Raw genomic sequence first — 61,404 nt, 5'->3', positions numbered from 1 at the left:
GTTTTTACCTCACAAAGGGCTTTTGTGATGAGCTTAGTGCTATGGTAGCAAAATATTGGTGGAGCCAACAAGATAAGGAGAACAAGATCCATTGGCTGAGTTGGAAGAAATTAATCAAACCAAAAGGTCAGGGTGGTTTGGGTTTCCGTGACCTGCACGGTTTTAATATTGCTATGCTCTCGAGACAAGTCTGGAGGTTTATCCAAAATCCAGACAGCCTTTGTGCAACAATTTTGAAGGCCAAATATTTCCCAAACTGTCACATTCTCGAAACTGAACCAACTGATAGCATGTCCTACACCTGGCGAAGTATTCTCCATGGTGTCGAGCTGGTCAAGGAAGGAGCAGTGTGGAGAATTGGGGATGGAGAACAAGTTAAAATATGGCAGGATCCGTGGATTCCAAGGGCATGGTCACGGAAAATTATGACACCTCGTGGGGACAGTATACTGACTAAGGTGGCTGAGCTTATAAGTCCAGTAACAGGACAATGGGATCAACAACTGGTTGTGGACACATTTTCAGCAGCGGAAGCACGTATGATACTAGACATGCCTCTTCGAGATGGAGCGGTCGATTTTATTGCTTGGCAGTTTGATCCTCGCGGTTTTCATTCGGTCAAGAATGCTTACAAGTTATTTACTGAACTTGAAATGCAAAGAACCGGAACTGATGCTAGCTCTAGTCTGCAAAGACCAGAAGTCCTTGGAGGAGGGGGAAAGCAGAAATGGTGGCGTATTTGGAAGCTCAAGTGCCCAAATAAAGTCAAACATTTTTGGTGGAGATGTGCACACAATTCCCTCGCCATCAGAGATAATCTTATTAGAAGAGGAGTTTCTATAGAAAACACAAATTGCCTGTTCTGCAACCGTGCTCTTGAGGAGGGTTGTCACCTATTTGTGAAGTGCAAGGAAGTGAAACCACTTTGGAGGTTACTGGGGTATGAAAATCTGAGGCAAAACTTGGAGACAAGCAGTAGCATTGAAGCAGCGATGGACCTTATCTGGAGTTTGCCAGAAACACAAAAGATACAAATCATCACCATGTGATGGCTATGGTGGCAGGAACGAAACAGAATACGAGAGGGAGAAATTCCAATGCACACACCGAACCTAGCACATCGGGTTAAGTGCACAGCAGCTGAATATTTGTCCTCCTTTGCAAAGGATACAAACCAGATGGGTTCAAAGGAGGGGAGCTGGAGACCACCGTCCGAGGGTACTATAAAGATTAATACTGATGGAGCCTTTGTGGAGGGACAAGCTCTTGGAGCATGGGGGATCATAGCACGTTCGGCTGACGGACAAGTTGTTGAAGCGTGAGCTGGCAGCTCAACCGCCATTCATGATGCTTTCTCAGCGGAGCTCAAGGCAATGGAGGAAGCCTTTAATCTTGCAGCAGAGCTAGGCGTGATCAGAGTTGTTTTTTAAACTGATGCTCAAGTGTTAGCTATGGCGCTGAATAGTAAGAAGCCTGACTTTTCAAGGGAGGTGGCGATCATTGAGGATCTCACGGTTCAGAGTAAAACATGGTTTTCTTCTTGTTCAGTCCTATATACCAGGCGAGCTACTAATAAAGCTGCTCATGAATTAGCCAAACATGGTCTTACCTGTGATGTAAACTCCATGGTGCGGTGGGAGTATGAGGTGCCGGAGTGCGCCAGTACTGCTGTAATGGGCGATTCTGCCCAGATTGTTGCGTAATAAAGCTATATGCTTTCTCTCAAAAAGGATGGGAAAGGGGCACCACAATTGAAGGCGCCAATGTTAACACCGGAAGCAGCTTAGTGGCAGTAGGGAGCAGGAGAAACCGCAGGTCAAAACAGAGCGAACCAAATAAACTTTTGCATTTTAGGAGCCGAACCACTGGATAAACAGGAAACTAACTCCCATTGTTAGATGTCCTGTCCCACAGCTGCATTCACGAATCACGACCCTAATTGGCAAACGCACTTTATGTACGTTAAAATATTTCTTGATGAGTAGAAATGGTAGCGCCCTGTCCCACATTTGCATTCACGACCCTAATTACCAGCTTTAGACAGAAAAGCAGCAAGGAACCAATTTGACAGGCACAGTATCAGAATCTTTTGTACAGCCGTACAAACGATATAACGCAGCCAAGTCTACATAGTAACATCAGAATCTTACATGAACAGCACTACAGGTCCGTTAAATAATTGAAACCATATGATCTGAACCATCAGCCCAGCTTAATCTTACATGAACAGCACTACAGGTCCGTTAAATAATTGCAACCATATGATCTGAACCATGGAGAACAATAGGTAGACAAGAGCACTACAACATTACTGATGACGTTTTACTGGGGTTCCTTCCACCAAGCTGGCTCGGAGACATCAAATCGAGGATGGTACCAATATGGCTTAGGCACAGGCCACCTGTTCCAAATTCTTTTCTCAATGCAAGTTCATGTTATATGAAATCGGACTGGGAAACAGCAAGAATACCTGTTTGTAACTATGGATGCACCCGATCTGTTTGTGCGCTTGTACTTTCCTCTGACAGGGCTTCTGTGGTCCAAATTCTTTACTCAATGCAAGTTCATGTTGTATAACTAGTATATGAATTTGAACTGTGAAACAGCAAGAATACCTTTTTTTAACAGATACATTGGTTATGTTTGTGGGCTGACTCATTCCTTTTCTTCCATTAAGAAAAGAACAATGTGAGGACAATTGATAAGTATATGCCTACATAATAAGAACGGATTAGAAAAAGTAAGTACATTTGTGATGGGAGATCAGTTGCACTTAGAACTTTTGCAATGATATGCCTGGGCAAATAAGGGGTTTTCGTAGTTCCGTCGTAGAAGTTCATGCCAACATAACTTCCATCAATAAAATTAACTAGTGGACCACCAATCCCAGCCTAGTACAAAAATAAAATGGAGATGTTACGTTGTAGATAGAGATGACAACTTAGTAAATGTGGTAATAGATTATAGAGGATAGTCACTGATCTTCAACAGTGTACCTTCTTGATTTTACAAGTAGACAGCTTAAGGTCTTTGCAGTTAAGCTTGCTAGGTCCATCCATAGGCAGCTTAGCCACTACACCAATTGTCCCCATTAGTAGTCCATCCTTAACCTCACGCCCTAAAGCTACTACCTTTTTACGTCCCTTTTCGCCGTGGAAAATATTCTCTGGGTGAACACAATGCAGACGTTTCTGAACACTGATTACAGCAATGTTATAATCTAAATGGTACAGTTCCAACGTCCCAGTAGCATGCTGATTTGGTGGGAGAAAAACAGCAATCTGCAAACAGTAAAGTAAGCTTAATTAACCATTAACTAACTTAGAGGGCAAGAAAAATAATTAGGAGCAGCTGATTTGGTGGGAGAAACACATCAATCTGCAACATTAAAATAAGCTCAAATACCATCATTAAACTTAAGAGGGCAAAAAATAATTAGGAGCAGCAACCTTCAATTTCTCATCAATCGTGTCTTCATTATTCAAACTTCTAATCAAACTGGCCGAGGTCAGAATAACGGGGGTGCCTTTTTTATGCCATTTTATAATGTAGCCTGTGCATGCAAAAGATCTCATGTCTCCTACACAATCACAACTTTGGCCATTATTCAGTGCAAACAATGTATGTGAAAAACTAACTAGTGTAGAACCGTAAAATTACCATTGAATGAAGTAAGCAAAACAACACGACGGCATAGTTTTCGTAGAACTTCTGTCCGGAGTTTAGAAAATACCAGTTCCTCAGTACCACGACACCAGAGGTTGCAATCTAAGCCCTTGTAACCATATAAATCACCAAAATCCTCTTCAAATTTATCACACAATTTCCCACCTTCTGCTTATAGGAACAAGTACAGGAGTAGTGTCACAGAGGTAGCTAAAAAAAGTTACCGAATGCAGAAGTCAGCACTATAGAAAGAAATGACTTACTCTCAAGAACGAGTGGTGGTGGCTCAGGATATCCCATGGATGTTAGATACTTGACAGTATTCCAATGTCCTGATGCAATTAAAGCGACCAGTATTAGTAGTCAGATGATGTGTATGACTAAATCCAAATGACATTCTGCGTATAATGATCAACATGTAACATCAATATAGAACAATGATTCACACCTGGTGGGACTATGCTGAATAAATCTTTAGGCAAGGTATATTCACGGTAGTTGGTAGAGTTCGGGCTGCAATAATACAATGTATGAGTAGTCATGATAAGTAAATACAGGAAGTACTAGCTCAACAACACAATAACTAAACCAACACATGAGCCAAGTAGAACAGAACAAAATGAGGATTTAAGGAAGACAGGTAATCAGGCCTACACCTATATTAAACAAAAGAAGTGAGAGGATAGAGCAGATCACATGTCCATGTTTTATCTGAGCAAAATGGCTTATATATCTTCCTCATTTAAAGGAAGGGAATATATACTATCTTCAACACTGAAGCGAAAGCTCTAAATTAGCAACATGAGATGTTGTACTGATGCAAGTACGCACCAGCTAGAGATAGAAAGAACCAAATAGTTATTAATGCACAGATATATGAGACATACCTGTACTTTTCAAAATACACCAAGCGTTCCATAAGCAACTCCCATGGTAGGATCAAGGTAGAATTGTCCTTGGTATCACATTCAATGTTCAACCCAATAAAGCGTCCATCCTTAGTCACAACTGGACCTCCAAGTCCAGCCTAGAAGCAAAACAAAGCGGCAAGGATTATGAAGGAAAAACGAGCCCAACAAAGAGTATCAATGCACAAAGTTCAACTGACACAAATAAAGCGGCAGGGGTTACAACACAAATCATGTTCCACATTTTTTATCATGCCAAAATTAAGGAAAAAATACAGCAGCTCACCTCTGTGATAGCACAATTACTGTACATCAGATGACCTTCGTGAGACCCACTAGTCGGGAGACAAATCTTCCCCTTAGCAGACATCAAAGTGCCCGAGCTGAAGGCACGCCCAACAGCTTCTACTGAATTAGGACGCAAATACTCTGGTTTTAAATCTCTGTACATTTGGTGTTCATCCACATGTATCTTACATGGATCTGAGTAGTAGAAGCACGTTACAAGAGCAATATATTTATCATATAGTCCCAATAACCCATCTACGCAAATATTTTTTTTGCCAGGAAAACGCACTTCAACCTATAGTGAAAAGAGTGGTACATCAGCACATGGAATGATCACAGTTACTTTGAAAAACAAAGATAATGGAACACAATGATTAGCAGCACTAACCTTCACTTTATCATCTCTGTTTCTTATTTCCTTAAATTCTTCAACCAAACGCTTTGATGTCACAACTATTGTTACTTCAGGATTCGTCATTGGCAGACGTTCCATAGCTATGCCTGAGCATGCAAATAAAATCTTGTTTTCTGCACAAGATAGTCATTCAAATCACAAATTAGTTGTAATTAGATACAGAATAGAAAATTCATAAGCATAAAGAAGCATCATTTACCATAATTACTATCGACTAAAGCAAGCGAGACAATATTGGAAGGCAAAGAAGTATCACAATCGACATATGCAGAACCAAATGGTTTCTCTACAAAACTCCGGTTCGACTTCTGATCAGGATGTCCATACTTTTCACAAAAATCTTTCCTGTTCTTCTTCCACATTCGGTTGACTAAATAAGAAACATGGTAATTAAACCACAACTGTTAGTTCTCTATAATAGTGCAATAAATGCAAAGAAGAACCAGTAAACATGAGATAATTAACTCACGTTCTGCCATTTGTTTTATCCGGAGTGTTCTGGGAGAAGTATCTCCTGAAACCAGTTTTACTTTTGACAGATTCTCTCTTCGATTCGCTCTTTCGTCCCTTGCATCTGCCTGCATCTTGACACTCAGCCTACTCTTTTCATCTCTGGCTCTTTGGTCCCTGTTCTCCTTATGCTTCTTTGCAGTCCTGAAGCAAAATAATAATAATAATAATAATAAGGGACGGAAATGCTTATCAGAGCATCATATTCAAGTAGAAATGAGAGACACAAAGTGAAACTCAAAATTGGGCCCCATGCATAGCAAAAAAATATAAAAGGAACTTTTTAATCATACCGATAATATAACATTTTCTCCTTGTAAGAAGTACATTTTGGTACATCCTCTGTTCTGATTTGGAATCGCAAAAGAGAATGGAGAGATTACTAATCTGTGTTTTTTGCTGAAATGCCCCATCCTCCTAACTTTCCTTGATTTAAGAACTTTGAGCATATTCAGGTGCAATGTTCTCCAAAATATTTTTGCTAGCGCTACTTTAGTTGTGTTTCTTGTGAAAGCAGTTGGAATTTAAGCAAATTACCCTCGTCAATGCTATAGTCAAGACTCACTTGAGGTCAGCTTGCATGATTGCATTAGGATGCACACAATCTAACCGGTGCAGAAAATCAAAAGCACCTGCTTCTAGGATTATTGTTGCAGTTGAATAGAGCAAATGCACAAGGATGGGAGAGGGGCTTGTTTGAGAAAATCTCCCGAGAGGGAAGTACGAGAGTTGTTAGGTTAGCAGATTTCTAGAAGCAAATTGTTACTGTTGTTTATAACCTACTTAGTTATATGATAGATTGATAGGATTGAGAGAAGAATTGTACAATAAATTTACAAGTACTAATGCTAATTACTCCTTGTATTCAGCACTAACTTGGGAGACTTTCACCTGCCACATTCGGAAAGCAACATAGTAAAGTGTGCTCTACCTGTTCAAATCTTAAATCGCCTAATTTTATGTGGAAATCAGGAAGAGGATGAATACTGGCAGCCAGTTCCTAGCACAATAGACCCTAACTAATTGTGATGGACATGGAGTGGATAGATGGATCATGGGCGGGGCGAGCCCAAACAAACAAAATAATTTGACTGTCTACAGGCATTGTTGGAAAAAAGGTAGAATCGAACACCAACAAATGCGTTGAGGCAATATCATATGTAGGAGTACATGGATTTTACTTGGATCAATCAAAGAGGAAGTGCACAATCTTTGGAGTCACAGGGATAATCGGATAATAATCGACTGAAGGAGGACTAGAATAGTCTTACATCCCAATTCCGCCGGTGTCAGATCTGTGAAGGGTGCCGGCGAGATAGAGCGGCCGAATCGGGGACTTAGGGTTTATTAGGGATCCTCCTAATCAGCGCTTCAACCGCCATCGAGCACACCCACGCGTCAAGAAAATAGCATATGGGCCGCGACCCACCTCCGCATCGTCTTGATCGTGCCCATCACCAACTCCTCAGCGCCATCGCTGCTGCTCGCTCCCCGCCGCCGCCACCGGCTGCAACCGCCTGCTCCTGCCTCCTGCGGCCGGCGGCGCTACCTCCCGCCTCGCCGCCCCGCTCTGACTGAGCCGCGGCCACCGCCGTCCAGCCTTCCCTCTAAATCTCCACCATCTTCTGCAGTTCCAGCGAGGTACCCGCACCATCACCAGAACCCTAAGTCGTCGACCACCGTACCCACCCTAGAACCCCAAGGTTTTACTTCATCTCCGGTGAGATAAATTCCTCGCCAAACTCATCGCCTTCGTTTTCTCCGATGAGTTTGGTCACCGCGGGAGGATGGTGGGCCAACCCGTTGCGTGGGTACGCATTAAAAAATATTTTAAGTGTTTATACATTTGAAGACCAAAAACAAACGTTCCAATGAACATTGTTGATGTAGTCATATGAAGATGCTGATCTCAAGGTCGTTCACACCTATAAGCCATGGAGTGCTACAACCGACAACATTTCTGCAGTTCTACACGTGTTCGGTGTAGACGATGTCTCCCGGACTCTGATCCATGAAACTAGCGGAGGAAGAAAGATTTGGACATCGCAACGATGTGTGTATGATGGAGATCTCAAACATCGTATGCACATTCCAATATTTTGAAACCATGCGTGAGGGAGAGAGGGTGAGAGGCAAAATCAAAGGGGGTGGAATGAGGAGATTAGGGGGTGGAATGAGGAGAGTAGTGGCGATGCCCTTAGAGCATCTCCAGTAGTGGCGATATATCACGTCCGCGCTAAAATAACCGTTGATATACCGCGCGGGCGGCTGATTTGTGCCCTCCAGCAGATGTGCCAAAGTTGCGTGCACTCTAAAACTCGCGCACGCCCTTCAACGCCCCAAAAATAGTGCTTTCGATCGAGCGCGCGCTATCATTGTGGCTCGCGCGCAAACAGCCAACCGCCGCGATGAAACTTCACCCGCACCCGCACCCGCACTTCTCCTTCCCCATTTCAGCAGTGTGCCGCATCCACACCTATTCGTTGGCGGCGGTGCTTCTCTCCACGCTCCCGCAGTAGATCCGTCGGCATCGCGCCTTGATAAAGCTTCCCCAAGGTCGTCGCGAGCGAGCCGCCGCCACGCCTCTTTTTCCCGGGCACGTTGATGAGCGCAAATTGCACACTCTTGGGGAATCCCAAGAGAAAGGTATGATCAGCACAGTAGCAAGTTTTTCCTCAGTAAGAAACCAAGGTTTAATCGACCAGTAGGAGAAAATGCGTGACTTTTGAAGGTGTTGCTAGCTGACTAGTGGCAGGGCGCACTACCGGCATCAGCAACAACGTGGAACCTGCACACACATAACCAAAATACTTTGCCCCAACTTACAGTGAGGTTGTCAATCTCACCGATTTTGCTGAAAATAAAGGATTAACTGTATAGTGTGGAAAGAGATGTTCGTTTGCAGTGGAATTAAAGAGAACAGTGTTTGCAGTAAGTAAACAGAACATGATGATTTTATCAGTGTAAAATAAAGGACCGAGGTTCACAGTTCACTAGAGGTGTCTCTCCTTAAAGATAAATAACATATTGGTGAACAAATTACAGCTGGGCAATTGACAGAATAAAGACCATACATGACAAGATGATTGCTATGCGATTCATTTATGCATTACAACATAATACATAGACTGTGATCCAACTGCGTCTATGACTAATAATCCACCTTCAGGTTATCATCCGAACCCCTTCCAGTATTAAGTTGTAAGCAACCAAATTATCCCATTAAGCAATGTGTGTAAAGTAAACAATATAATTATCCTTAGACAAATCATTGTTGTTTTCTCCCTAGTAGCAATAGCACATCTACAATCTTAGAAGTTATTGTTACTCTTCCAGATTACTAGAGGTATGAACCCACTATCGAGCATATGTAATCCCTCTTGGAGTCACAAGCACATACTAGGCCAAAGCATCTACTGGAGTCACAAGCACATACTAGGCCAATGCATCTACTAGCAACAAAGAGCATGCAAGATCACAAATAACATATGACAACTATATAATCGATCCCAACCATAGTATTTAATATTCATCGGATCCCAGCAAACACAACATGTAGCATTATATAAAGATGATCTTGATCATGATAGGCAGCTCACAAGATCTAAACATGAATCATAAATTGGAGAAGACAACCATCTAGCTACTGCTATGGACCCGTAGTCCAGAGATGAACTACTCACGCATCACTTCAGAGGCGGGCATGGCGATGTAGAGGCCTCTGGTGATAATTTCCCTCTCCGGCAGGGTGCTGGAAAGAGCTTCAGAAGCCTCCCGAGCTAGGGTGGGCGATGGCAGTCGCGACGGAACTTTTCGTGGATGGAGGCTCGGGTATTTAAGTTTTTCTCGAGAAGATGAATAAATAGGCTGAAGGGCGAGGTCGGTGGGTGCTTGGGGCCCACACCACCCCAAGGCGTGGCTAGGGCCTGTGCCGCGCCATGGCCTGGTGTGGCCGCCTCGTGGCACCGCTTCGTCTCTCCTCCGGACTCCATCTTTGTTACAGTAAAATAGGAACTTCGGTTTTTGTTTCGTCCAATTCCGAGAATATTTTCTGTACAACTTTTCTAAAATACAAAACATCAGAAAACAAGGAACTGGCATGCACTGTGGCATCTTGTCAATAGGTTAGTTCCGAAAAATGTATAAAAGTGCAACGAAGTGTAAACAAAACATATAGAAATTGGTGTAAAACAAGCATGGAGCATCAAAAATTATAGATACGTTTGCGACGTATCACACGTCTAGCGAGCTGCCGCCGCCACGCTGCCGCAAAGACCACCATGTCCTCCTCTAGCCGCGGCGCAACATGGTGCACGCAAGGTGCTCGACAAATCGCCGAAAGGTATGTCTCCGCCCCGCCGTACTATTTTTTTCCCATAGTAGATGAAATGAGTCCAACTTTTGCGTGTTTGTAGAGGTCTGATGATTCATCCAACGATGAACTTGAGATTGAGAAAGAAGAGAACATGCTAATTGCGGGGACCCAGCATACCACTGCATGTTGTAGTATACAAGTCGTTGATATGATCTTTGTGAAGGGACTTCCTCACAAATTGCCATATCCCTCAGAGTGGTACAACAGAAACATTGCGAGGTCATAACACTCCATACTTTATTACAAACATTGTCTTACAAGTTGGTATTCTCACGAGGTCCTATGAGAACACCCTAAGAGACTACTAAAGTACCATTACAACTTATACTAAAGATGAAAAGAGCTCAACAACTTATTTAGGTAAGTTCTACGTTGCTCGGCTCTATGATACTAAGGTATGTCACTACTCCTCCACCTCCGTGTCATCCGGTCCGTAGACTATCCCATAGTCTACGCCTTCCACTCCGCCGGTAAGATCGGGTTCTTCGTAGACCGGCTCGTAGCTTCCTTCCGGTGCTCCATCGTTGATAGCCTCCACTTCGGGATCACGGTCTAGCAAGGGTGTCGAAAGAAAGTGAGTACGAGAGGTACTCGAGCAAGTTCTAAAAGAATAAAAGGTGTTTGATGCACTAGCTACGACCATTGATCGGAAATCGCCGGTCAATGCATGTTTTGAAAACATTTCTTCAAAAGGTTGCTTTTATTATGAAAACTATGCCCGTCGGTCTTCACGGGTTGACCGGAACTTCGTGGAGTTCCTTTCTGCCGCGTTCGCAGTTCCTTCCCGGAACAAGGAGTGACAGCCACAATTTGATACACTCTGCAGAGGTGCGTTACTTTTCCCACAAGAGATCTCACCCTTTTTGCCATCCGCGAGGGACTTGCCCCCGTTCACACTTCCTTTGGTGTGAGGCCAGGTATAAAGATCCAAGCCCACACCGCCTTCTCCGCGACTCGCAAACCCACCCTTTTGTCCGACCGTATACCTCCAGTAGACTTCCCCAGATAATACGGCTTTACTCATGGTATACTCCGGACAATCCTTCATAGATCGGAAGAGATTAACATCACCAATGGATGGGGATTTAAAAGGATTTCCCAACCTATTGCGGCGGTGCCTCCGGCACCCCACCGTCTCCCCGATCCGTTGGCGTGCGAAGGAAAAGATACAGCTGGCTTTTCCGGAGCCATTATAGATCTCATGGTCAACGCGGTTTGTACGGCGCTAGAATCAACTGGACGGCATTGGTAATTTAATCCTAGGGTGATATAACCCATTGCAATGGAACCTCCACCATATCAACACATACCATGGTTCCATTGCCAGCCACATAGTCATATTCATAGTTGGAAATTAACATTTCATTTGCGATGCGGGAATGATAAGTATATAGCTTTGCATTAAAAGTAGTAGAAGATAATCAAGTTGACATGAGCAAGGGTGAACTTGCACTGTGGACTGCGAGATAGTGCGATTCAATGCGGTTGATGGAACCTGGACCTCGGGTTACGTAAGAAGCATCATTGTCCGGTAAGGACAATGTTATAAAAATCCAAATAATGCAATTATGGATGTATTATTTTATGTTGAATCCCTTTACCCCATTGAGTTATGACAATTTAGGGTTGTATTTAAGATTTATGTCTTTGACGGTAATTTACAATTGATTTAAAAGTATTAATCATTGTAATTCACACAAAGTACAATAATTTAAAGTAACATGAGTTTACTTGGTAATTACCTTAGTCATTCCAAAATAATTTGAAATTATAGATTTACCTCTATAGTTTTTGGAATAAAAGGGAATATAGTAGTTTTACGGGAAAAATTCTCTGGTTCAAAAGAGATGACTTGGAATAATAGAATCTCATTTTGAAATGTTTGAAAATAAGTTTTTGAACTTATTTGAGATTTTTCCTTGAATTTTAAATACAAGGAAATGATAATTGAAAATTCCAATTGATTATTTAAATTCTAAAAATTCATGATTTTGAATTTGTTTCATAAATTCCATTTCATATTTTATTCTGGTTAAGATTTATTTTTCATTCATAAATCCAATTTTTATTGGATTTTTAGAGTGGTTTATGATTTATTAAAATTTGTGAAAGTTTTGGTCTTTTATTAAATGTACAAAGACCAAAATACCCCTTCGGACCCATATTGGGCCCAGCCCAATAACTTAGGCCCATGGGACAGCCCACTAAAGCTTGCCCCATAGCCGCTTGGTGGAGCCGAACGGCCCACCGCACTCTCACTCACTCGGCCCTCTCACTCGCTCGACCTAACCCTAATCTCTCTCGCGACGCCCTGGCGATGGCGTCGCCGCCATGGCCGCCGCCCTGCTCCGGCCATCACCGGCCTCCTCCGCCGTGGTCACCTACCGATCTAGAACCGCCTCGAGCGGATCTATCGATCCGTCCGAGCCGTTCTCTCCTCTCGTCCTCTCCTGGCGAATCGCCTCGGTCTGGATCTCCTGGAGAATCGCCATGGGCGATCTGGTGGTCTCCGACAAGCTCTCGCCTTCGCCGTCGACGTGTGCGCCTCCGAGACCGACCTGGCGCGGGTGCTGCTCGCAGCGCCTGTGCCGTCGTCTCCATGCTGTGCTGCTGTGGTGGTGTTCGTCGGCGTAACGCCGGCGACTTCCCTGGCTTTGCAGCTGCTATGGCCGCGCGGGCACTGCCTCGCCATGCCATAGTTTCTGCCTCCAGGCGCGGGTAAGGTCTTTTGCTCCTCCTCCTTCTCTTCTGTGCGCCTCCCTTGTCACTGTTCTTCTTCCTCCTCATGATCTGTTGCTCTCTGGTGGTCTTGTGATCATCTAGAGTTATGCTACTGCTGCGCAATCTTACTGTGCTTCGGTTTACTGCAAGCTCATGGCTCAATTACCGTTTCCTGGTACTGGCACATGCTTCTTTGCTTGCTGTTCATGTTATGCTTGCCTTTCTTCTACCCCTAGCTTGCTTATGGCTTGATATACCCTGTTGTTCATGCTTATGGGCTTGCTATGCTTACTGGACTATTATGCTTGCTTGTCTAGGTGCACTTGTGATGCATCTGTGACACTTGTGTGTGTGCCAGAGGTGCCTGTGATATAATTCAGTACTACTACTGCAATCCAATGATCCATTGGATCATTTCTTGCTTGTTGGCAAATCCCTTTGTGTAGCTTGGCTTGCTATGATTGATCAATTTGATCAATTGTTTGTCAGTGATTGCTTACTGGCTAACACTGTGGTTATATGGTTCACTTATTTGGTGATGCTTGATGCTCAAGCATCATCTGTGCTTGTTGCTTACTTGCTCTAGTGGCTATGAATTAAGTTGTATTGCTTAACGAGTATCTTTGTTGTCATGCTTAGCATGGATCCGTGATAAATTCATGCTTAGATTACTTAATTCTGATGAACTGCTTATGCAGTGATGATTTAAATGTATTGCTTGTATATGAGTTTGCTGTTCATGATTCTTTTACAAGCAATCAAACTCTGAATCCATTTCTGGATAGTGATGTGGTCTATTTGGCTTGCTCTTATTTGGTGCTAAGTGTGATGTGACCTCAGTAGCCTTGCTACTGATTGGTTGCTCACTTAGTTAGTTGGATCTTGTGGCTACTCATCTTTGCTTGCATATTAGGGGATCATAGTAAGTATGAATGCCAATATGCTTGCACTGTGAAGAAATCTAGGGTTTTGCTTGATGGTTATGTGCCTAGGATTTTCACGTGTAGTCTATACTAGTTGCTATTTATTGCAACACATCTCTTGGTGCTATCCGTGCATCAGATCTTGCTTCGTGCACAAGATACGTATCCGGGTGGTTTCTATTTTGGTGGCTTTTTAGACTAGCGGTGATCCTTGGTGAAAACCAAGTGATGATTCACCTGTTGAGCATCTGCTCAACCCCATGACTATGTCATGCATATGATGGATTAGATCCATTGGATCTTCTCCAGGATCTTGGTATACCTTGTTCCGGCTCCTAGTATGAGATTTTGTGTTGATGCGGACTTGGGGTTTACGTTCACGACCCTTCACCTCCAGATTTGGTTGATCTTCTCAGGTCACCATGATTCCTGGTGGCTAAGTTGGTTGTGTTGGTTTCTGTTCTTGCTCAAGAACTGGATGAACTGAGCTTGTTCTTGCTTCACCCTTACCTGGTGAATCCTATCTGGTCGACTGGTTCTAGTTTCTAGGGTTTGTGCTCCTTTTATATGATCCCTACTTCTATTCCTGCATTGACACACAAGCCCGGCATGCTTGGTGACTATGCTTTTGCATGGCCTTGCTTTGTTGCTGCCTGACACACTTGAGCTGTGTGCTCTCATATGCTGAAACTTGAGCCTCTGCAGCTGCTCGGTTTTAGTCCGCTTGATCCTATCTTGTCTTGTCCCTGGTTTTGGACAAGCACAAGTGTCTTGTGACTTGGTTCTGCCTAAAGCGAAGATTGTGTCACTTGCTAGCTCGTCTAAACTGAATCTTGAGCTAACACTTATATTACGGCTAGTGTTTGTGATTTGTTTTGCGAGTTTTAAAGTTGAATATGACCAGAATATATTCTTCAAGCATTTAGTTTAGGTTTTAGTTTAGGAATAAACTTGTAATCTTCCTTTTTATTTCTGTTTATTATTCATTGATTCTTGTATCAAGAATATTGTAAAGACTTTGTAATCTGTGTTGATATCAATAAAGCCCAAGGTTTTTGTTTATGAGCTTTTTGATTATGTGACATTTATATTCAGAAATAATCATTGTATTTGTGATTCACTTTGAAATTCAAAGTGATTTGAATTAATAAGTTGTTTGAATTATGAATTCCATTTATATTGTTCAATGTTTATTGTTTAATGTAATGACACTTGTCAAATGAAATCAATTCCCCAAATCAACAAGATACAAAAGAGATCATGTCGAAATTTCCCTAACTCACATTGCCTAACCCTAAATGCAAGATGAGAGAGAATCTCGATCCCTCTTAGGTTTAGTTGCAATAAGGCGCGAAAATTTCCCCCGTTTTGCGATGAAATGCACATCCCATTTCTAAATCTACCCTTCGTTGTTCCTAGGTTACGGGTTATTACAGCCTCTCCCCCTTAACGAAACTTCGTCCCGAAGTTAAGATTGGTACCTGAACATCTCGGGGTAAGACTTCCTGAGTTCTTCTTCGTTTCCCAAGTAGCTTCTCGCTCGGGATGATGTTGCCATTGCACTTTGCGATATTTGATTGCTCTGTTTCTTAATTTCTTCCATTGTACTTCTAAGATCTTTTCGGGCCTTTCCACATAAGTTAGGTCGGATTGCAATTCTATTTCTTCATATGTGATAGGATCATCCGGTGCCTTCAAACATTTTCACGAGTTGTGAAACATGAAATACATTATGAACTTGACTTAGTTGTGCCGGTAACTCCAACTCAAAAGCTGTTCCTCGATTCGATTGATTATCTTAAATGGTCCAATATATCGAGGGCTTAACTTTCCTTTCACTCCGAACCTTTTAAGTCCTTTCATTGGGCTAACCTTCGGATAAACCATGTCTCCCACTTTCGGTTCCCAATCTCTTCTCTTTAAGTCGGCGTAACTCTTCGACGACTCTGAGCTATCTTGAGTCTATCCCGGATCACCTCGATGACGTCTTGTCTCTCTTTGATGTAGTCCGGTGTAAACTCCTTGTTTTCTCCGGTTTCAAACCAACAAATTGGTGATCGACACTTCCTTCCGTACAATGCTTCGTACGGTGCCATCTGAATACTACTACGATAACTATTGTTATATGAGAACTCCGCTAAAGGTAAATGATCCTCCCATGAGCCTCCAAAGTTCGGAAGCACAAGCTCTAAGCATGTCCTCAAGTATCTGATTGGTTCTTTCGGTTTGTCCTCCGGTTTGTGGATGATATCTTTGTCTCTGAAATCCAACTTGGATCCCAAAGATTCTTGTAGTTGTTTCCGGAATGCTGATGTGAAAATCGAACCTCTATACGAGACTATCTTCTTTGGTACTCCATGTTTACTCACAATTTCCTTCACATAAATATCCACAAACTTTTCTGCAGTATCTTTTGTGTTTACGGCTATGAAATGAGCGCTCTTGGTAAGTCTATCCACTATTACCCATATCATATCCTTCCTCTTATTAGTCATTGGTAAACCAGTAACAAAATCCATTCCGATTTCATCCCATTTCCATTCGGTATCTCTAGTGGTTTGAGTAATCCTGCAGGACTACGATGTTCTGCCTTCACTCGTTGACATGTATGACATTCGAGACATATTGTGCTATTTCTCTTTTCATGTTGTTCCACCGAACATCTCCTTCAAATCCATATACATCTTGGTACTTCCTGGATGTATGGAATAAGGAGTTTCATGTGCTTCTTTTAATATGATTGTCTTCACTCCTGGATCATCCGGTACACGGATCCTTTTGGAAATATAATGAATCAAAATCCCCTAGATGGAATTCCGATGGTCTTCCTTCGCCAATCCTCTTGATTTCCTCTTGAATGAACAAATCATCCAGCTTGCTTTCGGATAATCTCATATTTCAAGTCCGAGTACATCTCATCCATAATCCTCATGGTTGCTATACTTCCTTTGATATCACCTTGAATAAACAAGATCCGAGCATCTTCTAACTCCTTCCGAAGTTCCTTTGGAATCTCCCATTCAGTAGGTTGATTCTCGATACTTTTCCTACTTAGGGCATCTCGCTACTACATTAGCCTTGCACGGTGTATAGTTGATCTTAAGGTCGTAATCCTTAATCAACTCCAACCATCTCTTCTGTCTCATGTTTAATTCTTTACGGGTGAAGAAATACTTCAAACTTTTGTGATCGGTGTATAACTCACACTTGGATCCATATAGAAATTGTCTCCAACTCTTCAAAGCATACACAACTGCCGCTAACTCGAGATCATGTCTTGGGTAGTTGTGTTCATGTGGTTTCAAACTTGTCTTGATCCATAAGCTATTACCTTCAGATCTTGCATAAGAACACATCCAAGTCCATTCTTGGAAGCATCACAATACACCGTGTAATCCTTTCCGGATTCGAGGACCGCTAATACCGGTCTTTGTGGTTAACTTATCCTTGAGTGTTTGGAAGGCGGCTTCACATTCATCGGTCCACACAAATGGAGTATTTTTCTTGAGTAACTTGGTCATTGGTCCTGCAATCTTCGAAAATCCCTCTATGAATCTCCGATAATAGCCTGCCATACCAAGAAATCCTCGTATTTCCTTAGCATTTTTAGGTGATTTCCATTCCAATACGGACTGAACCTTGCTTGGATTCACCGCTATGCCTTCTTTGGTTATGACATGTCCAAGAAATTCAACACTATCCAACCAAAATTTGCACTTGCTGAACTTTGCATATAGCTGATGTTCTCTCAAAGTTTGCAGAACTATCTTCAAATGTTTGGCATGTTCTTCTTTATCTTTGGAATAGATTAAAATATCATCTATGAACACTATCACAAACTTGTCCAAGTACTTCATGAATATCTTGTTCATCAAATTCATGAAAATTGCTGGTGCATTGGTTAGTCCAAATGGTACAACCAAGTATTCATGGTGTCCATACCTTGATACGAATGCTGTTTTTGGTACATCTTCCTTCTTGATCTTGATTTGATGGTATCCTGACCTTAAATCTATCTTCGAGAAGACTCCTGCTCCTTGAACTTGATCAAAAAGATCTTGAATTCTAGGTAAAGGATACTTGTTCTTGATCGTTACATTGTTCAAATTTCTATAATCTCCACACATTCTCTTTCCTCCATCTCTTTTATCCACAAAAATCACCGGTGTACCCCATGGTGACACACTTTCTTGAATAAATCCCTTCGTTCCAGTTCATCTATCCGAGCTTTCGGTTCCACTAACTCCTTTGGCCCCATCTTATATGGTGGTTGTGCTATTGGTCTTGTGCTCGGAATCGAGTCGATTGTGAATTCGATCTCTCTATCGGGTGGCATTCCTGGTAGTTCCTTAGGAAATACATCCTTAAACTCATTCACTACGGGAATATCTTCAATTCTCACTTCTTTCGAGTCGTTGAGTTCCAATCCAATCTCTAATTCACCGTACTTATCTCCTTGGAACACTATTCTACCTCCGATGGAGTCGCGAAGTGATCTTGTTTTGTCTCCACGAGTTAATCACCGCTCCATTTTCTCGTCAACCAATCCATCCCTAGGATGAGCGATATGTCTTTCATGGGTATGATTAATAAGTCCGCGAAATACACACGAGTCACATATGGTTAGGACTTGTGCTTCTTTCACGTGGGTCACTAAGATCGTTCCCCCCGCGGATAGGACAGTTATAGGGGTTTCTAACTTAGAACATCTAAGCCCGAATTTTTCCACAAATTCCAATGCAAGAAATGATGTGGTTGCTCCAGTATCAAATAATACTTTGCCGGGATGAGTAAGAATGCTTAGCGTACCTAAGACTCGTTTGATCCGACTCTTCCGCTTGTTCCAAAGATGTGCAATTCAGCTTTCCATAAGGCTTTCCCTTCTTGTTGTTGTAGTTATTGTAGTTGCGGTTGGTGTTGTTGTTACTCGTTGTTGCGGTTGTTGTTGTTGTTGTTTCCACCTCGTCCTCCGGAGCTCGTCCGTTCCGGACGCCTTGTTTGGACAATCCGGCTTGATGTGTCCTTCCTTCCCACAACCATAACGGATGATTCGGGTTTACGGCAATCCTTACCGCAAATGACCTCTCGGGCCACAATTGTTGCAGATGATCGCGGTTAATTGGGTTCGACTCGACCTCCCCGATTGTATTGATTACCGGTGGTAGGTCGATATCGAGGTTTGAAACTCCGATCGAGGTAGTGGTTTACTAATTGGGTACTTCCTTGGCTCTATACGAGCCCTCTTCCTCCTGTCCTCCTCGGACTTGCACGTAGTCATCCTCGAAAGTGATTGCCGAGTCAATCGGTTCACGGAATTCGGCAGTTCTTGCCAACCTCAGTTGCATCTTCATGTATGGATTCATGCCTTTCATAAACCGCTTCTTCCGCTTTTCCTCTGTATCCACATCCTCAGGTGCATATCTGGATAACCTATTGAAATCCCGAACATACTGCATGATTGGTGCAGTATTCTGTCTCAGTTCTTCAAATTCCCTCTTCTTCAGCTCCACCACGCTGTCCGGAACATGAGCATCCCGAAACTTCTTCTTGAACTCCTCCCGGGTGAATACCTTATCCGGAGGGTGTACTTGCTACAAGGTTCTCCCACCATGATGCTGCTGGTCACGACAACGGATAAGTGGTATATCCGATCTTCTCCTCATCGTTGCAACCAACGGTCTTCAATTTCCGTTCGGTATCCATAAGCCAATCTTCAGCGTCCATTGGTTCCGGAGCTGATGTGAATGGTAGTGGTCTTGCATTTTGGAAGTCCGATAGTGTTACTCCCTTGCCTTCATTACCCCTCTCATTGATGACATGGGTAAAGAAATCCTGCATATTCTTGCTCTGACTTTCCTGGTAACGCCTTCCGTCTTCCTCCATTGACCTCATATACTGTTGGAAGTCTGGGTGCAACATTGGGTGTGGTGGTGGTGGTGCGTTTTCTGCTCTAGCTGCTGCATCTGCCTCCTCTTTTTCTCTTTCTTCCCGCTCTCTGCGAGCCTCTTCGGTTTCTACTAACGCCATTTCCCCCTAGTCCCGTAACAAAGAGCGATTACTCATAATTACACCATGCGAATGTTTTCTGAGCTCAACTCATTGCCCGGTACTAGTCACACAATTAAATCAAGAAGCAAATCCAAAACAAACATTTATTATGTATATACACCGTATAATACATAACACACTCACAAACTTATATTACATGTGGTATATATAAACCACTTATTTGGCTCCAAGCCCAAGCCAACGGGAATTTAAAATACGTTCTATTACAATACCACCTAGATTACTTTATTCTTCCTTGGAGCTCTACTCCTCATCGTCTTCATTCGCCTCCGCGTACATCCCTGGGGTCCAACCAATACAGCGACTAGTCTTCCGAACACCGTCCGGAACATAGGTCCTTCCGAGTAGGTATGTAATCCGAATCGGACGAAGTGCCGAGACGAGAGATCTGTCATTCCAAAGTAACTAGATAAAGACTCATACATATCCCCGGTGGAATACGAGTGCCTCTTCTCCGAGTCATCCATGGAGGATTCCTATTCACTTGACCCCTCATCTTCTTCTTCTTCTTTTTCTTGGTTCCGAACTCTCACCTACTTCGTATCTGCGATGGTTTAGATATGCCCATCTCCAAATCTAAAGAAATGGAATCAGTACCTTTCTCTTCCTGCTCGTAGTGTTGGTTAACATTTGGGTTAACCGCATCACTCTCATCTCCTGTATCACATGGAATTGGCTCCTCCTCATCACCGAAAGGTTCCCCGAAACGCCAACCCGTCGAGTTTTCAATCGGTGACTCCGAGCAATTTATGTTCCATGAGTGGTCTCCCCCATATCCAGTATCACATGATGCTGATACGTGTGGGTAGTGCGGAACAAAGTTAGGTGTAAGTGGATCTCTTGTAGGTAGATTTCTCTTGAACCACTGGTCACTCAAATCTACATCACTATCTGGGTTAAAGAAGGGTGTAGTATGTTGTGGTTGTGCCCTCAAGTCATGCATCCGAGTTTGGACTTTATCAGGGTCCGTGAACTCAGCTAGCATGTGGTCAATCTCACCTCTCATCTTCATGTGTAAAAGATACATCGTGGTCAATAAAGACTTACGGCTATCCATGTGCTCTGTCGCTGCAGCTTCGGGACTTCCGTGGGCTAACACCAAATGATTAAGAGTGGGATCCTCATCTTCCTCGGCATGAGGTATATGAGAAAATTCCGAACATAGGAGTTCCTATCGACTTGTGCTGCCTTATCTCAAGGATTGCCTTGAATAGGCCCATATGGTAGGCTGTGGTGATAGTTTTGGCTTCTCCGTATGGCATTATACGACTCATCAGCAGTTTTTCCGGTAGTTGGACCGATACTCTGCACTTGGCTAGGATTTCCCCATCATAGTAAATATACTTGATAACAGGTATCCGTGGATCGCAATGAAGTTCCTTCGACATCCCACACGGGAGAGCTGTTATTGGTCCATCATAATCACCGAGCCAACCCTCAACTTTCCTCAAAGTCCTCTTGGGAAAAGTGTTCGCCATTATGGCTGTATACAAAAGCAGAATATTAGTAGTGATAATGCATCATAATAGCTATAATAAAGAATTATCGCACTAAAATATATGGTTTTGCTATTCTCAAGTGAATAACCACCATATTTCTAGAGAATCCTTTACTATTTCTACTAGGCTCCTACAGGTTTCTTCCCTCTACTAGGTTTTTCCAACCTAAGGTCGCAACATTTGCTCTGATACCAGCTGCGGGGACCCAGCATACCACTGCATGTTGTAGTATACAAGTCGTTGATATGATCTTTGTGAAGGGACTTCCTCACAAATTGCCATATCCCTCGGAGTGGTACAACAGAAACATTGCAGGTCATAACACTCCATACTTTATTACAAACATTGTCTTACAAGTTGGTATCCTCACGAGTCCTATGAGAACACCCTAAGAGACTACTAAAGTACCATTACAACTTATACTAAAGATGAAAAGAGCTCAACAACTTATTTAGGTAAGTTCTACGTTGCTCGGCTCTATGATACTAAGGTATGTCACTACTCCTCCACCTCCGTGTCATCCGGTCCGTAGACTATCCCATAGTCTACGCCTTCCACTCCGCCGGTAAGATCGGGTTCTTCGTAGACCAGCTCGTAGCTTCCTTCTCGGTGCTCCATCGTTGATAGCCTCCACTTCGGGATCACGGTCTAGCAAGGGTGTCGAAAGAAAGTGAGTACAGAGGTACTCGAGCAAGTTCTAAAAGAATAAAAGGTGTTTGATGCACTAGCTACGACCATTGATCGGGAAATCGCCGGTCAATGCATGTTTTGAAAACATTTCTTCAAAAGGTTGCTTTTATTATGAAAACTATGCCCGTCGGTCTTCACGGAGTTGACCGAACTTCGTGGAGTTCCTTTCTGCCGCGTTCGCAGTTCCTTCCCGGAACAAGGAGTGACAGCCACAATTTGATACACTCTGCAGAGGTGCGTTACTTTTCCCACAAGAGATCTCACCCTTTTTGCCATCCGCGAGGACTTGCCCCCGTTCACACTTCCTTTGGTGTGAGGCCAGGTATAAAGATCCAAGCCCACACCGCCTTCTCCGCGACTGCAAACCCACCCTTTTGTCCGACCGTATACCTCCAGTAGACTTCCCCGATAATACGGCTTTACTCATGGTATACTCCGGACAATCCTTCATAGATCGGAAGAGATTAACATCACCAATGGATGGGGATTTAAAAGGATTTCCCAACCTATTGCGGCGGTGCCTCCAAGCACCCCACCGTCTCCCCGATCCGTTGGCGTGCGAAGGGAAAAGATACAGCTGGCTTTTCCGGAGCCATTATAGATCTCATGGTCAACGCGGTTTGTACGGCGCTAGAATCAACTGGACTGGCATTGGTAATTTAATCCTAGGGTGATATAACCCATTGCAATGGAACCTCCACCATATCAACACATACCATGGTTCCATTGCCAGCCACATAGTCATATTCATAGTTGGAAATTAACATTTCATTTGCGATGCGGGAATGATAAGTATATAGCTTTGCATTAAAAGTAGTAGAAGATAATCAAGTTGACATGAGCAAGGGTGAACTTGCTCGTGGACTGCGAGATAGTGCGGTTCAATGCAGTTGATGGAACCTGGACCTCGGGTTCTGTAAGAAGCATCATTGTCCGGTAAGGACAATGTTATAAAAATCCAAATAATGCAATTATGGATGTATTATTTTATGTTGAATCCCTTTACCCCATTGAGTTATGACAATTTAGGGTTGTATTTAAGATTTATGTCTTTGACGGTAATTTACAATTGATTTAAAAGTATTAATCATTGTAATTCACACAAAGTACAATAATTTAAAGTAACATGAGTTTACTTGGTAATTACCTTAGTCATTCCAAAATAATTTGAAATTATAGATTTACCTCTATAGTTTTTGGAATAAAAGGGAATATAGTAGTTTTCAGGAAAAATTCTCTCGGTTCAAAAGAGATGACTTGGAATAATAGAATCTCATTTTGAAATGTTTGAAAATAAGTTTTTGAACTTATTTGAGATTTTTCCTTGAATTTTAAATACAAGGAAATGATAATTGAAAATTCCAATTGATTATTTAAATTCTAAAAATTCATGATTTTGAATTTGTTTCATAAATTCCATTTCATATTTTATTCTGGTTAAGATTTATTTTTCATTCATAAATCCAATTTTTATTGGATTTTTAGAGTGGTTTATGATTTATTAAAATTTGTGAAAGTTTTGGTCTTTTATTAAATGTACAAAGACCAAAATACCCCTCCGGGACCCATATTGGGCCCGACCCAATAACTTAGGCCCATGGGACAGCCCACTAAAGCTTGCCCCATAGCCGCTTGGTGGAGCCGAACGGCCCACCGCACTCTCACTCACTCGGCCCTCTCACTCGCTCGACCTAACCCTAATCTCTCTCGCGACGCCTCGGCGATGGCGTCGCCGCCATGGCCGCCGCCCCTGCTCCGGCCATCACCGGCCTCCTCCGCCGTGGTCACCTACCGATCTAGAACCGCCTCGAGCAGATCTATCGATCCGTCCGAGCCGTTCTCTCCTCTCGTCCTCTCCTGGCGAATCGCCTCGGTCTGGATCTCCTGGAGAATCGCCATGGGCGATCTGGTGGTCTCCGACAAGCTCTCGCCTTCGCCGTCGACGTGTGCGCCTCCGAGACCGACCCGGCGCGGGTGCTCGCTCGCAGCGCCCGTGCCGTCGTCTCCATGCTTCGTGCTGCTGTGGTGGTGTTCGTCGGCGTAACGCCGGCGACTTCCCGGCTTTGCGAGTCGCTATGGCCGCGCGGGCACTCTGCCTCGCCATGCCATAGTTTCCGCCTCCCGAGCGCGGGTAAGGTCTTTTGCTCCTCCTCCTTCTCTTCCGTGCGCCTCCCTTGTCACTCTGTTCTTCTTCCTCCTCATGATCTCGTTGCTCTCCGGTGGTCTTGTGATCATCTAGAGTTATGCTACTCGTCGCGCAATCTTCTCTGTGCTTCGGTTTACTCGCAAGCTCATGGCTCAATTACCGTTTCCGGTACTGGCACATGCTTCTTTGCTTGCTGTTCATGTTATGCTTGCCTTTCTTCTACCCCTAGCTTGCTTATGGCTTGATATACCCTGTTGTTCATGCTTATGGGCTTGCTATGCTTACTGGACTATTATGCTTGCTTGTCTAGGTGCACTTGTGATGCATCTGTGACACTTGTGTGTGTGCCGAGGTGCACGTGATATAATTCGAGTACTACTATCGCAATCCAATGATCCATTGGATCATTTCTTGCTTGTTGGCAAATCCCTTTGTGTAGCTTGGCTTGCTATGATTGATCAATTTGATCAATTGTTTGTCAGTGATTGCTTACTGGCTAACACTGTGGTTATATGGTTCACTTATTTGGTGATGCTGATGCTCAAGCATCACTGTGCTGTTGCTTACTTGCTCTAGTGGCTATGAATTAAGTTGTATTGCTTAACAGTATGCTGTTGTCATGCTTAGCATGGATCTGTGATAAATTCATGCTTAGATTACTTAATTATGATGAGCTGCTTATGCAGTGATGATTTAAATGTCTTGCTTGTATATGAGTTTGCTTGTTCATGATTCTTTTACAAGCAATCAAACTCGAATCCATTTACGGATAGTGATGTGGTCTATTTGGCTTGCTCTTATTTGGTGCTAAGTGTGATGTGACCTCGGTAGCCTTGCTACCGATTGGTTGCTCACTTAGTTAGTTGGATCTTGTGGCTACTCATCTTTGCTTGCATATTAGGGGATCATAGTAAGTATGAATGCCAATATGCTTGCTCGTGAAGAAATCTAGGGTTTTACTCGATGGTTATGTGCCTAGGATTTTACGTGTAGTCTATACTAGCTGCTATTTATTGCAACACATCTACCGGTGCTATTCGTGCATCGGATCTTGCTTCCGTGCACAAGATCTGTATCTGGGTGGTTTCTATTTTGGTGGCTTTTTAGACTAGCAGTGATCCTTGGTGAAAACCAAGTGATGATTCACCCTGTTGAGCATATGCTCAACCCCATGACTATGTCATGCATATGATGGATTAGATCCATTGGATCTTCTCCAGGATCTTGGTATACCTTGTTCCAGCCTCCTAGTATGAGATTTTGTGTTGATGCGGACTTGGGGTTTCGTTCACGAGCCCTTCACCTCCAGATTCCGGTTGATCTTCTCGGGTCACCATGATTCCTGGTGGCTAAGTTGGTTGTGTTGGTTTCTGTTCTTGCTCAAGAAGCTGGATGAACTCGAGCTTGTTCTTGCTTCACCCTTACTCCGGTGAATCCTATCTCGGTCGACTGGTTCTAGTTTCTAGGGTTTGTGCTCCTTTTATATGATCCCTACTTCTATTCCTCGCATTGACACACAAGCCTGGCATGCTTGGTGACTATGCTTTTGCATGGCCTTGCTGTTGTCTGCTCAAGCACACTTGAGCTGTGTGCTCTCATATGCCGAAACTTGAGCCCCTGAGCACTGCTCGGCTTTGGTCCGCTCGATCCTATCTTGTGCTCGTCCCTGGTTTTGGACAAGCACAAGTGTGTCTGTGACTTGGTTCCGCCTAAGCCGAAGATTGTGTCACTTGCTAACTGTCTAAACTGAATCTTGAGCTAACACTTATATTCGGCTAGTGTTTGTGATTTGTTTTGCAGGTTTTAAAGTTGAATATGACCAGAATATATTCTTCAAGCATTTAGTTTAGGTTTTAGTTTAGGAATAAACTTGTAATCTTCCTTTTTATTTCTGTTTATTATTCATTGATTCTTGTATCAAGAATATTGTAAAGACTTTGTAATCTGTGTTGATATCAATAAAGCCCAAGGTTTTTGTTTATGAGCTTTTTGATTATGTGACATTTATATTCTGAAATAATCATTGTATTTGTGATTCACTTTGAAATTCAAAGTGATTTGAATTAATAAGTTGTTTGAATTATGAATTCCATTTATATTGTTCAATGTTTATTGTTTAATGTAATGACACTTGTCAAATGAAATCAATTCCCCAAATCAACAAGATACAAAAGAGATCATGTCGAAATTTCCCTAACTCACATTGCCTAACCCTAAATGCAAGATGAGAGAGAATCTCGATCCCTCTTAGGTTTAGTTGCAATAAGGCGCGAAAATTTCCCCCGTTTTGCGATGAAATGCACATCCCATTTCTAAATCTACCCTTCGTTGTTCCTAGGTTCTGGGTTATTACACTAATGCTATTGGCTTGGCGCACCAACAAAGAACCAAAGCGAGGTGACTCGTTTTTTGGTAGACACAAGTTGTGGAGGGAAAGAATCGAATTCCACAATAGATTGATGCAGATGTATTTCAACGAAAATCCGACATTTCCCGAGCACTACCTCCATCGGCGTTTTCGGATGCTTGTTCAAGCGCATCGCCGCTGAGGTGGCCAACTTTGATCGGTTTTTTGAGCAAAGGAGGAATGCCGCCGGAGAACTTGGGCATAGCACCTACCAAAAGGTGACCGCCGCCTTGCGTATGTTGGCATACGGTATACCGACGGATCTAGTTGATGACTATTTGGCTATGGAGGATCAGTCAAGCCATCGAGTGTGTAAGCGCTTTGCCATTGCAATTATGCGCGTGTTCGGTACCACCTACCTGAGAGCCCCCAATGCTGAAGACACGGCTAGGCTTTTGAAGGAGAACAAGGCTCGTGGGTTTCCAGGAATGATTTGCTCTATTGTATACTGGAGTTGAAAGAATGTTGATATGGGCAATTTAAAGGGCACAAGAAGGATTCCACTATCATCCCTGAAGCCGTGGCAGATTACGAGACTTGGATTTTACATGCATTCTTTGAAATGACTGGGTCGTGCAATGACATCAGTGTTGTTCAATGGTCACCACTTATGAACATGATTGCATAGGGCCACAAGAAGAGTTTGAAGCAAATGGCCACAATTACAATTATGGCTATTATCTTGCCGACGGCATCTACCCAAGGTGGCAAACATTTATGAAGCCGGTGGTCAAACCCAAAGGTAAGAAACAAACTCAATTTTAGGATACACAAGAAACAACTAGGAAAGATGTGGAGAGAGATTTTGAGATTTTGCAAACCCAATTTGCTATTGTGAGAGGTCCGGCTAGATTGTGGGAGCAAGATTGCCTTTGGTACATCATGACCAATTGTGTCATCATGCATAACATGATCATAGAGGATGATCGCCGGCAAAGATGTGAACTACTCCTTTTTTTTACTCTATGGGGGTTCTTGTGAAAGTGCATAGAAGAAAACATAGAGTGACGTGTTTCTCTGCGTCATATCATGCCATTCGGTCAAATGATGTGCATGATGAGATTAAAAAGATCTCATCGAGGAGTGGTGGAAATGAAATGACAAATAATAGTGCCTACATTTTAGTTCATTTGTTGAAAAACAATTTATTGTAGTGGTGATGAAAACTTGCTGTATTTGTTGGTGAACAATTGTTGTATTTGTTGTATTTCTTATGTACTATTTGCTTGTGTTGTAATAATAACTAGGTAATTTATTGTCAAATTATTTGTTTTTGTTTGATCTTGTTGATTCTTTAGTTTCTTGTGAAATATGTTTACGCCGGTGCTAGCTGAGGGGGCGACTTTGCCTATTTTTAGTGCGTCGCTTTTTAGCGGTGCCAGTGGAGGAGAAACCGGCAACGCGCGCTATACTAGGATGCAACACGCTGCAAAGTGGATTTAGAGTTTTAAAGAAAATCTGGAGAAAAAATCTAGAGGTTACGAATAATGTATGCTACATCGGTGTAAAATCTTAATGCAAACAAATATGTATTCTAAGCTACATGAAATTAGCAAAATCTGATAAATTTTATAGTCTTGAAATATGCACTATTCACTATAAAATTTGTCAGAATTTATCTTTTTATGCAGTCTAGAATATGAAGTAGTTTGTATTAAGATGTTGCACTATTGTAGTATACACCATTGGCTATCCCTAGAATTTTGTTTCGAATTTTTGAAATTTTAAGTGTTTGCAAATAAAGAGGTAGGTGTAGCTTAGAGGCTTGAGTTAAAAGGCCGAAATCAACACTTCCAGGCCCCCCAAAAAGGCAGCTCCAAATGCCAGCACCCCACCCGCCGGAGCAGCCGCATGAGACTCGCCGCCAGCCGCCCATCCCCGCCGGTCGCCACCCTCCTCGGCCGCTGCCGCACACCGCGCTGCCTCGCCCAGCTCCACGCCCGCATCGTGCGCCTCGGCCTCCACAACCAGCACGCCCTGCTCGCGCGCTTCGCCGCCGCCTGCGACGCCCTCGCCGCCCCCTCCGTCGCCGACTCCCTCCTCTCCGCCCTCCCTCCCCACGCCGTCCCGCTCAGCCTCCGCAACACCCTGCTCGCCTCGCTCTCCCGCCACTCCCCGCTCCACGCCGCTCTCGCGCAGTTCACTCTGATCCGCCGCACCGCCTCCCCCGACGCCTTCTCTTTCCCTTCCCTCCTCCGCGCGTGCGCCCGCGTGCCATGCGTGCACACCGGCTCCGCGCTGCACGCCGCGGCCATACGCCTCGGCGTCGACACCGACCTCTTCGTCCGCACGGCGCTCATCCAGTTCTACGGGAGGTGCAGCGCCGCCGGAGCAGCCCGGGCACTGTTCGACTCAATGGTCATAACCAGCGAGGTTTCCTGGACCTCCATCATCATGGTCTACGTCGACTGCGGTGACATCTTATCCGCCCGGGAGTGTTTTGATCGAATGCCACACAGGAACGTGGTCCATTGGAATGCCATGGTTCACGGGTATGTCAAGTGCGGGGACCTGGACAGTGCAAGGAGGCTGTTCGAAGAAATGCCCCAAAGAACCGCTGCGGCACACACATCGCTGATTGGTGGGTATGCAAAGGCAGGGGATATGCAAGGTGCCAAGCTGCTGTTCGATAAGCTGCAGGACCGGGATGTGTTCGCGTGGTCTGCGATGATATCAGGCTATGCGCAGAATGGCTACCCTCGAGAGGCTTTAAGGATTTTCAACCAGTTTCGTCAGAAAGACATATGCCCAGATGAGCTCGTTATCGTTGCTCTCATGACAGCCTGCTCCCAGCTGGGTAACATCATGTTGGCCAAATGGATTGAAGGTTACATTGTGCGCTATTCTATAGATATGAGCAATGCCCATGTGTTGGCGGGTCTCGTGAACATGAACGCAAAGTGCGGGAACATGGAGAGGGCTACTGTTTTGTTTGAGTCTATGCCGGTTCGAGATGTGTTCTCGTACTGTTCAATGATGCAAGGCCATTGCCTCCATGGTTCAGCTAACAAGGCTGTTGAGCTTTTCTCTAGGATGCTCTTGGAGGGCCTCTCTCCAGATAACGCCGTGTTTACGGTTGTTCTGACAGCTTGCAATCATGCTGGCCTGGTTGAAGAAGGGAAGAAGTACTTTGGCATGATGAAGAATGAGTACTTGATCGTGCCATGCGGCGATCACTATGCTTGCCTTGTAAGTCTTCTTGGACGTTTTGGGATGCTGAGAGATGCATATGAGATTATCAAGTCAATGCCTGGAAAACCTCATCCGGGATCATGGGGTGCATTGTTGGGTGGATGCATACTCCATGGTGATGTTGAACTTGGAAAAATTGCAGCGCAGAAGCTCTTTGAAGTTGAACCCGATAATGCTGGGAATTATGTCTCCCTGTCAAATATTTATGCTAACATTGACAGATGGGTGGATGTTTCTCAAGTTAGAGCTGAAATGACTGGAAAAGGGATCACGAAAATAGCAGGTCGAACCCTTGTTCTCCAGTGAAGCGTTAGGCGAGAAGATTGATGCATTTGTCTTGCCTTAGCTGTGCTGGAACTTATAGGAAAGTTGACTAGAATAATAGGCCTCTGTTGTGAATGTGGAAAAAGACAACATGTGTGTTTTTCATTGTTGACTCGTGATGGCTTAGATCATCTGGTTTACACTCAAATTGAAGATGTTTACGGTACAAGATGGCTCCCTTCTGACTTAGATGACATTGTAGTTTATGACCTGTCTCAGGTTAATCAGAGGCATGAAGCCATCCTAGGTAGAATGTTCGCTTCTGCATAGTGCTTCTACTTATTGCTGACATTGCCCCATGTTCAGAACCAGAGGATTATTTGATTGCTGGTGAGATATCATCCACCTCTGATGAGATGAAGTCCTGTGAGTATTCTTTCACACCGAGTCATTCCTTAATCTTCTTTACTGCCAATTATGCTATTCAATTAGTGTGATGCACTGCTGCTAATACGACTGTCCTATGTGATTACTATTTACTACCGAACTCCTGCTTCCAGCATACAAGGTAGTGCGGTTATGTCTGTAGTTGCAATGTAGATGAAAGCTATAACTTTGATGAATTGAAATCATATGTTTCACAAATATTTCAAGTATAAAAAACTTCTTACATAAAATGGTATATTTTTTACATTTGTTTTACTAATATACATATTTTGAACAACATATCAGTATAGTCTTTACACAACTTTTAGAATGTGAAAAGTTCCCTTTTCCTTCACAATGTGAATGCACGGATTGGCTATCTCTTAACTCTTAATATTACCTAGGTCTGTAACTATCTGCAACCCCCAAATCATCTAAAACACACCTTTTAACTATCAAAACGCTGGCTTCACTCCTTCGACCGATTCCAGAGTTGTTTTGACTGATGTTGGTGTCAGCTGTATGCTCCATCACCATCAGATTATATTAAAAAACCAAACAAAAAATAATATGAAATGGCTATCAGTGCCTCACTAGCTACCTTGCAATATTCTTCTTTGTCCTCTGTTCCTCCCTGTCTGCCATGCCTTGTCCTTGTACTCCAACTCACTCTGCCCTTGCTCCTGCACTCTTTGAGGAGGAGCTCCAAGTTATTCTCAAGCTTAGCACGGAGCACCTAACAGCAGACTCCCACAACAGGAACTGTGCAGAACGATTTTTGCTCTTAAAGTCTTTATGGCTATGCCCATTGTGTTTTTTTTTTCCATGACCGGCTGCTCCTCGTTCTGCTATGTCGTTTACATGGACTTGATTTTGGAGCTTCACTATGTCCGCTGTTGTCCCAGATGAACCCCGGCCCATGTCCCTCGCATTGCATCTGGACACCCACAACACCATGTCTAAGCCACTGTCAGACCCCAAGGGATGGGGTCTACCTCATGGTGAGATTAGGGTTGTGGAGGCAGAGGTGGTCTCCTGGAACAGGCACAAAATGGCGAATTTGTTGGCATGCAGCTTCCTCGCCCTGGTGGTGAAGTGTCGCCCATATGGCTGTGGATCAGCTCAGTGGAGGCTAGGGCGAGGATGGTAGAGGGATCAACGCTGGTTGTGCCGGCTGTCACCTCCGGGGCCACAAACTGGCACACGCTTTACCATGGTGGATGCAAAGACAGGGATGGGGAGGGAGATATAGAAAGCGAGAAAATATGGTTCTGAGGATGAGCACTTGTTCATGTAAGTGCCATATCAATGAAAACGTTTTCATGTATGCGCCACATCAGTGAAGAGCACACCTTTTAACTATCAAAACGCTGGCTTCACTCCTTCGACCGATTCCAGAGTTGTTTCGACTGATGTTGGTGTCAGCTGTATGCTCCATCACCATCAGATTATATTAAAAAACCAAACAAAAAATAATATGAAATGGCTATCAGTGCCTCACTAGCTACCTTGCAATATTCTTCTTTGTCCTCTGTTCCTCCCTGTCTGCCATGCCTTGTCCTTGTACTCCAACTCACTCTGCCCTTGCTCCTGCACTCTTTGAGGAGGAGCTCCAAGTTATTCTCAAGCTTAGCACGGAGCACCTAACAGCAGACTCCCACAACAGGAACTGTGCAGAACGATTTTTGCTCTTAAAGTCTTTATGGCTATGCCCATTGTGTTTTTTTTTCCATGACCGGCTGCTCCTCGTTCTGCTGTGTCGTTTACATGGACTTGATTTTGGAGCTTCACTATGTCCGCTGTTGTCCCAGATGAACCCCGGCCCATGTCCCTCGCATTGCATCTGGACACCCACAACACCATGTCTAAGCCACTGTCAGACCCCAATGGATGGGGTCTACCTCATGGTGAGATTAGGGTTGTGGAGGCAGAGGTGGTCTCCTGGAACAGGCACACAATGGCGAATTTGTTGGCATGCAGCTTCCTCGCCCTGGTGGTGAAGTGTCGCCCATATGGCTGTGGATCAGCTCAGTGGAGGCTAGGGCGAGGATGGTAGAGGGATCAACGCTGGTTGTGCCGGCTGTCACCTCCGGGGCCACAAACTGGCACACACTTTACCATGGTGGATGCAAAGACAGAGATGGGGAGGGAGATATAGAAAGCGAGAAAATATGGTTCTGAGGATGAGCACTTGTTCATGTAAGTGCCATATCAATGAAAACGTTTTCATGTAAGCGCCACATCAGTGAAGAGCACTTGTGGAACCAACCGACGGTTTCAAATAGTTAGCTGGTGAGGTTTAGGTGGTTTTACAGCTATGCTTGTGGTTTCTTGTGTGGCAGAAGCAAACCGAACCTCTGATCTTACCCAGACTCATAAAAAAATCTGCCTTACTATGTAAAATGGCGGTAGCTTCCGTTAATACTTTGGTAAGAAATGTCTCTCACATCTGTTTTTATTTGAGTATCCTAATGTCTTAGGTGAACTGGATGCCAAGTTTAATGGGGAAGGGATCCTTTTTAATGGGGCTTTGTGTAAACTGGCGGTAACTTTAGTTGATACTTTGGTAGAATTCTCTTAGATCCGCTTCTATTACTTGGGAAGGGGTTCTTTTTAGTTTCATCTGAGACATCCATACATATATTTCCATACTGGTGTAACTTTGAGATGCACCGTGTTAAATGCTCCATCTAGTTATTCAAGCTCTGTTGGCCTTTTATATAGATCTTTTTTTAAGGGAGATGCCTGGCGTTAGGAACTAGCCCTCTTTTCCTTGCAAAAAAGAAAAAAAAATGCTCTGTAAGCCTTGTTACCACCCCTCATGTAGGGCTGAGTTTTCAGTGCCACCATCTGTCAAATGAGCGTCTCTTCAGCAGTTTTGTGGAGTAAAGTTTCTAAGCATCATTGCCTCAACTATATTTCCTGAAGGCTCTAACTGCGGAGTTCAGTTGTACTTGCTAGCTAAATGTTGCAACTAAATAATTGCTATCATGAATGTGCCTCAGTGTGTTATTTGCAGGTACTGTGTGTGAAGGACCCATGTAGTATTGCACAATAATGCCCTGATCAAGAATTCAAGATACAAAGTGTTGGCATTTGATATGAAGGTACTTTTCAGCTTCACATTGTAAAGTTACGTAGAGGACATGTTGCACGCCCAGTTGTTGATACTTCTCCATGACACATGCTCTAATCTCATCGATATGTGAATGGGGGACCTTTATTCACAGGTATTTCTCCTTTGGATTAATGTGCATGAATTTGGAAATATGTATCTGTTATTTCAATTATTCATAATGCCTGCATGACCTGCCATGTTTTGCTGTAGAATATAAGTCTTACAAAGGTGTAGTTCGATATGTTGATAATTACATGAATATCATTGCAAATGTTGCAGCTATGCGCAATTTTAACAAATCTTAAGAGGGTGGCATTCATACATTTAGGCTGCGATTGCATTGAGGTTGATTATGATAATCCAGTTTATCCAACTAGCTTTTGTCCATTTCACCGTTTGACCAACCAGATTTTTCATGCTTTCCTGTCTATTTTTCCGTGGCAGATTGTAAAAATAAATTCAGTACAACACAGTTCAGCAATTGCAAACTGGGCCTCAATTTTAAGACAAAATTTAGCATAAATAAACAAATTGATAAAGCCCTGTTATCATACTTAATATAATACCTTTGTTATGCCCTTACACATTAACTCCATGGATGACTCTGTTAATGCTTGATAGTAAGGCTAAAGTAAACAAGTGAAATATTGCCATTGCTCAGGTTTGAAAGGTTCTCTAGTCACAGTGCGAACCATTATTCAGTTTATTTGTGTAGAAATCTTGAGAAAAACAGTCATGTTTCAAAATTTGGGTACATCTACACTTCCCTCATAATGGTCACACTGTTTCAGGTCCGGAATAGGGTTTTTGAACTATTGTTGCATATGGCAGGCACGGAAGTATATTATATAAACCTAGATAACTTATTTTTGTCTCACTTGATGGAATCCAGAAGGCTATGCTTTAGTTACTATACTAAAATTTCAAGCAGTTTCTCAGATCTCAATTGATGCAAACTTGCTGTTTTACTTTTAGCTTGATGAAAGGTGCTTTCGAATGCTTGAATTTGGAAATTTCGTTATTGCTGGTTGTAGAACAGTACGTCAGAAACATGTCCCACACTTATTAAATCATATGTTCTTCATCCTAGTCTTAAAGAAAGTGATTAGACCGTTTCCTGCATGGAATCAAGTGGATTACCTTATGTAGGCCCTCTGGCCATTGAATCTGCATGTGAAGTTCCTACACATGGTTCTGTGGTCCTGCATCATATGGTTGAGAAATGTTGAAGTTGATAGTAGTTTTTAACTTTGTAAATCCATGTTAGTTATTCCCCCTAGCATACAGAACTAGGATGATAATTCCTTAGATAGATATGCATGTCAGTAAATCAGTGGATATTGTTGGGAGAGATAATTGCTTAAAAAATAAGATGGAGCTAAACCAGCTAGCAAAATGGCCACCTTCTCTCAGGATTATTATACACAGTTGTTGACTATTGAGACCATGAATTTGCACTATGGTTTTGAGACTTCTTGTTAGAAAATACAGTGTCGGCCTGTAGTTAAGAGCATGAATAGGCACTATGTTGCACTGTATCATTGATTATTCCTGTATCTCCAATTCTTCATAATCATATGTATATCACGATTTACATAAGATCTGGGTATGACGATGTAGTGGGATCATTGGCTGAGTCATGATCTTCTGTCTTTTCTGATTATAGAAAGGATATAGTACATTCATAGATACATGATACCTCTCTCAAGTTTAGTGTTTACATGTGCTCGCCTAGGTATATAGACCTCATCCAATCACCTACCCTGTTGGAGCACCTCTACCATTAGGCTCCGTTTATGGCAGACAAACTTATAACCATGTCGACCCTAGGTGTATTAATAACTTGCTGCTGCATCAACAACGCTATCCCAGGTCAGTGAACTTGTTCTTAATTAAACCACAATATGATTCAAACATCTCGCTTATGATATTTGTACTAGCTAGTACTAGCCTACAAGAGTAACGACAATTTGGGAAATATATAAATAATGCCATTAAATTCTCTGGCTATCTGGTTGGTCTATGTTAGATTCTTCGTGGGATGTGTGCATTGCAGCACTATGTCTTTAGGTGGGCGTGTGCACGAGCGCCTGTGTCTACTGTGTTCATGTTGCAGCACGTGGCTAACATTATCATGCACGAACTGAATCCTGGAATGATATCGTGTCGAAACTATCAGCACGATAGGAGGTGCAACTAAATATATGCTACGTACTTGATTTTGTTAGGGAGAATAATGGAGTTATTTTTACTAAGAATAATGTCATGTACAAATAAATTTAAATTCCTTAACAAATAAGATTTACAAATGGGGTTTCCGTACAGGTTGGATTAGAGCTTGACCACTTAGGAATGCCTTAACATCCAATGTCCTCTTACTGCATATCTATCAGTAACATGGTGCATTAGTGTTTTTACTGATATCTGCCAGAAAGAAGCTTCAGTTCAGAACACAGAAGAGATGCATTGAGGTAAATGTTCAGTAAGCATATAAAATACATAAGCTGATTAGTACGTACAGTGAATAAAGAATGAATAAAGATCTAGAGTAGTCCAAAGGGTTTGACATTAGGACTGGACTCTTGAGTATGATACTTATGGGGGTATTATGAGGTTCAAATCTTTAGGTTATCTTTATCGAGGTTAGGCTATGAAGTTTGGAGTAGTATCTTCAAATCAATTGGGCTAGTAGTTTTCCTCTCGCAACGTGTCGGTAGTTTACTCCCGAGTTCGTACTAGCATTAAAAGGAGCTAAACTTTGCGTAACAAAGTTTAATGCGATGCCTGCACTCTAAGTCCACTCTCTTTGAAATAGCGTTAAACAAATCCTATAGCTTAATGCATAGTTAGTTGCATACGCTCGTGCGTGTGAGCAGAGATTAGGTGTTTGACTCACTCCTGCAGCATTAATGCTATAAAGGTTCCCTTTAATTATGATTAGGATATGATATTTGGCCTTAACCAATATGAACCTGGGGTTTAGAGAGAACCGTGGCACTTAAACCCCATGCTAACAGCATGGTTAAAATAATAAGGAGATGTTCCCTTCGTGGGTGGGATGATCTATTTTTTATTCTTCCAATGCAACAAGAGAAGACATGGCAAAATAATGGCCCACGGTCTATGGCTGATTGGGAAGATTATTTCTGTAGTTACTCCTTACTCACTCTTTCTTTTCACTCACGAAACATGTCAGTAATAGTCATAATAGTTCTCCGTATGTCCAAGTGTGTATTCTTTTAGCATGAGCGCTCAAATCTTCAGAAGACGTAGAACTGTGTCAAAATTTTGAGATAAAATTATCACCAAGTTTTTTGATTTGTTGAATCGATAAATTGCAGAGTACTTTATAAAGCAGTAACTCAGTCATGAGTTCACTAATTCATTTTTCTGCTTCTTTTCCCTTTCAGGATTTTAAGGTAGCATATCAGGCCACTGGCCACGGACCATATATCATCTTTGTCTAGCCAAGTGCCAAATTAGTGCTCACGATTCAAGATAAATTTCTGCATGGTACAACTGTGGTGAGCCAGTGATACTTCAAATTTCTATTAATTTTCGGTTTTACCAGAAATGTTTTTGCAAGAAATATTTCCATAGTTTTAATTTCTGAGCAAACTACCTAAAGGAACATCAGTTAATGCTATAAGTGAAATTCTCATCATACTGAATCAATCGTTTAATCAGTTTGTGTTTACTTCCACAAAGAACAACGGTTAAGCTGGGTTGAAAAATGACCTCCAAAGCAGATTATCCAATTCTCCGGGTCTAATCTTATCTTAAACATCTCAGCTTCTGTTATCATTATGGCCGACTATGATGGTTTTGTTGAATCATTTTTTTTACATGTTTTGTCATTTGGTTAGCTGCTTTGATATGTGGAAAGATGATTTTCTAGTATAAAAATGATGTATACCATCTTAAGAAAATTCTACATAAACATGATTCCACGTCTAAAATTTGAGATCTTGAGCTCGCGTGCGTGACGGCGCAATGCAACCTGAGCCGCATGATTTTTCAAGGGTTAAGTGCACTTTTGGTCCCTTAAGTCTGGTAAAAGTCTAATTTCAGTCCCTTAACTCTGTTTTGGCTTAAATCTGCCCTTGAACTTTTAATTAAGTCCAGTTTTGATTCCTGGCAGCTTAATGATGGTTTACTGGTTTTGGACTCTTTTTTGCCACCATGGACAAAATTGGCCAGTTTTAATCTGCGTGGGATTATTTGTCAGCGAATAGAAGAAATCCCCTTGCCCTAACACACAGGTGCGCTGCCTCCACCTTTCTTGCTTGGTGCAGCCGTCCTCCACACTTCAGCCGCCCCCGCCTTTCCTTCCGACACAAAAGCCCTCGCATGTCTGCCATTTCTTCCTTTCCCCCCCGGCTTATCCGCCCACGTAGTGTCAGGCGCTGCCGCTAGGTGTTGGGGAAGAGTTAGGGTTACTACGCCAAACAGGTAATGATCACGATCTGGCAGGCAAACGCTCGTAATGCCAAGTGCATAACTGATATCGAGGTGATATGGACCTAAGTGGACTAAATCTCTCCAAATATGTCCATGGTGACAAAAAAAGAGTAAAAAACCAGTTAATCATCGTTAAACCTCTGCCAGGGACCAAAATTGGACTTAATTAAGAGTTCGAGGGCAGGTTTAGACCAAAATAGAGTTAGGGGACCAAAGTTAGACTTTTGCAAAACATGAGGGACCAAAAATGCACTTAACCCTTTCTTTTATTCTGAAAATCAGTCGCATCTACATATTCCAGTGACTTCCGGATCATGTATGGAACCTAAACACACCTTGACACCAGTGACATAAATCAGCATCATGTGAGAGGTCATGTACTCATGGTTACCATCACAACACAAATAGTCTGGGTACAAATACACAACTCAAAATAGGGTAGCAAAAATGAAAAAAAACTCAACCATATAATTAAACTAAACAATAAAAAGAACAGCGCAACCGCAACAATGTTGCACTCAGTTCCATTCCTTTGCTCTGTATGAGTACAGAGAAGAAGATGTAGCACCACAGACCACAAGAACAACAAACCCGCGAGATGATTCGCCCAGGAGACTTTTCCTTTATAACCTGCAATTAAGCTCCTTAGATCCCTCCATGAAATTAAAGAAGAGCACATGGGTCTGGCCACAAACACCGACTAATCGCAATTCTGTACGTGCAAGAAACATTTTAAACCATATCCTGTACTAAGTAACCTAGTGCCATAGTTATGAGCTCCAGTTCAGGTCAAACCTCCTTGTCTCCGGAGTTGAGCCGGGGTTGCCTTCAACCCCAGACCTCTTTACCTGCAATGTTAAACACCATCTATCATGGCGAATGATGGCGAGATATTATACGCATCGGTAAACTGAATTTGATCTTTGATCCCGAGGCTGATAGCACTGGCTCTGGATCCCAAACCATCCATTACTGCTTCCATTTGCCTGAAAACGAGGCATTGATGGTGTAATTAGTCCTAACAAAGAAAAAAAGAGTTCCATATGGCTCTCTCTTAACTATGTAGAGGAGGAGGAGCAGCAGCAGCAGCATTGACCAAACCAATTGCAACACACAAACCAAAACAGCTTTAAGTGAGTTGTATGCTATCTCATCATTAATCAAGGTGGGATTTGGAAGCAATCTTGGGGGATTACATTAGTGAGTTATGACTTAAGCTAGTTTCAAACTTTTCTTAAATGCAAGGGCTCACCCTCTTTAAGAAGTCAACTCTCAGAGTTAATATCAGCTGTCAGCAATTAAACACAGCGAGCGAGCTGGAAACAAACAAAATCCCCAACGGAGCGGGCGATGATATTAGAAGAAGGGAAGAGGGGGCTGCTCTTATGTGCATGAAACAAATTGGCATTGATGTATTGCTTATCTCTTCGTCATTGCTGTATGAGGATGCGCACCAGAGGCAACCGCGCGCATGGGTGCACACATAGGCCTTGCGTTTGCACCATTTAAAGGCCTAAAAATTGCAGAGTAGCAGCATATATCTTCAAGAACCCCATAAAACCATGGATGGCTCAACATTCAAGTCTATTCAGTACTACTCCTTTTTTAGCTACGCAGTGCATTTGAGACACTGTGCCCAATTGAATCCCATTCAAGATCGATCACATTCAAGTTATGAAATCGATTGGGGGCCAGTCAAATTTTTATAAGCTTTCGAAGCAATTAGAAGGACACATATTGATGAGGTTCAACTGTCAACTACACGTCCAATAATAATAATTGTCATAATTACCTGACGAGTGTATCAAACTTCCTGGCATGTACATTTTCGAGATATAAAAGCTGTAGGAGGCCAGTCATTTGCAAACTTTTGGGACGTTTGAATTGCCATGATGTCTCATGTTTCAAGTAAACGCAATTTTGAAAATGACCACGCAGCGAGGAGATTGTCCCGCTCGTATATGCGGATTCTGTTTCGAAAACATGACAGAAAGGAAGTGTAGGGTAAGGGCTAATACTATTGGCAAGCCGAAAGCACTGGCCAACAGTTTCAAAACCAGAATAAAAAAGAAGATTCGTCATTGATTTTCTTCATTAGGGTGTGGATGAAAGAAAAGCAATGCAGAACGTGTAAAACTTTAACTGCAGCTACATGCTCCGGGCTCTGTACTCTCCATTTAGATTGCGTATCTTGTGTGCATGAGTAGCCCTCTCACCTCGCACCTCTCTTCCACCCAGACACAGATTATTCAGCCATGCCACTCTCCCTCCAACCATGATTTCCTGGGTAATAAAATGCCTCTCCGTGTACATGCTCGCAAGAGAGAGAAGCAGAGTACCTCTCCTCACTGTTGCATTAAACAAAACCAATTGACCTCTCCCCGTCCATCTTCCCTCCCCCACTATAAATACTTGCCATCTCTTTTCCAACCACACCAACGCTCCTATCATTCCAACGCTCAGAGTTCTCTCCTTCCAGAGCATCCCCTCCCTGTCGCTGCACGCCTCCTGCCTCTCCAACAACGGTAAGTTAATTCCTTCCCTATACCCATCTCTAATCCCCTTACGAGTTGCAACGATCGATCGATAATACCTTTCAGCATGTATGCTAATGGACTGTTTTGACGTGTGCAGACCTGAGGATGAGCCGCAGCAACAAGAGGAGCTCATCAAAGGGCCTCGACCTGAAGCTGAACCTCTCGCTGACGACGAGAGGGGACTCCTCCAACAACAGGGTGATGGCCAACGATGAGGAGTCGTCCCCGAGCTCCTGCCTGTCTTCGGAGAACGAGCACGGCCTGCAGTGGTCCAACAGCCCCGAGGCGACGTCCATGGTGCTTGCGGCCTGCCCCCGCTGCTTCATCTATGTCATGCTCCCGCAGGATGACCCTCGGTGCCCCCAGTGCAAGAGCCCCGTGCTTCTCGACTTCCTCCAGGACAATACCAGCAGCAACAACAAGAGCAGCAACGGCAGCAGGAAGAGCAGGAGGGGGTGAAAGAAGAGAACGGTCAAGAGGCAGCTCTCCTTTGGCATCAAGAAAAATGCGTTTATATGAATGAAGTCCTAGGTCCAGTAGTTCTCTTTCGTTTGGTTGTTTCTTCAGTGTAACCATGATATGTCAGTACTAAGATCGTGAGGCTGGCATATTTCCATGTGCTAGTGCCGCGATTTCGATATATCATGGGTACACTGGGGACTATATCCCCTCTCCTGGGTTCTTCTCTAGTGGTTCTAAATGAAGTAGACTTCTTTAGGCATAGGACCAGACTTCTTCTCTTTTGTTTCTTATTTTCAAGACAACAAAAAAAGTTTATCCCTGACGTCTCGAGTCAGGATGAGATAATATCATTCTAAAACATCTACAATCTCAAGCTTCTGCGATTGCAGACCATGAGCAGCTGTGTGTGTGTGTGTGTGTGTGTGTGTGTGTGTGTGTGTGTGTTCGTTCTTTTGTGTTCAGACTTCAGACAAGGTAGAATGGGGAAAGCACAAGAAGAACAGTCAACCCAAGATTTTCTCAAAGAAATACACAGAGTCAACCCCAGAAATGAAGTGTTAGGAATTTGTCGCCACAGTTTAGTTGAACTAACCAAATTGCACTACTACTCCCACGTTGCAAAAATAACGAGGATTCTTACCTACTATCCTTGAAAAAGACATCATGTAATTAAAAAGGTGACGAAATTTCAAATCGCAAGGAGATATAGTATTTCGAAGCAGTTGAACAGTCTACGCTGTGACGCCATGCAATGAATACCGGTTGATTTGAGCATCCATCACTCTATCTCTTGCCATTATACTTCCATCTGAATAGTACGTGCATTGTGACGCAGAAAGCCAGCAACCTAACTTAATGCCCGCTTTGGTCAACTTTGCAGGCCGATAGATTTATGTTTACTCGACGGAGACATCTCAGGTTAAGTCCACATCATCATAACCAGATACGTAGACCAGCCATACTACTAGTTGGCTTGAATCACATCAGAAAGGGAAAAGGAAGAACAGATATGTAATGAAAAAACATGTGCTTTATAAAGTGTTTGTACCTTAGTTTGTGTTGATTGGAACGGTAAGCATGTCACTTTCATTTCATCTATCAGAGAAAAGATGGGTGTATCAGGATGTCTTCCCGTGTCATTCAACGACAAGGCAACAAAAGAGGAAATGACCCTGATGCTACAAGAGGATAGTAGATGACATACATGGATGTGTGAGATTTTTCTGTTCTTTCCTTCTCCAGTAACTAGCAAACATATCATCCAAACAAAGTCGACATTCCTGCATTGCAAGCAAATACTTTCTGGAAATGAGATCAGAAGATTGTAGAACCACTTAGTGTGCATATCATCACAACCTAGTAATGTGTAATAGATAAGCAATCAACTAATCTGTATACAATCATCGAAACTTACAACCATAAGAGTATATTAAAAACAGACAACTCCAGGCCTGAATGGATCACTGAAAATAAGGGATCTGGATAAATTAATGAAAGGGAACTTTCTAAATTCTGAAGATAAATTTTAATCGCAGGCCTTCCACTGTTGGGTTCAGGGATCTTCTTAACTCGAAAGAGCGATCGGCATTCAAGATTCAGAAGTAACAAGCACCGGTATATATGTATTCAGATGTTCATGATGCGGAGGGTCAGGCCACATAAGCTTTTCGTCCTAATGTCAGATGTGTGTTTATTAGAGTCAAGATGAGAAGAGGCAGTTATGGATCACTGTCCGAGTAGCAGTAAATATGAATGAGAATGAGCACCACTTGTACAGACAATATTGAGAAGGATCAGAAATAAGCTAAGCAGCATTTCTGGTGTTCTTAAAAATCTTAATGGCTATATTTGTGGAGCGTCATCGAAACAATATCCTTGGAAAATAAATTGATGGGTGATACTTCTGCGCCAATATTTTCCGAGACCGCCTGATTTAAATATTTATTTCGACCAGTTAGCAGGTTAGATGTGTTCTCTTCACAAATATTTTGGCTGCAAGACCTGCATCATCTTGACGCCTTGTTCTAATACAAAATGGTGAACACTTTGGTGTGTGTTGGAGAAAAAAATCCTTTGCAACCAATGCATTAGCAGAAGAATACGCTAGGAAACAATATCGATCTTCTTGGGTACTGATATGCCTAACTCATAGTTGTTCAAGGCCAGTAGAGTCTGCATCTGCAAAAGTATCTATAGCTATGCTATGGCAGCAGTTCAAGAATGCGACATTTTTACTACAGGTGAAACGCCAAAAACAGGAAAAGTGACCAATAAACATCTCCCTCGAATTTACTCTTCAAATACAGCAGGTGCAGACTTGCTGCTCTGCCCTGTTTGCTGTTGATTCTTTCCCCTTTTGTTCGGTCAGCAATTCACATTGGATACATGGATTGGATAAACAAATTCAGCACTACCACGCCCAGCAACAAGATGAAGTTTCACAAATTCTGATTGGATAAGGCCTGCAGAATGCCAGAATTCACAGTACTGCAACATGAAAATTTGGTTTCAATGGGATACGGAATCCAGGGCGTGCTAGAGCTAAACCCCGCAAAACGACCCACGTATAGCACAAAAACATGCCAATTGCGAGGGGAAAGAGGCCTCAAAGTCCTCAAATCAGGGTTATTGCATTGCAACAAAACAAAAAGGAAAACGAAACGTACCTACAGATTGGCACCAGAAAAGTTGAGGGAGAAAGGGGGACGACCTAGACCGCCCCCTCGGATGGAGACCAACGAAGGCTACCAACGGCGAAGCCCTCGCTTCGACTCTTCAGAACGTCGGGAGGCGGCTAGGCGCGACAAGAAGCGCCGGCCGGAGACGACGCGACGCAAGAAAATTTTCAGTCCGGGGCATGAGGTCAGATACTTCAAGAAAAAAAAGATTCGGGCATGGGCTCTGATTATACTGTGGGCTTAGAATAATATGTATCCAAGAAGTTCATCGGCCCAAGGAGAGTATGGCTTTAGTGCAATTAGCCCATTCGAAAATCTGTCCAAAATTCAACCTGCCTGGCAGTTTTTTTCCCTATATATATATGTTCTAGAGGTTTTCCCCCTTTTTTTTTTTGAAACATGGCGCAATCCCTATAAATGAGCATACTCACAACCTATGCCTATAAGAACCTATGGCAGACTGAACTAGCACATCTTAGGGTTGACAAAGTCACCATATGAGCTGTGTTTTTTACGGCCTAACCTACCACTTGAAAGAATATTGCCAATTAATTTTTGGAATAAATCTCGGTTAATGGGAACACCTGTGCTAAGACTTGAACCCTGGTAGACAGGTTTCACCCGAAGAGGAAACATTTAGTCCGCTCTTGTTTTAATTGGAAAAAAAAGTTACCACTAGAACACCTAGCCGCCAAAAAAGTTAGCTCCTCACATCGGCCCCTCAGGCCTCCACATATCTACGTTTAGAGCACGGCCTTTTCTTTTATTTAGAATCATGCATAGAGAGTGACACTTGTTTCAACGGTAGACACAACGTCACGCGGAAAAAATTTCACATGGCTCTACCCCTCCTGGTTGGGATTGTTGGCTTTAAAACCTGGCTAAGGCTATGTAACAAACATGGTCAATGCTAAATTCGTCATCGGTGATTTTGTGTAAAAATATATCTCGTGGGTTTTTATGTTTTTTCTACGGTGCTAATTATTGTCAACTCAGTCATCGCAAAACCCTACCGATCAAGATTGATGTAGGGCCCTAAGAATAGGAATAATCGTTCCCTAGAGCAATCAAAATTGAAGTGGCGCATGAAATGATTCTCGACAGACAAAACAGATTCAGAGCGGTAACTTTGCCCACAAAATACCAAAACATTAAGCATCGACGACACTGAACAGATAAGAGACGATTCTCGACAAGATAAGTTCGCTGTTCGCCTACAGGCAAATCAGGTCACTTCACTCGCACCTACTACTACTCTCGATTTGTCCAAGCTAGCCTTGTCCGGTCAAATTTTCGTCTTTGTCCCAGTGATCCATCGTACAGTTCCCTATGATCCTGTCTCTCGATTTTGGTCATGCATGGCATGGATGGATCGGCTCTAACTTCCAGTCGCTCAGTGTCTCATAGGGGAAACTAAACATGCTCGAAGCTGGTGATCTATGGGAATCCCGAACACTAGGGTGATTCTGCTATGAAATATAGATGTGCAAGAAAACAAGCCAGGAGTCAACGTTGCATGTGCAGAAATGCTGCTCTGAAGAAGAAGTATTTACAGACTAATGTTGTTATGTCAGACAAGGAACTTTTGTTCCCCATCTCTGAAGTCTGCTCTTCATAACTCAGCGCCATCAACGGAACTACCAACTCTGCATCATCACTCATCAGTGTATGCATCCATACTACAGCTACTACTGACAATTTTTTCACTGTATTTTAAATGTCAGTTGGCCAACCGTAATAATAAACATATACACAAGGATAAACGTTTCCAACAGTTAAGAAGAGAAACACTGCAAGAAAACAAGGAGATTGTATCGAACCACAACCAAAAACCTGGAAGAAAAGCTCTAAAGCAAAAGGTTTGTTTAAGTTTAACTAGCCTTTTTGTCGGTTTATGATCACCACCACCTTTCTTATCCTCTTGCCAGTGGAACGGAACAGGTCGTTTGGCTCTGAAAAGAGCAAGCAAGGCCCCTTTTAAGCGCGAGCGCTTTGGGTCAACCATCCAATTTTCTTCTGTGGAAGTGGAACCAGGTTGATTTATATTGCATGCCTTTTTGTTGTGAGGATTCATGACCTTTGGCCCATTCATTTCATTTTTTGGGAGGATTTTCCAAGTTACAACCATGAGAGGCCTAATTTGCCAACTCAATGAATAGACTGCATTCGTCTCTAGCCTAGTTTTATCCGATTAGTGTTGGGTAACTATGTTTTCTATTTTCGTGCAACATTTTCATAACTGGTAAAAGAAGTTCTTTTTTGCGAAAGAAATTGTATTACTCAGAAAAATCAGGCATTACATCCTCGACGACATTTGGACACCAAACCCTCAGGGCAAGATCTGTGCCATACATCCATGCACGGTTTAACAACTGAGATCCTGATTGTGAGGATCTCTTAATCTCTTTGTTCATTATTTATCTTGGCGTTGCTGCTAACTTGTGGTAATTTTGCTTTGCATAAATGGCATTGTTTTGACATGGAAAAGGTATTCACTTTATTGCATGTCCTCTATTTGTCTATCAGTTGGTAGAACATATTCCATACAACTAGTGTTGTGAAGCAACCTGCGCACCCAAGATTCAAAGAGGGTACTGATTTTCTTAAGAAAATGAAAATCTAAAAAATAGAACGTGAATATGTTATATATTTTCCATGCAATAAATATTAGATTCCAATTCATCTTACAACTAGAGAAACAAGAAATTCAAATCACGGAATGAATAGTAGTTACTTCAGTTGAGCCAACAATTTTTGTGTCCCATTAAAATGATGAAGGGTGAAGTTGATAATAGTTGATAATTTTTTCTCAAGATGTGTTTCAAATTTTGATCATTTTTTCGTGACATGGTTGATGGTTATTATATCTATATTATAAATTATATTAAGAATTTTGTAATTCTTGTAGAGTGTTTTTTTTTTAACTTTTAGCGCACCGGTTGCACCACAAGTGTGGGTGCACCGGATACATTCTCCATTAGGGCTCCTTTGATTTGGAGGATAGGGAAATCAAAGGAATATGGTAGACATGGGAATAGGAAAGGATGGATTGTGTAAACCTTTCATGGTTCCCTATGCAAAGGAATTGAAGAATGAGGTCTGAGTGGATTTTCATTTCCAAAGGAATAGTTCATTTGATTTTCATTTCCACTATTCCTATGAATCAAAGGACTGAACAGTAGCATCTTTGGAAAATTTCCTAACCCTCTAATTTTCCTCCAAATTTCCTCCAGATCAAAGGAGCACTTAATTAGTTGGTTAGTGCCCTAGTTGGCTAGTAAATTGAGCTTTTTGGCACGGATTTTATGTCTCTGCTTTGGTGGCTACCATGTAGCATGATATTTGATTTGACTCGCATATTCATCCTATGTGACCCCAGACATGTAAATTTTACAAGGTCAAGTACTAAAATTCGAAACAACTAGTGAAGGCCAACTAGTCAAATGAGAATAATGAGCTAAAATAAAATAAAACATATACATAACTCAGGACCTGTTCAGTTTAGGGAGGGTTGAAAGGGGTCAAAAGGAATTGGGGTGGATTGGATCCCCTGCAAGTCAAAATTTCCCCAATTCCCGCCCAAACCACTCTAATCCCCTTGTGGAGAGGAATAACCGAACAAGCCCTCAAGAGAAACAAGCCCATTATGTATAGGTGTATGTGGGTTGGTCCATCATGCATGCAACATCCCCTCTTCCTTAGTTCATCATGCCCGTATGGACCAAGTTTTCCCACTTTCCCTTTATCTCTCCCTCAAGGGTAGTCTTGCTCATTTTCAAGTACCCCAAGCCCATATGACCTCTATGTGGCATGTTACCATTCACTCTTACTTGAGTAGAGCGTAAGAGGAGAGGCACCCAAGGACTAGTTGTTTGGAATATGCCCTAGAGGCAATCATCAATGGTGTATTTCCCCATGTATTCATCAAGGTAATTAAGTCGTTCTTGTATGAACATCTACATGTATCATCGAATATGAGATTCGGTTGTGGAACTATGTGGTAATCTTGTTCATACTAGATTATCCTTAGAAATTTAAGTTGTGTTGGAGACATAACTTAGAATAATGTGCAAGTTGGTCGATTACTTGATTCCACTAGTCATGGACATAATTGATACTAATCCAAGTTACACTAACTAGGCTAAAAATTTGTATTGGCCCATATTGAGAAGCAAGTTGGAGTGGCCCATATTGAGAAGCAACGAGCAAGTTGTCATTTGAGTGTGTCAATCAATGGAATCCTTAGACCTAAGGTGGTCGTAGGATCCGAGTTGTGGATCGGCAAACTTAGGTTTTGTAAAACACTATACTGTAACAAGGTAATTATAAAGGCATAGTTCAGGTTGCCTGTGATCAAGTTGCGTGACATGGATAAACAAGATTAGAATTTGCCCCTCAAACTGGAGAGATATTCTCTCGGCCCTCTCGACTGATACGATTCGGAAGCATGGCCATTTGCGACTTAACCAAGGAGTTAGACTAAGAGTTAGTCCAATGAATCATATATCATAGATCGATAAGAGAGTTCGGCTATTTAAGGGTGACAAGAAATCGCATATAGCTTGACATGGCATATCGTGAGGAAAACGGAACTTTGACGAAAGTCACATTGGAAAGGTTTGTTGTTACAACTTTACATCACTTGGGATCTAGCATGTTCTTCTACGAGCCACTACCAGTTATCGACTTGAGGCCAATTGTACCTGGAAGCGAGTGAGACTTGGAGCCATGATGAGATATCGTGTGGACATTGGGAATGTGATATGACTGGGCCTCGTGAGTTGATCCCATCTAAGAGCACTATATAAGTCAGATGGATGGGAAGAGTTCCCAGACCTAGCTGTCACCTTGTTCTCAGGCAAGATTGGATATAGCAGTCCACTTACTATGCTCCCACATGTACGTGTGGATACCGGTAGAGGCATTGCCCATGTGAGTCTCGAGACAAAGGAGTTTGCGGATCCAGAGAGTTGTTCGTGAGATTGGCTGCACTTCCCCGACGCGCTACATCAAGTTATGCATATGCAGGTCTACTGGTAATACTCGTAGCCTATCTCCCCGTCATGATCTGGGGTTACTGCAGGGATTCGTAGCATAGAAAACAAAAAATTTCCTACCGCAAGAACGAATAACAAGCCAAGATCTAATCTAGTAGATGGTAGCAACGAGATGAAGATCAACATACCCTCGAAGATCTCTAAGCGGTAACGAGATAAATCTCGTGGTGGATGTAATCGATCACTTGCCGCTTTCAAAAGCGCGTAGAAGATCTTGACGGTGCCACAATCGGGCAGCACCTCCGCACTTGGTCACACGTACGGTGTTGATGACGACGTCCTTCTCCCCGTTCCAGCGGGCAACGGATGTAGTAGATCCTCCTCGGAATCCCGCCTGCACGACAGCGTGGTGACGGTGGTGGTGGAGATCTCCGGCAGCGCTTCACCGTAAGCACCGCGGGAGAAGAAGGAGGAGGGAGTAGCTAGGGTTTGGGAGATAGGAGGGGCACTTGGGCGCCGGCCTTGGGTGCCCTTGGTGGTGCGGCTCAAGAGGTGGCCAGCCCTCTCCCTCTCCCTCTCTTTATATAGTTGGAACCCCAAGGGTTTGCCCAAAATCCGAATAAGAGTCCAACTCAAAATCTTCCATATGGGTGAAACCTAGGGGAAGTGGGACTCCTCCCTTTCCTTCCCCTATGGCCGGCCATGGTGGTGGAGTCCACCATGGACTCCACCTTCCCCTTTGGTTGGCTGGCTAGGGTTGGTGGAGTCCATCCAGGACTCCACCTTCCATGGTGATTTCTTCCGGAACGTTCTAGAACATTCTAGGGCCTTCCATAAATGCACCGGATCATTTCCAAACTTGGAAAGTGATTTTCTATATGTGAATCTTATTCTCCGGACCATTCCGGAACTTCTCGTGATGTCCTGGATCCCATCCGAGACTCCGAACAACATTCGAACTCCATTCCATATTCCATATCTACTTAAAACGATATCAAACCTTAAGTGTGTCACCCTATAGTTCGAGAACTATGCGGACATGATCGAGACTACTCTCCGATCAATAAATAATAGCGGGACCTGGAGATCCATAATAGCTCCCACATATTCAACGATGACTTCGTGATCGAAAGAACCAGTCACATAAAATAATAATTCCCTTTCTCTCGCGATATTTTACTTATCCAAAGTTTGATCGTCGGTATCTCCATACCTACTTCAACCTCGTTACTGATAAGTACTCTTTACTCGTACCGTGATATGATATCCCTTGTGAACCAGTCACATGCTTGCAAGCTAATTAGATATCATTTCACCGAGAGGGCCCAGAGTATATTTATCCGTCATTAGGATGGACAAATCCCACTATTGATACAAGAGCCTCAACCCTATACTTTCCGAATACTTAATGCCACCTTTATAACAACCCATTTACGCAGTAGTGTTTGGTGTCATCAAAGTATCCATTCGGTGTAGGTGATTAACAAGATCTCATGGTCGAAGAATTAAGTTACTATGCATATTAAAGCTTAAAGCACAAAGAACTAAATGATTTGATCATATGCTACGCTTACTATGGGTGTATGTCCACCACATCATTCACCTAATGATATGATCTTGTTATTAATAACATCCAATGTTCATGATCAGGAAACCATGATCATCTATTAATCAACAAGCTAGTTTAATAAGAGGCTTACTAGGGACTCCTTTATGTTTACAAAACACACAAGTATTAATGTTTCCGGTTAATACAATTATAGCATGGGATGTAAAGATTTATCATGAACACGAAGATATAACAATAAACACTTTTATTATTGCCTCTTGGGCATATCTCCAACAGTTACCACGTAGGAAATAGTTTTTGCTGCAAGTGTTGCATCCCTACGTGGCCCAACACCGGCGAAGTTTTTGAAAAGAAGAGTTGTATCGATCCGAGGGACCCTTAAAGGCGTGGGATGATAATGTGTGAAGGGGCTTCAGGGAGGCATTACCTTAATTGTTCCTAGCCATTAGTTGAAGCACTTCACTCACTAGGGGAAAGGGAGTTGCTCGGCGACATTACTCTTTAGGTCCTAGCCTCTAGTTGAATCTTCTCTTGTAATCTCTTGCAACATAGAATTAGGTCTTGCTCCACATCCACACCTATTTATGAACATTATCATATAAGTACTTGTAAATTGTACGAAGACATTCACCATACTTCTTGCGTTAGACCAGGCTACTCAAGATACTCCCTATTCATTTATTGTCTTGATAACAACAACATAATTGATTGTTGTATCTGTTGGAGATATGCCCAAGAGGCAATAATAAAAGTGGTTATTATATATCTTTATGTTTATGATAAATGTTTATATACCATGCTATAATTGTATTAACCGAAACATTGATACATGTGTGATATGTAAACAACAAAGAGTCCCTAGTATGCCTCTTAACTAGCTTGTTGATTAATGGATGATTAGTTTCATAATCATGAACATTGGATGTTATTAATAACAAGGTTATATCATTGTATGAATGATGTAATGGACACACCCAATTAAGCGTAGCATAAGATCTCGTCATTAAGTTTTTTGCTATAAGCTTTCGATACATAGTTACCTAGTCCTTATGACCATGAGATCATATAAATCACTTATAACGGAAAGGTACTTTGATTACATCAAACACCACTGCGTAAATGGGTGGCTATAAAGGTGGGATTAAGTATCCGGAAAGTATGAGTTGAGGCATATGGATCAACAGTGGGATTTGTCCATCCCGATGACTCGATAGATATACTCGGGCCCTCTCGGTGGAATGTCGTCTAATGTCTTGCAAGCATATGAATAAGTTCATAAGAGACCACATACCACGGTACGAGTAAAGAGTACTTGTCAGGAGACGAGGTTGAACAAGGTATAGAGTGATACCGAAGATCAAACCTCTGGACAAGTAAAATATCGCGAGACAAAGGGAATTGGTATTGTATGTGAATGGTTCATACGATCACTAAAGTCATCGTTGAATATGTGGGAGCCATTATGGATCTCCAGATCCCGCTATTGGTTATTGGTCGGAGTGAGTACTCAACCATTTCCGCATAGTTCACGAACCGTAGGGTGACACACTTAAAGTTGGATGTTGAAATGGTAGTACTTGAATATGGAATGGAGTTCGAATATTTGTTCGGAGTCCCGATGAGATCCCGGACATCACGAGGAGTTCCGAATGGTCCGGAGAATAAGATTCATATATAGGATGTCATTTTATGTGAATAAAATGTCGCGGAAGGTTCTATGGAAGGTTCTAGAAGGTTCTAGAAAAGTCCGGAAGAAACCACCAAGGAAGGTGGAGTCCACATGGGACTCCACCTCCATGGCCGGCCAACCCTAGTGGGGGAGGAGTCCCAAGTGGACTCCCCTTAGGGGCCGGCCACCCCCCATATGGGAGGTGGAACTCCCACCTTGGTGGGAGTCCTAGCTAGGCTAGGTTTCCCCTCTCTATGGAAGGTTTTTGGTTCGGGTCTTATTCGAAGACTTGGAGACCAACTCTGGGGATCCACCTATATAATGAGGGGCATAGGGAGGGGGCCGGACACACCAAAGCCACAAGTTGGCCGCACCCCTTGAGGCCGGCCACCCCTCCCAAACCCTAGCCGCCCCCTCTCCTCCATAGCTCCCGCGTGCTTTAGCGAAGCTCCGCCGGAGTTCTCCACCGCCACCGACACCACGCCGTCGTGCCTGTCGGATTCAAGAGGAGCTACTACTTCCGCTGCCCGCTGGAATGGGAGGTGGACGTCGTCTTCATCAACAACCGAACGTGTGACCGAGTACGGAGGTGCTGCCCGTTCGTGGCGCCGGAACCGATCGTGATCAAGATCTTCTACGCGCTTTTGCAAGCGGCAAGTGAACGTCTACCGCAGCAACAAGAGCCTCATCTTGTAGGCTTTGGAATCTCTTCAAGGGTGAGACTCGATACCCCTCGTTGCTACCGTCTTCTAGATTGCATCTTGGCTTGGATTGCGTGTTCGCGGTAGGAAATTTTTGTTTTCTATGCAACGTTATCCTACAAGTGGTATCGAGCCGTGTCTATGCATAGATGGTTGCACGAGTAGAACACAATGGTTTTGTGGGCGTTGATGCTCTTGTTATCTTTAGTTGAGTACTTTGCATCTTTATGGCATAGTGGGATGAAGCGGCTCGGACTAACTTTACATGACCGCGTTCATGAGACTTGTTCCTCGTTCGACATGCAACTTGTATTGCATAAGAGGCTTTGCGGGTGTCTCGTCTCTCCTACTATAGTAAAGATTCAATTTACTCTTCTATTGACAACATTAGTATCAACGTTGTGGTTCATGTTCGTAGGTAGATTAGATCTATATCGAAAACCCTAAACCACGTAAAATATGCAAACCAAATTAGAGAGCGTCTAACTTGTTTTTGCAGGGTTTGGTGATGTGATATGGCCATAATGTGATGATGAATATGTATGAGATGATCATTATTGTATTGTGGCAACCGGCAGAGCCTTATGGTTGTCTTTAAATTTCATGTTGAGTAGTATTTCAAGGTAGTTGTAATAGTTGCTACATGGAGGACAATCATGAAGACGGCGCCATTGACCTTGACGCTACGCCGACGATGATGGAGATCATGCCCGAAGATGATGGAGATCATGTCCGTGCTTTGGAGATGAAGATCAAAGGCGCAAAGACAAAAGGGCCATATCATATCACATATGAACCGCATGTGATGTTAATCCTTTTATGCATCTTATTTTGCTTAGATCGCGACGGTAGCATTATAAGATGATCCCTCACTAAAATCTCAAGATAATAAAGTGTTCATCCTTAGTAGCACCGTTGCCAAGACTTGTCGTTTCGAAGCATCTCGTGATGATCGGGTGTGATAGAATCAACAAGTGCATACAACGGGTGCAAGCCGTTTTGCACATGCGGATACTAAGGTGGCCTTGACGAGCCTAGCATGTACGTACATGGTCTCGGAACACGTGATACCGAAAGGTAGAGCATGAATCATATAATTGATATGATGAGCACTTTGAGTGTTCGCCATTGAAATTACACTTTGTCTCGTGATGATCGGACTATGGTGTGGTGGATTTGGTTCGTGTGATCACTAAGACAATGCGAGGGATATTGTTTTGAGTGGGAGTTCACCTAGATTTTTAATTATGTTGAATTAAAATTTGAACTCAATTTGTCATAAACTTAGTCTAAACTATTGCAAATATATGTTGTAGAGATGGCGTCCCCAATCAATTTTAACCAGCTCCTAGAGAAAGAAAAGCTTAAGAGCAACGGTAGCAACTTCACCGATCGGTTCCGTCATGTGAGGATCTTCCTCTCCGGCGGAAATCTGCAATATGTGCTTGATGCACCGCTAGGTGACCCTCCCTGCAAACCGAAACCGATGAAGTAAAAGCTGTTTACGAGACTCGAAAACTCCGGTACTCTCAAGTTCGAGTGTGCCATCCCGTGAAGTCCGGAATCCGATCTTCAAAAACGTTTTGAGCACCACGATCCTCATGAGTTGATGAATGAGCTGAAAGCTATTTTTGAGACTCATACGGCCGTGGAATGCTATGAAGCATCGAAACATTTCTTCAACTCGTATGATGGAAGAAGGCAGCTCCATTAGTGAGCACATGCTCGCCATGACCGGGCATGCGAAGAAACTCGTTGACTTGGGAATAGTGATTCCTAACAGATCGGGGATTAATCGTGTCCTTCAATCATCGCCACCAAGTTACAAGAACTTTGTGATGAACTACAATATGCGTAACATGAACAAGGAGTTACCCGAACTCTTTGGCATGCTAAAAGCTGCTGAGATTGAGATCAAGAAAGAGCACCAAGTGTTGATGGTCAACAAGACCACCAGCTTCAAGAAACAGGCAAGTCTAAGGGAAAATTCAAGAAGGGTGGCAAGAAAGCTGCCACGCCTCCTATGAAACCTAAGAACGGCCCTAAGCCCGATGCTCGAGTGCTATTACCGCAAGGAGAAGGGACACCGGAAGCGTAATTGCTCCAAGTATTTGGCGGATCCGAAGAGCGGCCTTGTCAAGAAGAAGAAAGAAGGTATATCCGATATACATGTTATAGATGTTTATCTCACCGGTTCTCGTTCTAGTACCTGGGTATTTGATATCGGTTCGGTTGCTCATATTTGTAACTCGAAACAGGAACTAAAGAATAAACGAAGACTACCGAAAGATGAAGTAACGATGCGCGTTGGAAATGGATCCAAAGTCGATGTGATCGCTGTCGGCACACTTCCTCTACATCTACCTTCGGGATTAGTTTTAAGCCTAAATAATTGTTATTTTGTACCGCGTTGAGCATGAACATTATATCCGGATCTTGTTTAATGCAAGACGGTTATTCATTCAAGTCCGAGAATAATGGTTGTTCTATTTTTATGAATAATATCTTTTATGGTCGAGCACCCGAAAAGAATGGCTTATTTCGTTAGATCTCGATAGTAGTGATACGCATATACATAACATTGATGCTAAGCGAATTAAATTGAATGATAATTCTACTTATATGTGGCACTCGTCGTCTTGGTCATATTGGAGTGAAGCGCATGAAGAAACTCCATACCGATGGATTACTTGAATCACTTGACTTTGAGTCACTTGATAGATGCGAAGCATGTCTAATGGGAAAAATGACTAAGACTCCATTTTCTCAGTATGATGGAGCGAGCTACCGACTTATTGGAAATCATACATACCGATGTGTGCGGACCAATGAGTGTAGCATCGCGCGGTGGTTATCGTTATGTTCTAACCTTCACAGATGATCCGAGTAGATATGGGTATATCTATTTCATGAAACATAAATCCGAAACTTTTGAGAAGTTTAAGGAATTCCAAAGTGAAGTAGAAAATCAACGTAACAAGAAGATTAAATTTCTACGATCCGATCGCGGAGGTGAATATCCGAGTTATGAGTTTGGCATGCATTTAAAGAAATGCGGAATACTTTCACAATTGACACCGCCGGGAACACCACAACGAAACGGTGTGTCCGAACGTCGTAATCGAACTCTCTTAGATATGGTTCGTTCTATGATGTCTCTTACCGATTTGCCGTTATCATTTTGGAGTTATGCATTAGAGACAACTCGCATTCACTTTAAATAGAGCACCATCAAAATCCGTAGAAACGACACCGTATGAATTATGGTTTAATAAGAAACCTAAGTCAGTCGTTCCTTAAAGTTTGGGGTTGCGAAGCCTATGTAAAAAGTTACAACCGGACAAGCTAGAACCCAAAGCGGAGAAATGCGTCTTCATAGGATACCCTAAGGAAACTATAGGGTACACTTTCTATCACAGATCCGAAGGCAAAATCTTTGTTGCTAAGAACGGAACCTTTCTTGAGAAAGAATTTCTCACTAAAGAAGTGACTCGAAGAAAAGTAGAACTCGATGAGATTAATGAATCTATACTCGTTGATCGAGTAGCGCAAGACCGGAAGTTGTACCCGTACCGCCTACACCGGCAACGAGAGGAAGCTAATGATAATGATCGATGAAACTTCGAACGAGGAAACTACTCGAACCTCGCAGATCGACAAGGGAACGTGCCACTCCTGATTGGTATGATCCTTGTCTAAATGTCATGATTGTGGATAACAATGATGAGGACCCCGCGACGTATGAAGAAGCGATGATGAGCCCGTATTCCAACAAATGGCAAGAAGCCATGAAATCCGAAATGGGATCCATGTATGATAACAAAGTATGGACTTTGGTAGACTTACCCGATAGCCGAAAGGCTGTCGAGAATAAATGGATCTTCAAGAGAAAAACAGATGTCGATGGTAATATTATCGTCTATAAAGCTCGACTTGTCGCAAAGGGTTTCCGACAAATTCAAGGAGTTGACTACGATGAGACTTTCTCACCCGTAGCGAAGCTAAAATCTGTGAGGATTTTGTTAGCAATAGCTGCATTTTTCGATTATGAGATTTGGCGTATGGATGTCAAAACGGCGTTCCTTAATGGAGACATTGAGGAAGAGTTGTATATGGTACAACCCAAAGGTTTTGTCGATCCTAAAAATGCCGACAAAGTATGCAAACTTCAGCCGTTCAATCTATGGACTCGAAGCAAGCATCAAGAAGTTGGAACCGACGCTTTGATAAGGTGATCAAAGACTTCGGGTTTATACGAAGTGTCATGGAGAGGCCCGTATTTACAAGAAAGTGAGTGGGAGCTCCGTAGCATTCCCGATATTATATGTAGATGACATATTATTGATTGGGAATGATATAGAACTATTAAGCAGTGTAAAAGGTTATTTGGATAATAGTTTTTCAATGAAAGACCTTGGTGAAGCGTCGTATATATTAGGCATCAAGATTTATAGAGATAGATCAAGACGCCTAATAGGGCTATCGCAGAGTACATACTCGGACAAGATTCTAAAGAAGTTTAGAATGGACGAAAGTAAGAAAGGGTTTTTACCTATGTTACCGTGCAAGGTCTTGAGTAAGACTCAAGGACCGGCTACGGCAGAAGAAAGAGAAAGGATGAATCGGATCCCCTATGCTTCGGCAGTAGGCTCTATTATGTATGCCATGCTATGTACAAGACCGGATATAGCGCATGCCGTTAGTTTGACTAGCAGATATCAAAGTGATCCAGGAATGGAACACCGAACAGCGGTCAAGAATATCCTCGAAGTACTTGAAAAGAACTAAGGATATGTTTCTTTGTTATGGAGGTGACCAAGAGCTCGTTGTAACAAGTTACACCGATGCAAGTTGGAACACCGATCCCGATGACTCTAAGTCACAGATCCGGGTACGTGTTTATATTGAATGGTGCCGCAAGAAGTCGGGCAAGCTCGAAGCGAAGGCACGGTGGCGAAGTCTTCAACAGAATCGGAGTACATAGCGGCTTCGGAGGCTTCATCGAAGCGGTATGGATGAAGAGGTTCATTGTAGAGCTCGGTGTGGTTCCTAGTGCATTGGACCCACTAGTCATATACTCGTGACAACATGGGTGCCATCGCCAATGCACAAGAACCATGGTCACACAAGAGGCCGAAGCATATCAAGCTGCGTTACCACTCGATTCGCGAGTACATCGAAGATGGAGAAGTAAAGATTTGCAAAGTACACACTGATCTGAATATAGCAGATCCGTTGACTAAAGCTCTCCCTAGGGCAAAACATGACCAACACCAGAATGCCATGGGTGTTAGGTTCCTTACAATGTAATCTAGATTATTGACTCTAGTGCAAGTGGGAGACTGTTGGAGATATGCCCAAGAGGCAATAATAAAAGTGGTTATTATATATCTTTATGTTTATGATAAATGTTTATATACCATGCTATAATTGTATTAACCGAAACATTGATACATGTGTGATATGTAAACAACAAAGAGTCCCTAGTATGCCTCTTAACTAGCTTGTTGATTAATGGATGATTAGTTTCATAATCATGAACATTGGATGTTATTAATAACAAGGTTATATCATTGTATGAATGATGTAATGGACACACCCAATTAAGCGTAGCATAAGATCTCGTCATTAAGTTTTTTGCTATAAGCTTTCGATACATAGTTACCTAGTCCTTATGACCATGAGATCATATAAATCACTTATACCGGAAAGGTACTTTGATTACATCAAACACCACCGCGTAAATGGGTGGCTATAAAGGTGGGATTAAGTATCCGGAAAGTATGAGTTGAGGCATATGGATCAACAAAGGGATTTGTCCATCCCGATGACGGATAGATATACTCTGGGCCCTCTCGGTGGAATGTCGTCTAATGTCTTGCAAGCATATGAATAAGTTCATAAGAGACCACATACCACGGTACGAGTAAAGAGTACTTGTCAGAGACGAGGTTGAACAAGGTATAGAGTGATACCGAAGATCAAACCTCGGACAAGTAAAATATCGCGAGACAAAGGGAATTGGTATTGTATGTGAATGGTTCATACGATCACTTAAGTCATCGTTGAATATGTGGGAGCCATTATGGATCTCCAGATCCCGCTATTGGTTATTGGTCGGAGTGAGTACTCAACCATTTCCGCATAGTTCACGAACCGTAGGGTGACACACTTAAAGTTGGATGTTGAAATGGTAGTACTTGAATATGGAATGGAGTTCGAATATTTGTTCGGAGTCCCGGATGAGATCCCGGACATCACGAGGAGTTCCGAATGGTCCGGAGAATAAGATTCATATATAGGATGTCATTTTATGTGAATAAAATGTCGCGGAAGGTTCTATGGAAGGTTCTAGAAGGTTCTAGAAAAGTCCGGAAGAAACCACCAAGGAAGGTGGAGTCCACATGGGACTCCACCTCCATGGCCGGCCAACCCTAGTGGGGGAGGAGTCCCAAGTGGACTCCCCTTAGGGGGCCGGCCACCCCCATATGGGAGGTGGAACTCCCACCTTGGTGGGAGTCCTAGCTAGGCTAGGTTTCCCCTCTCTATGGAAGGTTTTTGGTTCGGGTCTTATTCGAAGACTTGGAGACCAACTCTTGGGGATCCACCTATATAATGAGGGGCATAGGGGAGGGGCCGGACACACCAAAGCCACAAGTTGGCCGCACCCCTTGAGGCCGGCCACCCCTCCCAAACCCTAGCCGCCCCTCTCCTCCATAGCTCCCGCGTGCTTTAGCGAAGCTCCGCCGGAGTTCTCCACCGTCACCGACACCACGCCGTCGTGCCTGTCGGATTCAAGAGGAGCTACTACTTCCGCTGCCCGCCGGAACGGGAGGTGGACGTCGTCTTCATCAACAACCGAACGTGTGACCGAGTACGGAGGTGCTGCCCGTTCGTGGCGCCGGAACCGATCGTGATCAAGATCTTCTACGCGCTTTTGCAAGCGGCAAGTGAACGTCTACCGCAGCAACAAGAGCCTCATCTTGTAGGCTTTGGAATCTCTTCAAGGGTGAGACTCGATACCCCCTCGTTGCTACCGTCTTCTAGATTGCATCTTGGCTTGGATTGCGTGTTCACGGTAGGAAATTTTTTGTTTTCTATGCAACGTTATCCTACAGTATCATGTGTAACTATGTTTTCATAAAATATATTGCCTATAGCCCCTTTCCATCATTTTGGAGTTTGGAAATTCTTGGCTATTGCATCAACTCTATGTGGTATCTGAGCTAAGAGGTTTCAAGTTTAAAATCATGCTCATGTTGTATTAAGAAAAATAAAATTTTGCAGACTACATTGAACCAACGCAAAGGACTAAATTAGCCTAGAGTTGAGGGAGAGTGTTGAAATAAATAATTTTCCTAGTTCCTTTCCATCAGTTATAAATTTTGGTTTAGTCAGCTAGTGCATCAATTCAATAACCTTATCTTAGATGCCTTTTATAGTGTTGAAACAGTGCCATCTGTATGCATCCTTGATGTCGAGGCCACGAGTAACATGTTTTCCTTTTTTTAGAGAATAAGGATGTGAAAAATATCCACGAAAAAAAAGATAGCTAGCCAAATGGTATAATACAAATTGCTTCTATACCAATGCTTAAAGGGAAACAATATTGCCATAACATTAAACACATAGTAAATCCATATATTCTAATGCAAGTGCCTCTTTGTAAGTACCTAGATGATTTATTAGATAATAATCATTAAAATACATAAGTATCTTCTAAGTGTTGGTCCTTAAGACTAGCCACAATGAAAGTTTCATAAGAAGTATTATACATGTTGGCAAAAATCTGATGTGCATAATATTTAATAAAAAAAATGTGAGAGTGGTATCATAATATGATACCAGATCATAACACATAATACTAGAAAATTTAATGACAACTACATCATGTACACATATTTTTATTGAGATTTTGCAAAAAATATATGCTAAAACTATGATATTATCTGATGATACTATGCATTATTGAAGTGATTTCATAAACTAGTGTCGTATGTATGATATCGATATATGGTACTTGCCACCGTGACCGGTCTAATCAAGCATGTCCCTTCAAATTAAGCACCAACGCTACTCAAGGTAGCAAAAATATTCCAATGTACTCTGTGAAGCACTGCTTAATTCATAATTAAGGTATCATGAAAAATTAGTGATTACTCATAGAGAGAAGCACACTGAACTAACACAATTAGGTTGGGCAAACGGGATTATCGTGGGGGAAGCGCAACGGCAAACTCGATTTTGCTATGGGACTGAGACCTGACCGTCGATGGCGAGATCTGACGACCCAAAGCACGCACGCGCGCAGCCTAATCCACGTGCATCTCCCACTCCGGCACGACCTTACGAAAACACTCTGCAATCTGCATCCTGTAATTTTAAACCATGGCACGAGCAGACGACGACAGAGCTTTGCTCCTCAAAAGCTCCGACGGCGACGCTTGATTAAGCAATCAAAGATGGCAGGACGCCTGATCTTGATAATGATGACACGCTCGCGCGCGTGGTGATTAACTAGCGAAAAAACATACTGCGCCCCGAGACGAGAACCGCTTGGTTATCGGCGACGATGCAGGAGCAGGGACAGGAGCAGCAAGGCGCATACTGGTTAAATAATCGACTGAGAATTTCTCCGTGATATCTCCCTCAGTTCTCTCGCTCCCAAATTTGTCACATTGCCCAACCCATGATTGCCTTTGCCCTGGGAGG

The 61,404-nt window shown here is 42.9% G+C and overlaps 3 protein-coding genes across 5 annotated transcripts; 2 read left to right on the top strand and 1 right to left on the bottom strand.

Annotated features, from left to right (window-relative positions):
- Positions 1–2,076: 2,076 nt before the first annotated feature.
- LOC124676935 lies at positions 2,077–7,252 on the bottom strand. 2 transcript variants are annotated; one of them, XM_047212945.1, is made up of 15 exons: positions 7,217–7,252; positions 5,747–5,931; positions 5,477–5,647; positions 5,251–5,390; positions 4,861–5,157; positions 4,554–4,693; positions 4,115–4,179; positions 3,930–3,998; positions 3,661–3,834; positions 3,450–3,580; positions 2,997–3,281; positions 2,749–2,891; positions 2,616–2,666; positions 2,471–2,533; positions 2,077–2,401 (listed from the first exon to the last, which is right to left on the bottom strand). In XM_047212945.1, exons 1-15 carry the CDS (start codon positions 7,240–7,242, stop codon positions 2,323–2,325), a joined length of 2,019 nt encoding a protein of 672 aa, XP_047068901.1. In that variant the 5' UTR covers positions 7,243–7,252; the 3' UTR covers positions 2,077–2,322. The 2 variants fall into 2 exon arrangements, with proteins under 2 accessions (XP_047068901.1, XP_047068903.1); XM_047212947.1 differs by lacking the exon at positions 5,477–5,647.
- Positions 7,253–28,468: 21,216 nt separating this feature from the next.
- On the top strand, positions 28,469–30,115 carry LOC124672092 (putative pentatricopeptide repeat-containing protein At5g37570). Its single transcript, XM_047208378.1, has one exon. It carries the CDS (start codon positions 28,469–28,471, stop codon positions 30,113–30,115), a length of 1,647 nt encoding a protein of 548 aa, XP_047064334.1.
- Positions 30,116–30,404: 289 nt separating this feature from the next.
- Positions 30,405–41,412, top strand: LOC124676424 (protein GL2-INTERACTING REPRESSOR 1-like). Of its 2 annotated transcripts, XM_047212491.1 has the most exons (4): positions 30,405–30,499; positions 33,505–33,729; positions 37,028–40,603; positions 40,713–41,412. In XM_047212491.1, exon 4 carries the CDS (start codon positions 40,721–40,723, stop codon positions 41,072–41,074), a length of 354 nt encoding a protein of 117 aa, XP_047068447.1. In that variant the 5' UTR covers positions 30,405–30,499; positions 33,505–33,729; positions 37,028–40,603; positions 40,713–40,720; the 3' UTR covers positions 41,075–41,412. The 2 variants fall into 2 exon arrangements, with proteins under 2 accessions (XP_047068447.1, XP_047068448.1); XM_047212492.1 differs by lacking the exons at positions 30,405–30,499; positions 33,505–33,729 and adding an exon at positions 35,762–36,088.
- Positions 41,413–61,404: the final 19,992 nt, after the last annotated feature.

Source organism: Lolium rigidum, chromosome 7 (genome assembly GCF_022539505.1).
Source record: "Lolium rigidum isolate FL_2022 chromosome 7, APGP_CSIRO_Lrig_0.1, whole genome shotgun sequence".
Lineage (NCBI taxonomy): Eukaryota > Viridiplantae > Streptophyta > Magnoliopsida > Poales > Poaceae > Lolium > Lolium rigidum.
The sequence above is the reverse complement of the archived record's forward strand: the minus strand, read 5'-3'. Positions and strand labels throughout refer to the sequence as shown.

Bases quoted from the DNA above. Each gene is read 5' to 3' on its own strand.
- LOC124676935 (XM_047212945.1), bottom strand. From the start codon at position 7,242: ATGGGCACGATCAAGACGATGCGGAG. The intron at 4,180-4,553 runs GTATGTCTCATA...GTATTATTGCAG, and splicing joins GTGTATTTTGAAAAGTACAG to CCCGAACTCTACCAACTACC. The intron at 2,667-2,748 runs GTACTTACTTTT...TCTTAATGGAAG, and splicing joins ACTGATCTCCCATCACAAAT to AAAAGGAATGAGTCAGCCCA.
- LOC124672092 (XM_047208378.1), top strand. From the start codon at position 28,469: ATGAGACTCGCCGCCAGCCGCCCATCCCCGCCGGTCGCCACCCTCCTC.
- LOC124676424 (XM_047212491.1), top strand. From the start codon at position 40,721: ATGAGCCGCAGCAACAAGAGGAGCTCATCAAAGGGCCTCGACCTGAAG.